Source organism: Chenopodium quinoa, unplaced genomic scaffold, assembly GCF_001683475.1.
Source record: "Chenopodium quinoa cultivar QQ74 unplaced genomic scaffold, ASM168347v1, whole genome shotgun sequence".
Taxonomy (NCBI): domain Eukaryota; kingdom Viridiplantae; phylum Streptophyta; class Magnoliopsida; order Caryophyllales; family Amaranthaceae; genus Chenopodium; species Chenopodium quinoa.
Window position 1 is genome coordinate 538,878 of NW_018745533.1, and position 71,029 is coordinate 609,906.

The following is a 71,029-nucleotide window of genomic DNA, read 5'->3' on the forward strand; positions in this document are numbered from 1 at the left end:
GCTTTTTGTGGCATGAACCTTACATCAAACTGGGCTAGATTGACTATCCATCTTGATATGCGACCATTGAGTGTAGATTTCTCAAATAGATACTTGAGTGGATCTAATCGGGAGACTACGAAGACGGTATGCACTAACATGTAATGTCTTAACTTGGTTGTGGCCCACACCAAGGCGAGGCACAACTTCTCGAGTGGCGTATAACGTGCTTCGTATTCGAGCATCCTCTTGCTTAGGTAATAGATTGCATTCTCTTTGCCTTCTACTTCTTGTGCTAGCATAGCTCCCATTGTCTCTTTGGTAACCGTTAAATATAACCTAAGAGGTATTCCGGGAAGTGCTGGTGCTAATAAGGGAGGATTTGCGAGATAGGCTTTGATATTTTCAAAGGCTTGTTGAACAAATTACATCACCCTCAAGCAATTAGTAAATTTTTTTTGAAATACTTGAAAACTTCCAATAAAAATTTAGGTTAGATGCAGGCACAAGATAGCAAGTGCATGCGATCAGGAAAGATGATGCATATGCCAGCTTCAATTCCCAAATGGTTCTATTGTAGTACAACAAATGATTCCTGGCAACACATCTTAAAATTTCATATTACTGGTACATTCTTCTTGAGCTTTTTGAAGATTGGTTCACACATTGTCGTCAATTTTGATATGAACCTACTTATGTATATATTGCAACCGGCCAATATATCCTCGAATCTGTTTCTCAGTCTTGTGCGGTGGCATTGACATGATTGCTTTGATCTTGGTTGGGTCTACCTCTATTCCTCTAGAGCTTATGACATATCCCAAAAGCTTGTCTGAGGTGACTCCAAAAGCACACTTAGCCGGATTCAACAGCCGAATTCAACCTCATATTATATTTTCTTAGCCTTTTGAAAAATTTCCTTAAGGCTACTTGATGGCTTGGACGGTCTTTTGATTTTACAATCATATCGTCGACATATACCTCGACTTCTTTATGCATCATGTCATGGAGTAAGGCAGTTGCCGCACGTTGGTAAGTAGCACCCGCGTTTTTCAACCCAAATGGCATTACTGTGTAGCAATAAGTGCCCCATGGTATTATAAAAGTTATTTTCTCCATGTCTTCTTCTGCCATGAGAATCTGGTTGTAACCTGCGTACCCATCCATGAACGAGAGGAGCGTGTGATTTGCCGTGTTATCTACCAGAATATCGATGTGTGGCAAAGGGAAGTCGTCCTTTGGACTTGCCTTATTTAGATCTCGATAGTCGACACACATTCTTACCCTTCCATCTTTCTTCGGAACTGGGACGACGTTGGCGACCCATTCGGGGTATTTGGATACCTTGATGAAACCTGCAGTTATTTGTTTTTGAACTTCTTCTTTTATTTTAAGAGCTACGTCGGGTTTCATTCGACGTAACTTTTGTTTTACGGGTTTCATTCTTGTAATTAGCGGTATAGTGTGTTGAGCTATTTCTCTATTAATGCCTGGCATATCTTCGTATGACCAAGCGAATACATCGATAAATTCTTTAAGTAAGTTAATTAAATCAGTTCTTTCTTATTTATTCAGTGTTAATCCGATTTTAAGTTCTCTTTTATGGGTTGAATCATTTGAGATATCAACCGTTTTAGTTTCTTCGATTATCGGTGTATTCTTTTCGAGTGTTTCCATTGCTTTAATAATTTCTTTGTCTTTTTCATTGTTAGTTAAACAATGCTCGTCATCTTAGGTTAGAGAAGAACACGAGAAATAAGGAGAAGAAGAAATATTATTATACTCTGAGATCATTACATCAAAGAGTGATATGTCCTCAGGGACTTGATCACTAACTATTCTAGGAAAAGAAACAGGAGGGGAAGGTGTTACTACTAAAGACTTAGAGGATTCTAGGGGGAGAGATTCCGACTCAGACTCTGACTCAAACGATTCTTCAAACATCGGTCCTTGCCCTGTTGTGATGAATATCTTCCTTCCATTTGGAGTAGTCACTTTGATAGTCTTACGCCACCCTTGTAGTGATCCTTCAGCTGGAGTGATTAGCTTCGAGGGATCGAAGCTTTCGCTTTGCAGGACTGTTTGAATGAGCAAGGAGTTATCCTCTTTATAAGTTGGCTCATTCTTTTCTCGCCCAAACAGTAATCCCATGACATTAAAGTTAAAGCATGGGGGTGCTTTCTCCTTGTGGACAGGAGATGGGATTTCATCAGTGAAGTAGCAATCCAATAAGATCTCAAAACCCGGTTTCCTTATGCCGTTTATGACAAATGGCTCGGGAAATTCATGGCATGGATAGTCCTCTCCTTCTTTTATGAATTGACCATTAAGTGTAAGAGGGTACTGATCCATTGGGATTGCTTTCTTTTGAATGCGAGCGTCCCTACGTGCCTTTGACTTTTCCTGGGCTCGCTTGAGATCTTTCCGAGTCGGTTCGAAACCAAGTCCGAAAGTGTCTAGCTTAGGGAGGCCAGGTGACTCCAGCGGTTTTGCTATTCCTTTCTTCTTTCCTAGAGTCATCCCAGGATAATGTCCTTGTTTTTTCAGCATAGCATTTACAATCATGTTGGAATGGGGGTCATGGCAAAGAGGGGTCCTTTCATCCTCCTGGATTAAGGAGACTTATTCGTTAAAGCCCCATAAATCTTCATCATCCTCGTCGTGCTCCACATTAATGATTGGATTCTCTATAGACTTGATCCTCATAGGCGAAGCATCAATGGTGATAGGAATTCCCCCAACTATAGCTTTTACTTGTTGGTGGAGAGATGAGGGTACGACCTTTAGGTCATGAAGCCAAGGGCGTCCCAACAGCAAATTGAACGAAGCTTTAATGTCTTACTACTTGGAAAGTAGTAGCATGTTCTATTGCTCCTGCCGTCACATTCAGGGTAATTTTACCAAGCGCTTGACGACGAGGGTTGTCATAGGCCCTTATTCCTTCTGGGGGTAAATCTCTATCAGAAAAGGTGATCAAATTAATTGGACTAGGAAGATCGCTTGTGAGGAAGTTTGCTAGTCCCTCAGGAGTAGTGTCAGAATCTATCCCAATTTTGTCCAAGGCATTCATTACAGCCAACCTATGTTCTCGAGATGTTTCCAAAAGTTTCCATACATTCATCTCAACTTTTGTCTTCTTAAACTGCTTAACAATATCATTGTCTTCAATGATAGGTATAGGAACTTGTTGTGTGGTCGACATAGGTTGTGCTGAAACGGGAGGTTGCATTCTCCCGGATCTTGTGAGGACGTCTATAGATGAGTCTTCTTCAGCCCAAAAGTCATCTGTGGTGTATGACACAGAAGGTGGTGGTCCTACTGTGTCTTTTAGATAGACATCTTCTTCATCACTGTCCCAAACTCCATTAATGGTTGCATCATCTTCTTGTGGAACTTGGACTAATTTCTTTTCATCAATCATTTTCTGAACTAAATCCTTGAATTTAAAACAATTTTCTATAGTGTGACCCCCCTGATTAATGATACTGACAGTAATATCTATCCATCCTTTTCAATGATTCGAATGGTCTCGGTTCGAGAGGTTTGATCTCGCCACTCTCGGAGAGCATTTCGAAAATTTGTGCATATGGAATCCCAATTGGAGTGTAGATTCTTTTACTCTACTTGGGTTTTTCAGTGACTTGTAAAGAGAAACGCTTCGCCTCATAAGTCGTTCTCTTGGGTGTGAATTCTTTCTTGGGTTCATCTTTCAGAAGTGGAACCTCGTCATACTTCTTTTGTGGTTCCTTTATAGCTTTGAGAGCTTCACGTAGTAAATGCGATACCTCCATCATAGACAATGTGAGCAATTGTATATCTTCTTTACTTGCCGGTTCTCGAAGGTTATCCTTGACATCAAAGAAGGTTTCCTCCTCCTTTTCTGTGGCATATATTTCTTTGACAGGTCTAATGAGAGACGAGGGGTCAACCTCATTTTCCTCGTCAGAGATAGCCAGGGCATGAGCGAGAGGTGCATTATCAATGCTTGGCTTCTTACTGGAAGGGGGCAACGACAGCTTGTTGTTGTTGATTAAGTCTTGGATAACTTCCTTAAGCTTCCAACAGTTTTCGGTGAGATGGCCCCTACCTTGGTGATACTTACAGTGTGCATTGGGGTTCCAATTAGCCGACCTCTTTTCTACTGGTGGGTCCCCAAATGGTCCAATAGGAGTTATAAGACCTTTTGCATTTAATCGATCAAATGCGGTGTCAGAACTCATGCCAATAGGAGTAAAGTTCCTCCTGAATGGTTTCTTTTGTCCTTGATTATTCATAGCAAGGACTTCACCTAAATTAAAAGTGCTAACATGGTTTGAGTGGGTGGTTTTGGTAGAAGAAGGATTGTCGTTCTTCTTTCCTTTCTAGCCACTGTTGGAGTTATTGTTGGCAGCTTTTAACTTGGCCAGGTCGTCTTCAATATTGATTCCAATGTCATAGACGGCCTTGAAGGTATGGAGATTATTTTGATACTTGAGATGCTTGGAATATTTTTCTTGAAGATTTTTTATGAACAACCTCACAGACTCTTTTTCACTTGGCACCTCAATCATCTTAGCTGAGGTTTCCCTCCATTTGTTAAAGAAAGAGGTGAAGCCTTCGTTCTCTTTCTGTTTGAGGATTTCAAGTTCCCTATGGTCAGTTTCAACCTGAATATTGCACTTGTACCTATCAATGAAAGCGTTTGCTATGGACTTCTAGGTAGAGGTCTTTTCTTTCTCGAGAGAAAAGAACCATTGTTGGCAAACGGTCTCAAGAGATAGTGAGAACAGAGAGGGGAAAACCTTCTTATCGATACCCTTAATACTCATTATTGTTTCGAATTCTCTTAAATGAAAATAAGGATTATCAGTTGCTCTGAATTTTGGGATGTCGTTGGTATTGAACTTCCGCGGAAGAAGATCTTTGTCCACCGAGACCCCTTGTGATGTAAGCCCTTGAAACTTGTAGTCGCTAGATAACTTGCTTAGACTATCTTGCATGAGGTCCATTTGTTGTTGCTTTACGGGATCATCGATCTTGAGTGTGAGGAGCTTCAGTGCCTCAGTCATGGTAACCAGTTGGTTCCTAAGCTCGTTGACTTCTTCTTGTGTTGCCATTATAGTCTTAGCTTTCCTCTTACGAGCTATGGGTTTGTCGAAAAGTTGGACTTGTACGAAAAGGTTGTCTTTGATTAACCGTCCTTCCTTCCTTGACCACGCGCTGTAAATTAAACCATTTTGCGTTTTAATTACTTGACTCGAATCAACTTGACTTTACGGTTTATTTTAAGGAGGAAAAAAAATGAAAAAAAAAATGGGTGCATATTTTTGGCAAAAATAATGTACATGTTTTAGGGAACTAAGTATAGTAAAATAGGAGGATTAATATCCGACTTACCCCCCTAAAAAAATGACGGAAAAAACGCGCATGCAAGACTCTCTTAGACATGGTCAAAGTATATGTATTGGTGTGTGCGTTGAGTGTAAGTGACATGCTTGGACTCTTGTGTAAGACCATGGGACTTAGTGCCTAAACTCGATTAACGACTCAAACAAGTACTATTGACAGCAAAAAATTAACCGAATTAATTAGCAAATTGGTTAATTAGACACTAGGTGATGACTCGACCAATAATCCGAACTGTCGGCCAAACTTCAGAACTGGCGTCACACTGTACAGCTTGGCGCCAGACGACAAAGCTGTCGCCAGGCGCCACACTCCACAGTGTGGCGCTACAACTCATACTTTGGCGCCAATATTGGAGCTTCAATCTGGGACTGTTTTCGGTGTTATTAATATTAGACTTTATTAGACTCTATCTTCTTCAATCAACTGGGGTATGCCTAAAGTCGTACTAGGTCAATTCCGATTAAAATATTAGACTTTATTTACTCAAATTAATTAATTAATTAATTAATTAATTAGGCAAAGTTCTGTAAGTCATTAATTTATTTAATCTCAACACAAGTCAAACAAACGGTTAAGAGAGATATAGAATATATGCACAACAAATAATGCACAATTAGTCAAGTAGGCACAATATGATGCAATGAGTTTGCAACCTAACCATGGCTCTAGTTCTCTAAAGTTCGGGATATGGTTTAGTCAATAGAGGGTCCATGGTTAATTGTCCGGATGCACCGCGCGGAAGCCTAACCGTGAAGGGTTGGCGCGAGTGGATGGGACACCGCGAGTTTTAGAAAAAACTCGCTTCCATGGTTTGGTGAATTCAACATCTCGGATGTACCCTTTGTTGCACAGAGCGTTCAATCGGGTAGATGGAGCATGAATTCCCAGAGGGTTATGTCCATATGTAGAACACATATGGGTTTCAGAAAAGTGAGAAAAAATTCAATCAGAAGTAGGATCGAGCAAACAATACGAAAAACTGATCGAAATTAGAACACATATTTCTGGCTCGGTATTGGGGGAGGTTGGCGCTAGCAATCAGAGACTGGCACCAGTTTTTAAATGTAGCGCCTGGCGCCAATGCTGGCGTCTGGCGCTACGACTAAAAGTCTGGCGCCAAGCTTTAGCCCCTGACGCTACTTCCCACATGCCTCAGCAGCTTTCTGTGCTCGATAAAATTTTCCAATTTTGCGCGGTGTTATTTCGGTCCTAGTTGTGAAAGATATTTCTCAAATTTCCTACGTGTAAAATCCTATGTTTTTAACTCATTACGGATGGTCTTTTCAATGAGATCTTTTTTTATGCATATGACAATAATGTTAATCAAAATTACGCACATGAAATACTTAGAACGTTTCGAGTCTCATCCACTCATTCTAAATCATTGCCGAAACAAATTCAGGAATTAAAATAGAAATCCTCCCCAGTGGAGTCGCCAAAAACTGTGGGGAATAAATTCAAGCGTTAACCCCTAGCTTGAACCCCACTGTGATCATACACTAAAGTTGGTGGCGTCCAAAAGGGAAGAAGATAGAGCAAAAGAGTCGCCAACAAGTTTTAGGAACTTGTAAACCTTTCACAGGGTGAAGGCTACACCCCTTAACGATCCAAGAGATCGTCAACTCCGTAAGGTCTAGAACCAAATAAGGGTTCGGGGATAAAGGCACAAATCCAACCTAAAAGAGATTAAATCTGCCCTAATAATAGGCCTTTACTTTATTCTGATCATATTCATGTGCGCTTTCTGACTAACATACAATCAATAGGATTAACCCTAAACCTGTTTATCTATGTTGGTTGAATATTAATGCACAAATAAAACTATTATTAGCGATCACTTGAAATTATAATCAAATTAACCCTAACAAGATTATTAATTATCTTATTAAGCGTGATTACAAATACCAAATTCCCTTTAAACATGTAATAAAAGGCGTGACCAAACAATAGAAATAAAAATTAAGCAACATAATAAATAATCATAAAATTATAATCATAATAAAAATAAATTATAATTAAAACAATAATAATGATCATCACAATAACAATTATAATAAATATTATAATCATAAAATCATAATCATAACAATCATAATAACTAATAATCATAATAATCATAATAATAATAATTATAACAATAATAAAATTATAATCATAATCAAAACAATTATAAAAATAATCATAAATCATGTTAAAGCATAATAAAAATAGCAAGATCCTAGGCATGATACTAACAAGATTAATAACAAACCCTAGCATGTCACTAAGCAATAAAAATCAAATCTTTAACCCTAACATGATACTAACAATCATAAATATTAGGAAGAAAATAGGAAGCATCGTAACAATCATATTTGATATTAAAGTTATCCTAGACATGATACTAGGAATATCATAATAACAATTTAAACATGATTTCTACATCATAACATCAATAAATCAGTTAAAGTACTAACTTTGATGCCTCGTACCTCTTTCTAATAACAAAATACACACGTTAGTAACTTCAAGGAAAATAATAAAATCAAACAATCAAATTAAATAATGGAAATAGAGATTTGGGACCAAACCCTCAGAAATTAAACCTTTCACGTCTAGGGCGAAGGCAACTTCGAATATGGATCTAGTGAATGCGGAATTTTGTATGTGAAAGCAAGTTTAGAAAAGAGAGAGAGAGAGAGAGAGAGAGAGAGAGAGAGAGAGGTGAATGAAGGATTAAGGAAATCTTGATGAGAATTAGTGAATGATTAAAGAGAATGAGAGAGAATTGAAAACTAGTTGTAGGTGAATGAAAACGGAGTTTTTACGTCGTTATTTATAGAGAAAATAAGCCAAAAATATAAAATTAACAAAACAGAGTATTGGCGCAACAAAAACAGAGCTGGCGCCAATGCTTAGCGCCAGGCGCCAATGCCTGGCGTTTGGCGCTAACACTGTTTTTGACGCGCTTTCTCAAATCAGATAAGTTTTGCCGTACAAGAGGATAAAATCGTATCTTTTCCTCAAAAATGTTCTTTGATTTTAATTAAAACTCTGAAAAGTCAACAAAAAGTCAATTTATCAATGCTAATTGAATTAGGAATGAAAAGAACCTTCTAGAAGAATCTAGAAGACTAAAACCATTCCTAATTACATTAGGAATGATAAATTATATTAGGCCCTCCTCTAGATCATTGGGCCGCATATAAGGCTCAAACCGGGCCCAGTTTAGTAAATTGATCATAACTTCCTCAATATTTATCGGAATTGGGCTTATAATATATCTTTGGAAAGCTCTTGTCAAGCCCCATCCAACTAAACTACTATTGGACCCATATCATGGACCAACCAAACTGGATTGGCTATTTTCTTAAAATAAGTTTTCAAAAACAGAGAGAAGAGAAAAGAAATTAAAACTATCCGCAACACTAAACTTTCCACAATTTCACTTCATTCGATTATGATTCGACGCGAAAGGTACTCATCACTGGGTTTGGTTTTGGGAAGACACAAATGGGTGTCTACACCGGCCGATTTTGGAAAGGTTTGGCAAGATTTTTTCCGACCCGGAATCAGATTGGGCTCAGCCCGGCCTGAAATTTTATTTTTCTGGGCAAGTTTGGGAATGCAGTTTTATGCATTTTTAGTTAATGTTTTGGCTCGGCCGGGTTTGGGTACAAAAATTTCAACCCGAATATGTATAATTATGTGTTTCTTTATGTAAGGCAAACAATCGAAAGCTGAGAAACTTTTGGTGAGATTTTTTGACATTTTTATATCTTTGACCCCCCCAAAAAAAATATTTATTCCAAAGAAAAGTTAAACGGTGACGATTTGGGTTTATTGGCAAGTTGTTACAAGTTTAGTTACATAACCTGATATGTAAGTGTTTGATGTAGTATATAATATGGCATTTGCATAGGCTAAATCTCAAAAAATACGCTATATTGAGGTAAATGAATTTATGACAAATATCTAAATTTAGAATAGGAATAAGAAGTTGTAGTAGGGTTTTCTTTAGCCTTTTCTTGTTTGAGTAATACACTATATGCTGGCTATGACGAGCTCAATTGGGAAATTTGGTGTTTTTTTTTATGTAACAGCTTTGTCGATGCTAAATTATGGTTTAAAATGTGATTTCTGGGATGCTTTTATTTTTTATTTTTTGGGAATTAGGATTTTGAACTTTTTTTTCAAAATGAGAAATGGGGAATTCTGAGTATTATGGTTTGATAAAGCCTGTGTTACATATCCTATGGAGAAAATCCATGATCATATTGAGAATTTGGCTAGAGTAATTGCATAAGGTTTGATTTCTCTTAACTTTATACCAACATACAAAGTACATGGTCTTATGGGTTTTTTTTTTTTAAAAAAAAAAAATCTTACTACAAGTGTTCGATGATGTGGTTGGTGATATTATAATTACCACCAAAAGAGCAAGAATAGTAGATTTACACAGCCTTTTGTTTAGTCAGGTCTTGTTGTTTGGCCCCTGTAAACACCAAGGACTTCAATGCCTGGGCTTTCTTGTGGCCACTAACTCCAAGGTTGTGGTGTGTTACTGTAGACACCCATTTGTGTCTCCCCAAAACCAAACTTAGTGATGAGTACCTTTCACGTCGAATCATAATCGAATGAAGTGAAAGTGTGGAAAGTTTAGTGTTGCGGATAGTTTTAATTTCTTTTCTCTTCTCTCTGTTTTTGAAAACTTATTTTAAGAAAACAGTCAATCCAGTTTGGTTGGTCCATGATATGGGTCCAATAGTGTTGTAGTTGGATGGGGCTTGACAAGAGCTTTCCAACGATATATTATAAGCCCAATTCCGATGAATATTGAGGAAATTATGGCCAATTTACTAAACGAGGCCCGTTTTGAGCCTTATATGCAGCCCAATGTTCTAGGGGAGGGCCTAATATGATTTATCATTCCTAATACAATTTGGAATGGTTTTAGTCTTCTAGATTCTTCTAGAAGGTTCTTTTCATTCCTAATTCAATTAGCATTGATAAATTGACTTTTGACTTTTCAGAGTTTTAATTAAAATCAAAGAACATTTTTGAGGAAAAGATACGATTTAATCCTCTTGTACGGAAAAATTTATCTGATTTTAGAAAACGCGTCAAAAACAGGGTTAGCGCCTAACGCCAGGCATTGGCGCCTGGCGCCAATAAGCCAGCGTTGGCGCCAACTCTGTTTCTGGTGCGCCAATGCTCTGTTTTGTTATTTTATCTTTTTGGCTGATTTTCTCTATAAATAACGTATTAAAAACTCCGTTTTCATTCATCAACAACCAGTTTTCATCAATATTCACCTACAACCAGTTTTCATTCGCATTCATCAATTCTCGCATTCTCTTCCATCTCTTTCTCTCTTTCTCTCTCTCCCTTTTTCTAAACTTGCTTTTTACATACAAAATTCCGCATTCATTAGATCTAGAAACACCTAGCCATATTCGAAGTTTCCTTCGCCCTAGACGTGAAAGGTTTAATTTATGAGGGTTTGGTCCCAAATCTCTCTTTCAATTATTTAATTTAATTGGTTTATTTATTATTTTTCTTGAAGTTACTAACGTGTGTATTTTATTATTAGAAAGAGGTACGAGGCATCAAAGTAAGTATTTTAATATTTTAATTGATGTTATGATGTAAAAATCATGTTTAAATTGTTATTATGATATTCCTAGTATCATGTCTAGGGTAATTTTAATATTAAATATGATTGTTACGATGCCTTTTATTCTCTTCCTAATATTTATGATTGTTAGTATCATGTTAGGGTTAGAGATTTGATTTTTATTGCTTAGTGACATGCTAGGGTTTGTTATTAATCTTGTTAGTATCATGCCTAGGATCTTGCTATTTTTATTATGCTTTAACATGATTTATGATTATTTTTATAATTGTTTTGATTATGATTATAATTTTATTATTGCTATAATTATTATTATTATGATTAACATGATTATTATTATGATTAACATGATTATTGTTATGATGATTATTATACTTGTTATTATTATTTATTGTGATTATTATTATGTTGCTTGATTTTATTGTTATTGCTTGATCACGCCTTTTATGCATGTTTAAAGGGAATTGGTACTTGTAATCACGCTTAATAAGATAATTAATAATCGTGTTAGGGTTAATATGATTATAATTTCAAGTGATCGCCAATAATAGTTTTATTTGTGCATTAATATTCAACCAACATAGATAAACAGGTTTAGGGTTAATCCTATTGATTGCATGTTAGTCAGAAAGCGCACATGAATACGATCAGAATAAAGTAGAGGCCTATTATTAGGGCAGGTTCAATCTCTTTTAGGTTGGATTTGTACCTTCATCCCCGAACCCTTATTTGGTTCAAGACCTTATGGAGTTGACGATCTCTTGGATCGTTAAGGGGTGTAACCTTCACCCTGTGAACGGTTTACAAGTTCCTAAAACTTGTTGGCGACTCTTTTGCTCTATTTTCTTCCCTTTTGGACGCCACCGTACTTTAGTGTATGATCAAAGTGGGGTTCAAGCTAGGGGTTAACGCTTGAAATTTATTCCCTACAGTTACTGGTTTAATACCATCGTGTTAGGAGTTGTCATCTGAATTCTGGAGCATAAGTTCGTTCAACGATGAGTTTCGTGGCTCTAACATATGCTTATATTCTACCTTGTGTATGCTCTAACTGTGTTGGTTCATATTGTAATATTCATATGGATTTTTGTAGTTCTAATTGTCAAGTCAAGTTATATTGCAAGTCTAAGCTTCCGTATACATGAAGGTTTTGATCACTTGAATATAACTAATTTGTTTAATTTTGATTTTAATATCTCAAATTTAATTGATTTAGGGGTTCTAATAAGTTTTGCATTTGGTAAGCATCTTATCAAGAGCTCATGTTGTACTTGTAATTATGTATTTACTTTGTAACCCGTTTAAAATTAAGCTCATGTTGTACCTGTAATTAAATGGTCAATATTAAATCTATGATATTGTTAATTAGTCTTTAATATCACTTAAATGGGAAGCCATGAGCCTGCCACGTGTCATCGTGACTAGGCAGATGATGTGATTAACATGAGTTCGATTATTGCACTAATTTTAAACTCATATAATATTACAACTTATATTACTATAATAAATTGTTGAGTAATATTACTAACTAACAATAGTAAAATTAACAGGAAGTGATATTAGTACATAATATCATGAGTTTAATATAACTTACAACTTAGTATATCAAACAATTTAATTAGTACATAACAGTTTAATATAAGTACATAACAGCATGGGTTTAATATATTAAATTACAGTTTAATATATAGTACATATACTAAGCAAGAAATCAGTACATAACAGTTTAATATAACAATTTAACTAGTACATAACAACATGAGTTTTATATAACTTACAACTTATATTAAACTCATGCTGACTAATAAAATTATTATACTAACAATGATAATTATAGTAATTAAGTTAAGAAGTATAGCATTAATTATAGTATCGTGCTTTAAATCATATATGACGCCACAAGAAAGGAAATAGTATCCTTGTATATTAAATATACAAGGACAATATGAGAGAAACATTAGAGTAAAAAACCCGAATTATATAGTCATTTTGTTAATTACATTGTTAGTTAATTAAGATGCAACATATTATACAAACTTCTTAATTAATTGTATTAAATAATTAATATAGCAAATTTCAAATTACAATTTATAAACCCATTAGAAGTTCTCTTGCATTTCTATTTCAGAAGTTTCAGAAATGCCGAGTTCTTAATTAGCAAACTAAAGCATGCATATTGCATAACATTGATAATGTTATATTGATTTTTAGTTTAGAAAAAGCATGATGTTGCACCAAATCTTATATCTAAAGAAAATCAATCTTGTAAACAAACAATGACAGCAAACTAAAAACGAACATCAAGAATCACAAAAGTGTAAAAGACACAACAATTGCTTACCCCTTCAATTCTAGTTACTAGTATTATACAAACCACAGAAACAGAACCCAAAGTTGTTGGTCACATACTACATCAAGCAATGTAAATTGCATTAAAATAAACGTACTACCATAGTTTTTAGTAGAGCGTCAATTGAGACAATACATTCGATACTGAATTTGGCACAACACACATGTTACCTCCTCCTTGTTATATTCCTGGAAGAAGGTCCAGTGTTTCCTTCTACTCTCGGGCTACGGTGACAGATGTTATCACATGAAGATTGGTTAACTTTGTTCAACCCCTGCAAATAGGGGAGGACCTTGGTCTCAATTATAATCGATCTGAGATGAAAAGTGTAAGAGGATAACAAATTATGTTCGGCCATTTTCGCAAGCATGAATAAACCTTCTATTTTGCCTTCAAGGTATGACAATATCCCGTACAAATACTTATAGTACTCCGATGGATAATCCGATTATCTTGGCAAGGTCAGTCCTTGCATCCTCAAATTCACGTTTAATGAAAAACTTCTTCATCGAACGTTCCTCTTCCTTTTGAAGAAGTTCTAATCCAGTTGGCGGCCTTAGCTCCTCCTCCAACTGCTTCGATGATGACGACTCTGATGACGAAGAGGATGACTCAATCCTTGCTCGTTTCGAAGATGAAGCCATGGATGAAAATTTTGCAGGTTATGAAGAGGAGACGGTTTCACTCTTTTTTTTCGGGAGGATGATGAGGATGACGAATTGAAGAGTCTGAATATATAAAGAGTCTGAGTGCCTTCGAAAATACAAGGGCAGTCAAAGCTTCTTCTAATATATAAATACAGAGACACTTTTCACGAGAATCCTCCAATCCCCAATACTACACGAGTACACGTATATTTAAACTTTGATAGGAAACTTTCAATAAATAAATCACATAAAGTACATATCGGTTACAAATTAAGTGGGTCAAATCAATTTAAATACATTGTAATTATTCATCGTTCTAATTGAGCTCAAAATAAATACAATCGGTTACAAAACTTATTTTGAGTGATGAAAATCTATTCTAATATATTAAAAGGCGTTTCCAACAATGCCCGCGTGATTTGAACTCACAACCTCTAACTTTAGAAATAATTGTCTTACCACCAATCTATGTAAATTTTTACGTGATCTTTTGAATACAAAATATTAATGTAACAAATGACAATATGAACAACAAATTTAATTACAAGAAAATTGAATCATAAATTACAACTTATATTACTGATCAGTTCCATGTAATAATCCGGGGCATTGTTCGGGCCCAAAAAACTAGTTAACTAAATTATTTTACAATTTATTCTAAATACAATTAATTAATTTATCATACAATTTATTGACACATATTTAACATGCATATGTAATCGATTATATTATGTGGCAGTTTAATTGATGAAGTGCTATTTTACAATTTATTCTAAATACAACTAATTAATTTATCATACAGTTTATTGACACATATTTAACATGTACATGTAATCGATTATATTATGTTGCAGCTTAATTGATGATGTGTTATTTTACAATTTATTTTAAATACAATCAATTAATTTATCATACAATTTATTGACACATATTTAACATGTACATGTAATCGATTATATTATGTGGCAGTTTAATCGATGACGTGTCTAAATAAGAAGAAGAAAGTGACACGTGACGATATGACACTTCTTTCCTTTGAATTTTAATACTCCGTAATAATATTGATTATTGTAATTATCAGATAGAAAATTAAGTTAATAAGTATAGTATTGAGTTTTATTACAGGGACATATATATTCTTGTGGTGCCATATATGTCCCTGTAATTAATTTAGCTCATGTTGTCCTTGTAATTACTAGACTATAAGTTTATCCTTTCCAAGGATTATATCATGCTCTTCACATTTTTGAGTTACTGCTTTAAGATCATTCTTATGTTGTTCTAAATCTTTTGAGAATATTAGGATATCGTCTATATAGACCAAACAACAATGATTAAGTTCTCTAAAAATATCATCCATTCTTATCTTTTTTAATCTAAAAGGCATTACTAACCATTCATAATGCCTTTGAGGGACACTAAATGCAGTTAATGGAATACTCTCTTCTTCCAATTTAATTTGCCAATAACCACTATTACAATCCATCTTAGAAAACCATGTGACTCCTTGTATTCTATTAAATAACACAGTTTTATTAGGAATGTAATAGCCATCAAAAACAGTATTATCATTTAGATGTTTATAATTAATGACCATTCTAGTCTTACCTCTCTTTTCTTCTACATGATTTCTTACCATGAATTTTGGACTATTATGAGGACTCTAGCTATTCCTAATTAGCTTTTTATTCAACAGTTCTTTTATTTGTTCATCAAATTCCTGTATATCTTGGTAGGTATAGACCATTTGTCTTACTCTAATAATCTTATTATGATTTGTTAGAATTATCTTAGCAAATGCCTTATCCTTTTCTCAATGTTCTAATAGATTTGTTGAATATAGTTTTTCACATAATTTTTCTTGCTTCTTATTTATCTGATCTATTAATGATGAATTACACTCAGAAATTCTAAGTACAACCTCTCGTTGTGTAGGTGTAACTCTATCACTATGCTGGCTGCGCGTAAATTCCATAGTTTGATGAGCATATGCCTTTGTTAATTTTTGTATAAGAACCGAATGACCATTAATATTAAAGATTATTTGATCTATGGTTTGAGTGCATGGAGAGTATAATCTTTGAAAATTATTTCCTATTATCATATCATAACTAGGCTGATTAGTTGCCCATAAAATAGGAATCACACATTGAACTCCTCCAATTTCTATTGGTAATTCTTTGATTATCTCTATATGCATCATGACACTTGCATAGGATTTTTAGCCTTGTTTTACAAGAATTCTGGAAATAATGACCTCTTTCCAAAACATGTAGAACAATCACTATCAATATATGCACATAATTTATACTTCCTCCGTTTCTATTTAGTTGACGCGTTTTATCTAGACACACATATTAAGGAGAGGAGAGAGTGAGAGAGAATGAAAAAGAAAGTGGGGTAGCTTGTAAATGCAAGGTAAAAAATTTACCCCAAATGTCAACTAAAAAAATAAACTTCTTAAAAAGGAATACATGTCAACTAAAAAGAAACGGATGTAGTATTTATTATAATCCTCAATGCATATATCAATTTAGAATATAAATGCCATTAAGATTAGTACTAGATATTTCATTACAAGCTTCCATTTTCATATTAACTTCATCTTCATATACTGGTTCACTCATAGTTTTGGTTTTATATCCAATTACCTTTCTTTTATCAATAGGATTTTGGATCTTCATTTAACTCTAAATTAGAATATGACCCCATATCAATGTTGTGCCTTGCCGGTTGTTTTAAGGCCTTTTTACTTTCATATTTTTCATTTAGTTTCTTTAGTAGAACTAATATTTCTTCTTCATCCTCTTCTGGCTTTTCCTCACCTTGTTTTTTCATTCTTATTATTGTTGAATTTTGTATGCTTGGACTTGGTGTGCTAAGACTCATATTACTTTGTATTTTAGGTTTTGTAGTAATTCCAATATGAAATAATCCTGATACATCAATTAACATTTTACTCGATCTATTGCTAACTGCAGGGTTTATAAAGAATTCCTCCCAAATTTTTTCAATTTCATTAGGATTTACTTTTATCGGTGTAATTTTCTTCTTAGGACCTCCTCCTTGCTCATATTTCTGAGCATCGACTATTTGTTTCTTAAAATATGAGTCTATAGTGTTTACTAACGTATAAACCACCTTCCATCTTAATTGTATGGGTCGTGTTCCTTATGCATTTTCACTCCTTCTGTTAATAGCTTGATAGCTAAAAACTTTGATGCAAATAAATGAATCCTCTAAGCTCACATAATATCTTGGTTCACATATATAGCTTACTGTTCCTTGACTTAAGTTACATGTGATACCACTAGTTATTTGATCATAAAATTCTTTATGTCTAATATCACAAATAAAACTCAAGCATTTAACATCCTTGCCAAACTCTTGCAAAGGAGTTGTGTATACTTGTACTGCACCAATACAAACATAGCTATAATTTTCTTTTTCTTTATGTTTTTTTAATACTTTTCCAATTTATGACATTAATTTCAGTTTCCTTTTGTTCACAATCTTTGATTACTATGCTTCCTTCCATTTCTTCGCATGCATAGTTTTAAAGAAAGAAGTTTTTAATATTTTATCCTTAGTAATCTGGGGAAAATTCCAGCTTTCTTTGTTTATTTACTTGATCTAGGTCATTATCTTCAAATGAATACTTAGCTCTTTTTAGTTGACCTATAGTCATTTTGCTTTTATCTTCCTCATTGTCATCTGATTCTGAATTTTCTAACTCTTCTCCTTCCATCATATTATTTATTTCTTCATAATTTTCATCTTCAAACTCATCACTAATTTTAGGTTCTTCATTATACTCTTTTTCCTCTTCTATGATTTCTACAATTCCTTTATTATTGCTCAAAGCCAATTCTAATGCCTCGTCTTCTGGTATTTCTATGTAATCTAACTTCCTAAAGCTTCCATTAGTTTATGATTAGATTTCTTACATTCATTAGCATAATGTCCTAATTCTTCACAAGACCAACACTTGCATGTTTTTTTTCCTCAGGGCAATATGTTGCCTTCTGAAAAACCTACTTGGTTTTATATATTTATGTTTATAGTATTTTTTCTTATAGGTTTCTCCTCTTGATATGTCAAATTTATTTTTCTTATAATTCCTTCTCTTATTATAGTTTTTTCTTTCACATCCATAGTTATTTGGGAAATCCCAAAAAGTGAGAAATTGTCTTTTTATTTGTTGAGTTCCAGCAACTTCTCTATATTTCTTTTCGCCAATCCATTTTCTTAGAAAAGCAATTCTATTACCTAGGGTATCCCTAGCTAAGAATTTCTCTCTCAATTCTTGATATTTTTCACTAATTTCTTCATTAATGGGACTTGGTAATTTATCGTAGAACATTCCAAGATTTGTTTCATTTTCACCAATTTTATTATAATATGTTTCAAATTCCATAATGTAAATATCAACATATTTCATATTACATATGGACAAATTACTTAACTTCCTTTGATATTCCATTAATTTTTCATTAGGATCGGCTCTAGGACCAATGAATTCTAACTCAATGTATTGACATAACTGCCTGAACATTCTAGTAGGTGATTCACTCTTAATGCAGTTTTGACTTCTTCATCTATTCCATCGTACCAGTCTTCTACACAACCATAGAGACTATGTTTGATATAATTTAAGAAATTTTCTAAAGTCCATTTAGTGTTTTAATTAAGTACACTACTCATACTCTTTTTCCACTGATCTAAAACATCTTGTCTATCTCTTATACCATCTAATTTAAGCTTATAACTAGTTTGACTTATAAGTTCAAGAGTCACTTCTTCTTGTTTAGGTATATGATTAGGCATAACCTTGACGCTAAATCGGGTAGTCTTCCATGGTATGTATCTTGGCCGTGTGCAACTTCCTTCTCCTTGATACCTAGGTCTTTGGATAACATTATTTACGTTAATGTTTTCATTAATAATTTCTTCTCCAACATCATTATTATCCATTACTATTATCATTTAACTTCATTAATCCCATTTGTTGATATAAATCTTACTTTAAAGTAACATAATTATTTCCCTCTATTTCATTATCAAAATCAATCCTTTATTAAGAAATTAAGTTCATGATTTTGTTAAACTTATTAGGGTCTTCTTCCCTATCGAATAGGGCTTGTAATTCCTTAAGCCTTTTCTCCTGAAGATGAGGGCTCATCTTTAGTTTCTTTATTCTTTTCTTGGTTACTAGTAAGTCTTTTAGGGAGTGGTACGGTAAACTTTTTATTTTATCTAAATTTTGAAAATGATACTTATATTTATACGGGACAATTTTCTCTTTATTAGATGATACTTCTTTTCCGAATTGATACCTAATTTTGTTTGTTAAAGCAAGTTGAACTTGTTTAACCTGTTCTTTTAGATCGCTTACTTTTTTTTATTAATATCGGTTGTGGTTATTGATATCTTATTTTCGATATTAATACAACGAGCATGTATGTTATCAACTTCCGATCTTAATTCACCAATTTGATCTACTATATAATTAAGGACTGGGCCAAAATTACTTACTAGTATTATCAGGAATATGATAATAATGCTCAAAATTAGGTTTCTTACACTCAGAGAAGGTCTTATTCTCCAGTTTTACCTAATTATTAATTAGATTAATAACTTAATTTAACTTTTAACTGTATGGCTCTGATACCAAATCTCGTAGCTTCACAGTTTTTAATTTATAATAACAATATTGTCTTCCTTAATAACAAATTTCCCTTATGCGATAAAAGTAGACAAATATAACACTTTACTTCTAATACAAACACTTAGCCTTTTAATATATAAGCAATACTGAAAAGAGCAAAATGACACCTCAAAAACAATATTGAAGAAACATATAACAGTATTAAATTTATTATAACAAAACCAAACTTAAAATAACATAATTAAAATATCAAATGACGTTTTTCTAACACTTAGCGATTTTTTTTTTTCAACGTAGGTATGAACCTTCGTTGTCCCTATCTTTTTTTTTTTTTTTTTGTCCCTATCTGATTGTGGACAATACTTTCTCCTAATGGAGTACGGAGTAATTGGTAATTTGACCAAATTTTAATGCAACCAATACTCGTATCTTGTATTTTTCGTGCAATAAATGTAAACAAACAAATAAAATCCCCCACTCACACAGTCACACTCAGCCTCACCAACTCACTCCCTCACTCAAACTCAATAACCCCAAACCCGAAATGCTAAGCGCAACAACTCGCCCACTCTTCACCACTCCCACCACCCACTTCGCCACCACTCGCCACCCTCTCCTCCGCCGCATCTCCCTCCCCACCACCACCCGCACCACCTTCACAACCCGCGCCACAATGTCCACCACCACCACAACCATCGAACACATCGTCCTCTTCAACGTCAAACCCACCGCAGACACCACCCAACTCTCCGCCATGCTAAACGGTCTCAACTCCCTCTCAACCCTCCCACAAGTCCTCCATCTCTCCGCCGGTAAACTCCACCGCTACCGCTCCTCCTCCCTCTCCTTCACCCACATCCTCCACTCTCGTTACCGCTCTAAACAAGATCTCGCCGACTACTCCGCTCACCCTGATCATCTCTCCGTTGTTCGAACCAGCGTTTTGCCCATTTGCGACGATCTCATGGCCGTAGATTGGGTCGCCGAGAATCTCGAGGGTCCGGTTGGGGTTAAGCCTGGTTCCGCCATTAGAGTTCAGTTGATTAAGCTTAAAGAAGGGGTTGAGGAGGAGAAGAAGGGGGAAGTTGTTGAAATGATTGGGAGATTGAAGGGGAAGATTAAGGGGATTGAGCAGTCTTCTATTGGGGAGAATTTTTCGCCGGCGAGAGCTAAAGGGTTTGAGATTTGCTCAATTGGGGTTTTTGGTGGGGTTGCTGATTTGGATTCTCATGATGCTGATTCTGATCCTTTTAATGAGAAGCATAAGGTTAGGGATTCTGTTGATTCTCTTGTTATTGTTGATTATGTTGTTCCTTCGAAACAATCCGCTAGTCTTTGATTCATGATCATCTTGTAGTTTCATTGTTTGTTGTATGGGATTAATAATCATCAATTTGATCATGTATTGGTAGCATACTTGTTGGTTAATGTGATTTTGTTAAGTGAATAAGACATTGGATAATCCAAATTTGATGGCTAATTAATGATGGGAATTATCATATTGATTTGTTCGTGCAATTATCCTAAAGGATGGAGGAGAAAGATTTTTGTGGATGAATACACGTAATAATCAAATTTGGTCCATGTAGCCGACCCCATTTATGGGATTAAGGCTTTGATTGATTGATTTGTTCTTGCAATTGACTTGTTTATAGCTGTTTTAGAATTTAATCCTACAAACTACAATGAGTTATTGGGTTTGCATTTGAGCCTTTGAGGAGAGGGGTTAAATTGTTAGTGATTCAATGTTGGAGTTTGAGAAGGGGATTGAAGAGGTTTAATTTTAGTTTCTGATTGTTAATTTGTTATTGTTGTTGTTCTATGTTAAAATTAATAACTGCTTAAATTGTTCTGCTTACCTCCCTTTCGACCATCGGAGTGATCAGACCATGGCTAATGATAATGCTAAATAACAATTTGAGTCGGATTTGGCTGAAGGAAATTAGGCGTTGGATTAACTTGAATAAACACCAATCTGTGTTTTGCTTATAATCGTATTTTTCTGATACTATCACCAAGCCTATCTTTAACGAATATAAGACTGAATGAGGAGTAATTCTTGAATGTTCCTAGTGAGCTAAAAATGATGTCTCATTTGGAGCTAAATATTGATTGTAAATTATACACATTGACCATGATTTATGATTTCATGATCATATTATGTTGATGATGTATATTATTAGCACCCTAACCTTATATAGTTTATTTGGGTAATTAATGGCTTGTTGATTAATGTGAATCTATTAAGTGAATGAAACCTAACATTGGGTTATGAATATATTCATGGACCCTCAATCTAAATTTGATGGTTAGTTTGTTGAGTATTCAGCAAAGTTGTGCTTAATTATGGGAATTATGATTTAGAATTGTTTTTGCTACCTACTACGTAACACACATCATGAGTTTGCATTGAGAGGTGAGACTACATTGTTAGATTATGTAATACTCCTTAATTGTTATTGCTGTTTTATGGCTGCAATAGCTTAAGGTTTATAATCATGCTGCTAACCGTGTCTTCAACTGTGGCTAATGGCAAGGTTAATGGCTATCTGGGTAGGATAAGGCCGTTGCTTGAATAAATTATGTGTTGTATTCACTTGAATAAATAAGTGTTTTGCATGAGTTATTCTGATACATTCACCCTATCTTTTACCAATTTTAATCTAACTGAGAAGTAATTCTTGAATGTCCCAACTCACAAGTGAGCTAAAACAATGTCTTATTTGGAGTCAAATGTGGATGATAAGCTTTAAAGTTGAAATCTGAGGATCATGGGGTTAATTCAAAAAGTGATGTTTTGCTAATGCTTAGATATTTGAAATCAAGAGGGTTATATTGCAGGCCTTTCAGACTTAAATCGTATGGCAAGAACCTTAACTAAAGCATTGAGGTTGTCTGTGGCTTCAATAATATTTTATGTAGGACATTAGCTGAAAGAGAAAATGAACGATCAAAATGAAAATCATCACCCTTTCAAATCACTCAAACGATCAAAATGAAAATCATCACCCTTTCTAATCACTTAACAATTTTGGAGAGGATGCTATTAGCTTCATTGCTGGCTCCGTGTTCTGTTTATATTGTGAGTAGCGTTTGGCTACCATCTAGGGCCCCATGAAACATTAAATTGGTCCAATGACTAACACCATTCAAGATCTTTTTCGTCTCATATGGTTGTTCACTTGTTCTGTACTGGTCCTTACCTTTACTAGGTATTACTTTTTTGCAATGTGCGCATCACCATCAGAGAGTACGCAACAGAAAGTGGGAAGAGTTGCCAAGAACGAGTGTCAATAGTCAATACTCTTGCTATCTACATTGGTTTCTTGTGAACTCTTTTCTACTTAGTGTTTTCGTAGGTGGTTGTCTGTAACTCTGTTTGTTTGAGTAGAAGGTCGTGTTTGCATGCGCTGCACTTTGTGTGATTGCTTGTCAATGAAAGCTTTCACATCACTGGCTCCATCGTTGTTTTGTGTTTCCTCTAGTACTGATGTGTTAATGTCTGGTGACTGGTACTTTGCTGCACTTCACATAATTACATCAGGGATGGCAATCACCTCTGCTTGCTTTGTAAGTGCCATTAGCGTTATGGTATTGCACTAGGATGATTAGGTTTAACTAGAACGAGTAAATTCTCGAACTTCATTTTAGCCTGTTTGACACTTGCAAGCTGCTAATAGCCTAATATGCACTCGCCTATGCTAATAAACATTATTAAGCCCCGACTAGATTGGTGATGCCAACTTAGCAAATCGCAGTAAGTCAAAGTTACTAGTTTCAAGAACTAATAAATTTCGCTGATGGCACAAAAATTCTTCTACTGTAAAAAGATTTTGCTTGGTGTAACTTTGCACTCAAAACAATTACGAGTACTTCGTATGACAACAAAGTTCTTGTATAAACAATTCCCGGCACTTTTTTTCGTCAACGCTCTTGTGAAAAGTGTTGAACACTCCCTAATTATCTTAGGCCTACTTTTGTTTGAATATTTCGTAGTATTAAGTATGTGTTGGGATCACATTGGTTTAAATTAGATGACATAATTCACATAAATATAAACTTTCTAAATTAGGAATTGGTTAGGACGTATGTCCTTTTCTCAAGCAGTTAACCCTCTCTTTGATTTACTTTGAGATTTATACAAGTGAGAAAAGTTATTTACCAAGATTCATGGTAATGCTTGATTATCCTCTAGTATCTCACTTTCTTCGCAAATTTCATTATCCCCGATTATCACATGTGGGGGGACTAGTATCGGGTGGTGAAAGGCTACACATACAATTGTTGTATGTGGTCCGTACATATAACCTTATTTTTCCATGTTTTTATTAGCTACAATAATAGGTTCATGTTTCATTAGAATTTAATTTATATTTGACTCCTAATTTTCTCCCTTTTTTTAATAATGTATCAAATTTCTAGTGGTGTTGTATGAGTGGGAATGAAAATTTATGATACGAGTTTCAAAGTTCGGAGATGAAATGACATTACCTTGAATTAATTATGATCGTTAATTTCCTTGCTATCATTCCTTTCAAAAAAAAAAATTATGATCGTTAATTTCCTTGCTAATTACATCCAAATTAATTTCACTATAGGGTTGTGCCAAAATCAATTAAGGATGTGTCAAAATCAATTTCCCTATGAGAGGTGAAATCTATGATAATTCTCATCAATAGGTGATCGAGTCAAGTACTTGGTACAATGGTACTTGACTTAACTACTTGTTTGATTGATGACAAAATTTGAGAAAAGTAGATATTCATATCAAGTTGAAGAGTGCAATATGACATTATTTTGTTGGCAAATTTATGAAAAGTTGCACTACTTGAGGACGATCAAATTTTTGTAAAAAAACGTAGTAGACGAAGTTGGTTACCGAAGTCCATATGAAATATGAATAACAGAATAAGTGAATTTTCAATCAAACAGAAATGAGTATACTTGAGAAAACTTAATACTTTTACTAAATTTTAGTTCTTTATGTTCAACAAAACGAGCAAAGAGAACTATAAAAAATAAAATAAAAAATAAGAGCAAATTTATGTAGAGTACAATTATATACTTTATTACGAAGTATGTATTTATGTAGATTGTTACTAGTAATCTTGATATTTATTTTCATAATATCAACTTTTTAAATTTTTAGAAGTACTTGAATATACTCTTTATTATTATTATTATTATTATTATTATTGTTGTTGTTGTTGTTGTTGTTGTTATTATTATTATTACAATGGTAAGAAAAAAAAAACAACTAGGAAACCCTCCTCTTACGGGGAATTCCTAATGTGTTGGAAGAAAGGAAGGGAAATAAAGAACAATTATTACTGACCCAGACCCAATTGATATCTGATATCAACAAACTTTTGTTAATATCACCAGTTTTCTCTCTCCTCTCCTCACATGACCAATTTTTCTTTCTCTCTCCTCCATTCCCATGCCCAAGGTCGACCACATACGCGGATCTACAGCGGCCCGTCGGCCGGCCAAAAAAACGATACCCTAATAGCAATTTATGAAAATTGGGGCCATACAAACCCTTTAGGGAAAGGGATTTGCTCGTACTAGTGGTGTTGCGGCGGTCGAATGTTGGTGTAGCAGCCTGTGGTAGTTGGCTTGGGTCGATTCGTAAAGGCTAGTGAAGCTAAAGGTGGTGATGTGGGTGGTAGCTAGTGGTGGTGCGACGACCGTGTGGTGGTCGGCTGGGGTCGATTGGTGGTTGGCAGGAGTCGATTCGTGAAGGTAAAGGTGGTGTTGTGGGTGGTAGTAGAGGTTGCACGGTGGTGACAGAGGGGAGAGAAAAGGGGTGTGGTTGCTAAAATTACAATATTACCCTTGGTGTGGTAGCTAAATTTACAAAATTAGGCTTGATATTAACAAGTTTTGTTGATATCTGATATCAACTTGTATTTACTCATTATTACAAAAAACAATATTCATACTATCACTAACTAAATGACCAACATTTGCTATCCAGTCCGCTGCTTGAATTGCCTCCCGAAGATATGACAATGCTCCAGTTATCGAATTTGCCAAGAAGAGAACAAATGTCTTTAACAATATGATCAATTTGCTATGGTGCTAACCAAATGCTTTTAACGAAATTAATAGCTAAAAGATTATCACCTTCAATTATAATATATTTATAAGGCTGCCCAACGCGGCAACGCCCCAAGCCCAGAAACGGCCACCAAACATGTCATATGTTCTACGAGACCCCTGTTCAGTCACTCAGTCGATTCACCAAAGTACCAAACATCTCTGTACTTTCAATTGTTTTCATTCACGTAACTCATACCTGAGTAAAATTTCATACAGATTATTTTGGTAATTTTTCATAATAGGCTGATGAAGAAATGATACAAATTTGGTAGAGCTTACTCCAATAATTTACACTACATCCGTCTATATCTCTCCCATTAATTACGAAAACTTAATAACCCTTCTTTTTCTTTCACCCCTCATTTCTACTTTTATAGGGTGCCCAAATCAATAGGTCGTGCTAAATCGATAAAATGAAAGATACTTTTGTCACATGGTGATTTTTAAAACTTATTACAAGCTCTACTGTGAAAAAACATATTTATTTGAAATCTCGTTAGAATTCTATCCATGTATATCTTTAAATTTTTTTCCCTTACTTATTAATAATTAAAGATATTTAACGGTTAAATTTATAAATAGATAAACGTGATATAAACAACGTGTCAAGATGTCAACTAATTTAAAACGGAGGAAGTACATAAATTAATTTGACGGCTAATATAAAAACCCAATATTATAAATAGTCTCGTCTCTTGCACATGTAATGCAAGAAGTTCCATTTGTCGTACAAATTAATGCTATGTCATATATTAAGTAACTAGGCAACTACAGTTTCTAATTAATGCTAATTTCATTTTCAAATACTCACAAATCGTGTTAATTTTTTATTAGGTATAGTCTTTGTGGTCCATGCATAATGCATCTTATTAAGGTAGTGTGATAATTTCTTTGGGCTTTGAAATTTTGCACAAAAGTGCTACATACGTACGCAAATTAACTCAATATAAACTACACTTCTTCAAGACAAAGTAAGGGATGCAAAAATGTCATACCATATCATATACCTTTTTCTTGTTTGCTTTCTAGCTCATATTAGTTTCTAGAGAGAATATTATTGAATGAAAGAGACTATTCCGACGTTATTCTCCCTCGATCTAGTTCTTTTTCTTCGCGAAAAAGATTTAATACACGGGTGCACATACATACACGACGTGTGAGGGAATCAGAGATGGGGAGGAGTCCGTGTTGTGCAAAAGAAGGGATGAATAAGGGATCTTGGACCGCGATGGAGGACAATATTTTGAGTGAGTTTATTAAGACACACGGCGAAGGAAGGTGGAGAAATCTTCCCAAAAGGGCAGGTAAGAAGATCGAATTAATTAAAATCATATATATGAATCATAATTTGTATTTCTTGTAAGTGTATAATTGTTCGATGCATTAGGAATTCCCTTCATGAGAAGGGATTCCAAATTCTGTCCCTTTTCTTCTTACCTTCATATATATATGAAAAAATAATGATACTAAATTTTATTTATATATGATGTAATTTGATAGGTTTGAAGCGATGTGGGAAGAGTTGTCGATTGCGTTGGTTGAACTATCTAAGGCCGGGTATTAAGAGAGGCAACATCTCCCCTGATGAGGAAGAACTCATCATAAGACTCCATAAACTTTTAGGAAATAGGTACATACAATTTTACACATTATTTTCTCTTCAATTTGCTTCCAATTATTTAAAAAAACTACTTGCTTATTACATAATATAATATAAATATCACCTACAATAATCTAGTCGATCCTTAATTCTAATCTCAATTAAGAAATGTTGATATAGAGATCAATTTGTGTTTTTTGTATATGCAAACTAAGGAAGAATAATCTAAAGTTTTATTTAAAAAAAAAAAAAATCTTTTGTCGAGACTAAACCCTAATAACTTATCTCATAATTCATAAATTTGTTATTTAAGAAAGCTTGCGTGATCCAAGTTATTAGGTTAGGATTTTTACTGTACTACCTCTGTTACATATTATATACAACTTTTAGGTATTATATATTTGTGAGATCTAAAAAATTTAAAAGTTGCACATAATATATAACGAAGGATGAAGTAGAATTTGTGAAAAACAGTATATTTTAATTGTTCAATTTTATACCAAAAACAAGTGTTCAATCTAATTACCCCTCTAATATGTATGTTGTAGGTGGTCATTGATTGCCGGAAGATTACCAGGTCGAACAGACAATGAAATCAAGAATTATTGGAATACCAGTTTGAGCAAGCGATTGAATCAACACAATACTAATCAAACCGCAAACCACAATCTAAAAAAACCTCGAAATGATGTGAAGAACAAGAAGAAGCTATTACCAACCATAGACGACGTACCTAAAATATCTACACAAACCATTGAGTCCAATGTAGTCCGAACCAAGGCAGTCCGGTGCACCAAAGTCTTCATCAACCCTCAACCACAACAGAAGATCATACGTGCTAACAAAACTACTAATGTCGCGGTTGATCAACAAACAAGCTCAATGGATTACAATGTGGAAAATTTTTGGGTTGATCATAATATTTCTTCACCAAGACTATTAGATGAAGAGTACAAAATGCCATCGGATTTAATGATGGATGTGCCTAACATGGGAGTATTTAACCTAATTTCGGAGCTTCTAAAATCCGATTTTTCGGATATTTGTGAGCTAAGTAATGAGTCTAGCAAAGGTGCTAGTGATTTATCACCTAGTTCCCCTGAAGAGCCTTTTGTGTTGTCTCAAGAATTGCTTGAAGATTGGCTTGGAAATCAATAACAAGTTATGTAACTAGATAAGTTAACTACTGTGAGTACATGTTTTTGGACTCTTTCCTAAAATAGTAGTTTTATTCTTACTTTTCAACATTTTCATTCTCTTTAAAGATATTCTGACTGTTTCTTGCACTTGAGTACAAAGGTAAATCATGAACGTTGAGAGAATATATATGTGTGCTATATATAACTTGATTCATAGAATTTTATAAAGTTTTGTTACAATATGCTTGAATAATATCTTGGTCTTTCTATTAATGTCTTCGATAGTTTATTAATTTATTGTTACAAAATTAAAGTTGCTTGCAAAATGCCGAGTGAAAGAATATAATTTGGAGTGGTCATGATCACTACTTGAGTATCATCTCAATATTTAATACGGATATTGGTAACACTTTTAAATAATATAAGCTACTTATGTGACATAAAGATATGACCTTGGTATTGGCCTAGGCTTTATGTCCCTACCGCGCGACCAACCATTGGTTTAGACTAAATTAGAGAGACTCTATCCATCCTTTAAAAGGTATATTTCATCACTAGAAGTCATGGTTTGGTATATGCAATGTACGGTTATTTTGATATTTTTATACACTAGGGTAATTCAAGTCAAGTGTGCACTAGTTGTTATGCTCTAGTGTACATGATGCATTTTAGTTAATTGAATTAGCCAACATTATGTATAGGTTTGTAATAATTCATAAATTGCATACATAAAGTTTTATAAGTTAGTACTTTAGTACTAGATCAAACAATGTTTGAATGTTTGTAAAATATATATCATGATGGCATTGATGATATTGTTATTTATAAAAAATTATAATGAAGCATCTGCTTTTCACAATTATTCATCTACAAAATTAATTTACATCAATTTATTTCGTCTACGACATGAAACTTAAAAGAGCAACTACAAGTTTTAATTTGATCCATCATTATTCAAACTTTTACGGGTTATATATTGATATATAATCTCATTTTTTAATCAATTTAAGAATACAGTAGGATTTTTCCATTCAAGAGGGTTTTCTTGTGGTTCTTTAATTTTTCCTTACCCTTTTTAAAAAGAACATAAATATGCTTAATAAGTAGTTTAAAGTATCAAGATAATCCCCTAAAAATAAAAGGGTACCAAGATAATGTGGAAAAATCCAAATTGATTGAAATCTGAAGTACTCCATAGTATGTAAAAATAAGATTTTGCGAAAAAAAAATACATGTAAAGTCATTAGCTATTATAAGCTAAATTCATGCATTAGCCAGTAAAAACTTGTAAGGCATAATATTCCACACAACTATGTGAAATTTTTACCGTAGACGCTTGTAACCTAAAAGTAGGTTACTTTATTGGTTGAGAAAAAAATAAATCAAACTTCAAGTTGTACTCCGTAGTAAAAATAATTCATGCAGTTGCACATGAGCTAGGAACCAAAAATGGCATATTGATTAGTTGAATAGGTTTGAAATCTTGAATATAATCTACTTGTATTTGATTATGATCTTCGAATCTTGCACATTTTAAACAACTGTTATCTTCAAGGCCATTAAGACATTATTGCTATTTAAAACAACAATTATCTTGAAGGCCATTAAGACATTATTGGCTTATTGCTATAAAAAGGACTTGGTGTTGGCCTTACTTTATGGCTTAGCTTGTACCTTGTGGTGAAACTAATGCTCTTTAAAAATTAAAACCGAATTAGAAATGTGGTGCAGTTTTTTTCTAATATGGTTCGATGCGGTTTGAGAAATCCCAAAACCGAATTAATATGGTTTGGTTTCGGTTTTAAGATTTCCAAAACCAAAAACTGAAATCCAAACCGAATTATGGCCCGTATTTATATTATAACCTAACCCAAAACTAATTTCTACCCTACATATATAAAGTCAAAAAATAATAATACTTGCGTTTTTATTTATGTCCTAGAATGTCAACCAATGTGGCCGGTGTTGGAGTGAATGACCAGTTAGATGGAACAAAAAGAAAGAGGATGAAATATTTCGGTGTGATTTGGTTTTCTTTTGAAAAATCGAATTTACAACGATTTGGTTTGGTCCGGTTTCAATGGTAATATAGTGCGGTGTGGTTTGAAAAATCCCAAAACCGAATTAATGTGGTTTGGTTTTGGTTAGAGCTATAAAACACACGACGAACCAAACTTTCACCCCTACTTGTATTGCTTACCCTTACGCTGCACTAAAATATAAAACTAGTATAATTTCAAAGTAGTTTTAGCAAATATTGACTTGTTATAGGTAGCAGTTAGTGTTTTGATTTGGTCAAAACAGAAAACACTACTTAATACTCCCTCCGTTTTTAAATACTTGCTCTATTTCTCCATGTGTAGTGTTTTAGGAAAAAATGGAGAAAGTAATAAAATATAGAGATAATAGGATAGATAGAAGAATAAAAATTGGTAAAAAGCAAAAGTACTGGAGAGAATTGGAGGAGAGAGAATATGAAATTAATAAAATATGATTTAGGGTCTGTTCACATTTACTGAGTTGAACTGAACTGAACTAATTGGAGTTGAACTGAACTGATTGGAGTTGAACCGAACTGTATTGAGCTAAAATGAATATTTTGTGAGAGAGGGAAATTAGGAGCTAAACGGAACTGAACTGAACTGAAATTAAGTAAATGTGAACAAACCCTTATTGTGGGTTCACTAGGTGAGAAAAATTAATTAAATATTATATAAGCTTTACAAATAAGAAAATGGAACAAATATTCAAAAACAACTAAAAATTAAAAATGGACCAAGTATTAAAAACAGATGGGTAGTTGAAAAGCATATGACAACATAGTGGTACATAAGTGGTATAATTAGTGTATGGGTAGCGTTTCTCAAACGTAAGTGAGTAGTGTTTGACAAAGTATAATCGTTAAAATTATGTTGTAATATCTCGAATACTAATACTATAAACCGACGACAACCGCTAATACCCACTAGAATAGGCTCAAAGTATCTAAACCGTAGTGAAATTGAAGATCGACATTCGAAATAGTTGCAAAATTCCTTCTTTGTTGCCTTGTTGGTGGCATGCACAGAATAAGCCCTGTTTGATTCACCTTAATTTTGCTGAAATGAAATTATTTATACTAAACTGACCTTATTTTTACTGAACTGAACTTAATTTTACTTAATTTAAATTATTTTAACTGAACTGATTTTTTTTTTTTACTGATTTTCTATTATAATTCTTCTTTAAGAAAACTGAATTTTACTGAACTGAACTTATTTTTACTGAACTGAAATTATTTTTACTAAACTGAAATTAATTTTACTGAACTGAACTTATTTTTACTGAACTGAAATTATTTTTTACTTAATATTATTTTTTTAAGGTGAATCAAATAGGGCCTAAGACTCAAAAAGTAACTTTCTGGTCAATTTATAGCAATAATAACACATTTATGCTCCTTTATCTATATCTATTTGCACAATTGCAAGCTCAACTGGATCAGATGCCAAAATATGTTTATTTCAAATTTTCAATTATTTGGATTTGGAACTTCCTTTTTTGTCTCACCGCTTTACATCAAATATGTTAGATATTGTAAATCTCCTCTAACTGGAAAGTATTCGGCATTCCATTGATCAAAATATCAAATGTATGTAACCATGTGTATTAGTGTATCAGTGTATGTAGCCATGTAGGTAGGTGGTAGGTCGTTAAATAACGTTCATTCATTAATAGTAGCAAAATAACGTTAGTCGTTAAATAACATTCATTGTCCTTTAAAATTGCAATTATCATACCAAAGGAAAAAAATTAACAGTTAATAATAACATTACTTAATAAATAATCGTTATATATTGATATGTATCTTCCAGACATTAAAACATAGACAACTCAAGTAAAAAGAAAGCACGGTAGAACCACAAAGCTTAGGTTTCAAGATACAATCCTCGGGACAAGACCACATTAATCCTAGGAAAGAGAATTGGTATTCTTGAATAAAGATTCGAAGAGCCCCATTATTCCCTCAGGTCGGAAAATTGGTCGGGGACAATGGGTATCGAAATATAACTATTTTTATTTTAGGGGTGGTAATGTAAAATAATTGAAAAAACAGGTGGTTAATTCTAAATATGATGTTTTGACTTTTGAGAAGTGATTTAGCAAATTTCCATAATAATATTCAATAAGAAAAAAAAAACAATTTCCTTTCACCATAAATAAATTCATTTTAGCGAAAATAAATTCTCATAAAAAACATGCTTAAGGGTCTGTTCACATTTACTGAACTGAACTGAGCTGAGTTGAAATGAATATTTTATGAAACAGGAAAATTAGGAGCTAAACTGAATTAAACTGAAATGATTGGAGTTGAATTGCACTGAGATGAACTGAACTGAACTGATTAGAGCTGAACTGAATTGAAATTAAGTAAATGAGAACAGACCTTTAAGTGAACAAAAACTTTAATGAAGGTCCCATTGATATTGTTATAAAACCATACTCCCTCCGTCCCTCAATTAAATGTCTACTTTTTTTTTTTTTGAACGGATTAGATGTCTACTTAATGACATCTAATCTTAAGTAGATATCTAATTAAGGGATGGAGAGGAATTAGGCAAATTTGGACTAAACCACTACTTTATGAGTAAACTTTACTTCGATTTTAATCATGGGTAAACTTTACTACCACTGAATTATCGCGAAGATCAACTTGTTTTTACCCACAAAAACTTGCTCATTCACTCATTGTATTCTCACGTCTCAATCTCTCCTCCGTTTAAGCGTATTCCAAATTCACCAATCTCCATTGAAGGCGCTTCTGAACTATTTCTCCTCCATTAAAACAGCTTTGAGGTGAGATGTTTTTTTTTTCTTCTTCTTTGTTTTAATTAATCGTTGAATATCACTTTCACAATCTAGGGTTTTTCGTTGATTTAACTGTCAATAATGTCAATTTAGGGTTTTTCTAAGGTAGATTATTAAACTTTTGGCAATAATTACTGAAGTTATGAAAGATCATAAGCAACTTTGTTGAAATTCTTGAGCGAGAAGAATTTCATGTGATTTTTGGAGCCTAATTTGATAATTGAGTCTAATTTAGTTGATTATGTGTTTCAAGATTTAATTTATTACCCTTCAATGGTAGGATGGAAGTATGACATTGAATATTTTCTTCTAAGGACGATTTTTGTCATAAACTATTTAATTTTTTTTATCTTGATTAGATGTCAATTTAAAGTGATTGATTGAATACTAATGAAATTACCCCATATTTTCTGTGTGTTCTTTGATGTTGTACTTTCACTTGACACTTTTCCAGTATCTCATTATTTTTTGATGATTTTTTTGTGGTGTTATCGTCTCCGTGTTCGTACTTGTGCATCCTAGCCGTGAACCCTCTATTTCCAAATGTACTGAGCGCATTTTTTGTTTGTTTGAAATTTAAGGGGTTTCTTATGCCGAATTCAAAGAGGTTTCAAGTTTGAATTTTGTGGCATGGAACTATGGATTAATGTTGCTATAGGATTCGATTGCACCCCTTATCTTTTTGTTCAATTTATGGATGGTATGCATTGATGTTTCAGAGTTCAGACTTCAGTATTGGGTAGGCAAGAGCAAGAAGCTTGCTTAGTGAAACTGTGGTGCTCGAAGGAAAAGCACTCGTGATTGCATTTACTTCCATCTATTTGCATTTTACCATGGGTGTGAAATGGTATGTGTTCATATACATTTCAATTCATTCCTTCTCTCTTTAAGTTGGGTTGGTCTGAAATCTGCGATTTTAGGGTGCTTCATTGGCACCCCAATGCAGGGAATACAGTGAACACTCAAATAATGAATGAAATCTCCCAGTGTGTTGAGAACTTGAATGGTGTCAAAGAAGGGAGGTGGAAATCTGTGCTAACCTTCTACAAGCCCATCACTCGAGGTCTATTTGTTATCCCTTTTTATTTCAATCAGTATTTATTGACGAAGCCCTAGTTAATCTCTGGGATGGCATTTTGGTAAATAAATCGACAACTTTATCCGGTCATCATCACTGTAGGACCCGCTTTTACTGAAAAAGTTGTTGATTTTATTTACAAAATTGCCATGTGATAAACAAATTATGTGCATCTTAGAGATTAACTTGTATTTACCCGTATTTTTTCATAAAGTAGATTATCATTTTTTTTAATCTAATACATGTTGATTTCCCATCAGATCAGGCGATGGCAGCCGAATATCCCCGTGATTATCTTGGTTTCTCAATTCCAGATCAACCCGACAAATATTACTTTATAATTCGTGGCCAGCGGATTGTTCTTGAAGCAGATTTAAGTATACAAACAATTATGGATAAGTTGCAATCATACAAGTCAAGGGTGTCCTTGAATTTTGAGGTTTGCTTCATAATTCTGTTCTTATTGGTGCTGGTAAAGTGGTAATTTGTTTGAAAGAAATATGAAAATTGTGATTGATGGACTAATGTGTAATTGACCTTATTGTTTTCTACCAAGACTATTCTTGTCATTGGCTAGGTGGAAATGTGGAAATGTAAATTCTAAGGAGAGTACTAGTATTAACTATTAATGCTATGGAGATACTATGTGATTTCCTATGCGGTGGAAATTGCTATGTATTGCCTTTTTTTTTCTTTTTTTTTTATATATATATATAATTTCTCCCTAGATATTTGTTACAAATTTATAAGATTGATGTACGTAGTATTAAAATTTGCAGGGTTTGTACTTACCTACAGGATTTATATGACCTTATTACCTGAAATATGGTAACTTAAGAAATTATCTATTTTAATAAATATCGCTTCACTGATAATTGTGCTGTCTGTTTCGTTTGAAATGTATATGTTGTCTAGGCTAATGCCAATTTACTCATGTTGTCGACTGGAGTTTGTTACATATAGAATGCATCTATTTGCTTGATGTGTTACATAACTGTCTGGCTTTTTTCTTCTATCTAATGGTCTTGACTGCTTCTGAACTTGCTCTTTTACTGTGTGTGCAGGGAATCCAGTACCAGCTTGGGGACTTCCAAGTGAGAGTAGGAAAGGTTGCTCCTAGTCATTCTGAAACTATGCGAGGAATAGTCATGGAGGTATTTATTGCCATGAAAAATCAATCAATATATCTGATTTGTTCAGGATAAATCATTATCAGTATGCTAAGACTATGAAATGTAATTATGATGACTTGCTTCCTGTTCATTTGTAGATAAGCTGTTATTGTCTAAGAGGTAGTGCGTGAGATATTGTTTATTAGCCAAGTAAACTGAATTCTCTTCCGTTTTTTCACACAAGTTTCCTTGTGGAGTTTTAGGAGAATTGTATAGGATGCTTGAAATATTATGGCAGTGGGGCTTGTTGGAGAATTAAATTTTACTACGTTGAGAAGGTAATAGTGTGTTTAATAACTTATTCAAAAGTAAAGAATGTGAGAATACTGAAAATGATGTTGGAGTATGTACCTTGAAGAGTGGAAATAATTTAAAATGTAGTTGTGGGGACCAAAGAAGAGTTGCTTACAAAGATGGGTGTCTTCCCATTTGTATTTGACTGGTTTCTAGATGCAAAATGACCTTAATCAAGTTTATAAAATGAGCTAATTGGAACAACCTTATAGTTTTACTAGGAAAGTGGCATAAGTTCATCATTTTGATTGTGCCTGGCAACTGGCATCATACTTTTGGTTCAAAGACTCAAAGTGCAATAAGCCAATGGCCCGGTTTGGTAGTAAGCTTATTGGGGAGTATATTAGCTTATTTGACTAACTTTAGCTAATTGACTAGTCAAACAAGCTAATACAAGTGTTTGGTAGTAAGCTTATTGAAAGAGCTTATTCCACTAAATAAGCTCTTTTTGAAAAAGCTCATTTTAAGAGCTTTTTCAATTAGCTTATTCATTAATTATTGTGAAATGACACTTATAACCTCATTTAATTTAAAATCCTATCTAAACTACCTACCCCACAATTAGCTTATTGGTCATTTCACATACTCAATCACCTTTAAGTTATCAGCTATTTACCAAACACTTTTATATAATCAGTTAATACAATAAGTTGGTCAAATCAGTTAATAAAATCAGCTAGTCAAAATCAGCTAACTCAATCAGGTTCAGCTTTCAGCTTTCTCCCAAACAGGGCCAATATGTAAAGGTGGATAATTGGTAAGGACATAACCACAGATTGAACGATGTTTCTTCACTGTTAAATGAAACTATGTGACTTTTGTCTACCAAAGGAGGTCCGAAAGAGGGAAAACAAGATGAATATTACGTATGTTTCCTAAATGTGTAAGTGGGATAAGTAACAATTTTTTGCTTTACTGTACTATACTCCCTTTGCTTGATCACTGCTGAGATGATACTTAATGCTTCAGATACACAACACCAACATAACCACTTTGTCATGTGCAGTAAACTAATTTTTTTCAGAAACTGATACTCCCTCCGTCCCTTTACTCCCTTATCAACATGCCTACTTTCCTTTTGGGGGTTTCAAGACTACATGCCTATTTTTATTTAAAGAATGTACTTTTTGACAATATTCCCACTTTTTGATGAGTTGTCATCAATTTTCCTTTTTTTTTTTTTTTTTTTTTTTTTTTTTTTGCTATTGACATCATTTTCCAACACTTTCTATCTCTTCAATAATTACCAATTACCTTTTCTTTTTCTCTATTTCTCTGTAACCCCACATGCACATTTGTACTTCCCAATCATGGGTTTTAAGGAATCTCTAATTTCCTTAATTCCCGTGAAAAATAGGAAATAGGCATGTAGATAAGGAACGGAGGGAGTATTTCTTAACTTGTGATGAAGTGTCATGCTATTTGTTTTACTTCGTATTTTTTACTAGATACAGAATTTCTTCAATCGAACAACACACAGAATATGAATATTGCTTCTCTACAGTGAAAAGATCTTGTTTGAAATTTCTTCTCTTGAATCTGAAAAAGAAAAATAGGGTAAGCAGAAACAGTTGAGTATTTTCTACAGGCACTTTGTTATTCAGAATCCTGTCATGTATGCCATTTCTCTGAACAATTTGAGCTTAATCCTAACACATCATCCTGGAAATGTCAGAAGTAATCAACTTATTTAATACTTAAAATTTTTCTTCATTTCTCAAAAGTAAGCTACTGGTTATTGAATGTTTAGCTGTCCTTCATTATATTTACATGTTCCCCCGCCCTCCAGGGTTGTGCATTCTTTTATGGCTATGTTTCTTTTTTTGAGTTGTCCCTTTTTATTAGCTAAATTACCTGTATAGTTTTCTTATAAGTTTTGCGGTTTTGCTCCACTTCCAAGTCCCACCCACTCATTTTTTTTCTTGTACTTTCTGAATAAATAGATACATAAATAAAATCCGAAATGATACTTGCAGTGTGGTTTCAGCCTTTCAGGGTACCCTACACTTTATATGTCTTGAAATCTTGAAATAAACCAGTTTATCAATGATTTGTTTGTTTACTGATTGCTGAAGAATATGTAGTGATACTTGGGGTTTTTAGGTATGTTGATCTTTTGTTCTCTGCCATATTGTTTGACTATCTTCATTTGCCTCTGTTTTTACAGGTTGAGTATCTTCCAATTTCTTCTATTGAAAAATCCAGGCAAATCCTTCAGGACTTTGTGGATATTTGGAAAGATACATTGTCAAAGAGGTTGTTACCAGGTCATTTTATTCATATCGAACCCAACTTTGGAGAGTATGGCTTAACAGACCAGTATACCGCTGAACATACAGCAGTTCAGTATGCCACTGTCATGGCGCAACTGATTGCAACTGTGCAAACAACACAAGCAATCAGAAATTAAAACCTTTATTATTCTGTACATGTTATATTGTAACTATTGTTGTAGCAGATGTGGTTCCCCACCTTTAGATCCAGTTTTCTGTACTCCGTAGCTCGTTGCAATTCCTCACTTTTTATTTTCTTACCTCAAACTTCTTGGTTTGCATTCTGATGAAACTATGAAGATATGCAGGCCCCCGGAGTTCAGGAGGTAAACAGACAAAAATGTGAGAATATGCTATATGATGATTGAAAAGGGGGTTTCTTTCTTGTGCCGATCTCCAGATTGTTGTCATATAAGTTTTTGCATGTATGCTAGTAAGATAAAGTATTTTTGTGAATGCTATGAATTTCTGATGAAATGATAATAGAGCGGAGCCTTGAAATTTTGAGCAAAAACATTACATTTACTTTGTGTAGGAGACTCTTTGTTGTATCATTTGCAATTTTGGGCTTTCACCTTCCCGACTTCCTCCTTAAGATCAGGTTTCCAACCGTCAACCAATTTTATAGTTGATTTACTCCAGAAATTCTCCATAAATAAGATCATTACTTCTATATTAAGTACTCAAATTTCAAATAGTTTGCTAAAACCTCACCAATACTACTTATTAGAATTTGTTATATACACTCGGGTGTACTGAACACCCAATAACCCAAAATTAGTTTTTGCTCTTCATTTGATGATTAAATAATAAATAATCATCAAAATGAGAACAAGATACTTATCAGTGTACGGTATACCCGGGTATATATAATAAGCTCTCCACATATATGTTGGTTAAATGCATCATCCTCTATAAGTTTATAAATAGCCTGTACTCCTCTATAAGTTTATAAATAGCCTGTACTCCTTATTTCCTTTGGAGATGTTGCTCTAATTCTTTGCCTACTCGAAGTGTCCTTGAGTATAGGCACCTGATTGATGATGCTCAGTGCCCCTGCTGTATGTCCGAGGGTGAGACTATCATCCATGCCTGTACTCCTCTATAAGTTTATATAATCGATACAAGATTTGGTGTGTGAAAATGATATTTGAGAAAATAAACTGGTAAATGAGAAATTAATACTGTATACTACCTCTGTTATATATTATTTACAATAATTTGACTTAAAATACAGAGAAAAATGTCTAATCGTTGCAAATAATATGTACTAACGGAGGTTGTAAATCACTATAACGCCGGACTGGCCCGATTAAGGATCTGTAATTGGCCAATCGTATAAATTCCTAGCCCATTTATATATTGACGAATCTAACCCATTTATAATTGGGGCAAGGTTAGGGGTTTTAACGGGGCTCCAACCCATTAAATTGCGCTCTTTCTCTCTCTGAGTTCTCCATTGAAGCACACTCAACATCGCACTTGACGTTCTCCACTACAAACTATTCGTTCTCAGCAGCTTCTCAGGTAAGTTGTTAATGTATTGCATAACCCTTTAATGTTAGGATTGAACTATGAAATTACTTTCACTATATGTTTGTTGGTGAGATAATTGGATTCTCTAAATGATGAATGATTAGTTATTTGGAATTTTCAAGTATTTGCAAAGCATTGATAACTTCTCAATTTGATAGCATTGTTATTTCTTTCAGCATAGTATATTTGATCGGTTATGTTGCGCGAATAGTGGGAGGTATATTTTTTTCAGTCTTAGGGAGTGGAGTGGCTACTGGGGTATGGTTTTTCTTCATCAATTTTCGGTTGCGTGTTTCCGACTTTGAGTCTCAGTATCCCGCGTAGTTTGGAGAGTTAGGAAGAGGATATTGGGATACAGATAGAATGAATTGATTGATGAAGGGTGAATCTTTACAATATATTATGTTAAATTTCACTGTACATTAGTAGTTATGGATAACAATGTCAATGGTGGACATCATACATCATACATTATGAATGAGCTTCTGATTTTGATGCAAAATCTTGGTTTTGAATTTGTTAAGTTTCATTGTACATGTAGTCTATAAGTATCTGTTATACAGGGAATTCGTCGCTAACCCAATTGTGGCTAACTCATGGATTTATCTTTGTAGTAGTTTACAATCGAATTGTGATGAATCCAGGATCGTTTGACCAAAAACCAGCACCACGAAAGGTTTACATCTCATTCTTTCATCACAAACACATTTATTGTTCCTAGGCTTTTCTATAATATGTGTCTTTCTCATTGTAGGTGAGATTTCAGCCAAAAGCTCCAGTACGCAAAGCAACAAAAGCTGCTGTTGCAAAAACGTATGGTGTTATTGCTTTAGTAGTGTGGTTTTCGGGGGATGAACTCTGCAGTGTACATATAGCCAATTAATGTCTTTTGTTTGCAGTGAAGTGATTGATGATGCTGAAACTGCTGAGGCAAAGGAGTTAGTGCGACGTTTTCAGGTTTTGCTTATATCCATTGAACATCTATTTTCCCATCTTCTGTCATTGTTATATGTAAGCAAAATTTTCCTGTTCTAATCTATTGCTTTTCCTTCATAGGATGCCTTAACAGCGAAGCCTAAGATTAATAAAAAATGTGAGTTCTTTTTTCTGAGTCTTTACTCCTTGCTGCATCTAAGATATGAGCATCAAGCACATGAGCATTATGATCAAGAATGCACAAGAGTACGAAAATTACCCATTTTATTGGTGAATCCTGAAAGCTGACAAATGTTGTTTAGTCAAGTTAGCATTAATATGTTGTTTACATTGATTTGACTCAAATTTTTTTTCTTTTAAAAATATCCTCATGAGCTTTCTCTCCCCTCTTTTGGTAGGTAAGGACTAGGACTGGACCCCTAATCTTCCAAGGCTTCATTAATGATTGGGTAAAATTTCTAAGGGACCATATTCTTTGATAGTGACTTGAGTTAAGCCCAACCCTACCAACCTGATACGCCTCATCACCAAGTAATAGGAGAGAAATACCACTAGGGATTGAATCATAATGGTTAACGGTGACCATAGACAAGTTAGCCTAATGTAATCAAGCTATCTGCTTGTTGGCTGCCAGCTTATGCATGTTGTCGTCAAAACCTATCTTCATGCTTGATGTTAATCTACATTACTTCCCCTTATTGATGATCCCTGCATGGCTGCATGCATATTTGTTTCCTATTTGCCTATTTGGAGAAAAAATTCTTGCCTTTTTGAGATGATGGGGATAAATGTGAAGTGACATGGTTCTTAATCAATATTTTCAAATCTGTACGGAATCTTCTTTTTTTCTTTTTGATAACACCTGAAGTTTCCTCTTGGTTTTATGGTATGCAGCAGAACCTGTTCAACGAGTTGCATTTGGGTACGGATCATCAATCCCCAGTAATCAATTCAGTGCCTCCAATGGAAATAATTCTTGGAATCAAGGTATAGTGTTTTGGTGAGCAATAACTTTGATGATTTCACTGCTTAAACTCCTATGAACTTAAGAAATTTTTTGTAACCCAGATAAAGCTCAGTTTTCCAACCTGAGAGAGAACAAAGAATACAAAGAACCATGGGTAGGTTTTTTCATTAATGGGTCAAATTGGTCATTACCCGACTCATTTAATTTATTTGGTTTGTTCTGCCTTTTTCCTCTGAGTTGAACTTATTGAACCGTAATTGATTCTGTACATGCTTTCACAGAATTATTACAGCTATTATCCTGTAACTCTTCCTCTTCGAAGGCCTTATTCTGGAAATCCAGGTATGTCAAGGCATGTTACGTATTTTTGTTAGTGATTTTGAGTACCATCAATTTGTGGCTCAATGTAATTTGTTTTAAGTCATATATGCAAGCATAACAGATGAAATTAGCCTTTTAATTTTATTTTTAAAAAATTTCAATTTTTCCTTGCTTTCAGATATCCTTAATGAAGAAGAATTTGGGCAATTGTCTACTTTTGATGAAAATATGTCCAACCCAGCGATGGAGCTTGGCCTTATGGTGAGTATTATAAATAGCTCCACGTGATGTGAATTTATGACAATAGAGTTCCAGATTGCATAATGTATCTGAACTTGTTCATGGCAGGAGGAAGATTCTGAGCCTAGGATGATGTTTTTTCAGCTACCAACGACTATCCCGATGACAAAACAAACTTCAGCTGCAGGCCAAGATTCAACCAGCAGCTCCAAACCACCAAGTGGCTCAAACCCCGTAGAGAAGGCTGCTGGATTAAAAGATTTACAAGCAGGTATCATGGGAAAAATGCTGATTTACAAAAGTGGTGCTGTGAAGCTTAAGCTTGGAGATACCCTTTATGATGTAAGTGCAAATTTTAAAAGGCTGTAATATGAGTCTAACCTATACTGGCTAGAAAGATAAAAAATGAGATGGTATATTTTGAGTGGTTGAATTGGTTGCGTGATGCCTTTGACTTCAATTGGATTGTACAACTTTAACATCCCTTTTGTTGCCTTTACTCTTTACATCATGTATAACAACATATGATTGCTATGACAACCACTCAATGCACAAGGCTTCTATGGCTTCTACCATAGTTGATTTACCTGATGTTATACAGCCATAGATATACCCTCCACTGAAAACTCAACAGTTGACCTACAAGGACAAAAGAGCAAGTTATTTCCTTTAGCCTTCTTAAAACAATTCATTATATTGCCCACTAGCAACTCTCACAACTCTGTCTATTTGGATTGGACTGTTCTATATGTAAGTTAAAATATCTTGGAATGTAAAGATTGCCTATTTGCCTACATTTGCTGAATTGTGATTGTTCTATTTCTTTGCTGTAGGGAATTTCCCTATCCCCCTCTAATTTCCCAATAGTTTTCACTGCATTGACAATTTGACATCCCATTTTTATGGTTAAACTTTTTGCTGCAGGCAAGCCTTGGTTCAGATTGTACATTTGCCCAGGATGTTGTGGCTATTAATTCTGCGGAGAAGCATTGCTGTGTTGTTGGGGAGCTCAATAAGCGTGCTATTCTAACTCCTGATGTGGACTCTATTTTGGATAAATTTGCTGACTTGGGTTGCTAATGGTTAAGCTTTAAGATACGGAGTACTTAGATTTGATAGTCTACAGAAAAGAGAATATACAGTCTAAACGCGAGGCTCTATAGAAGTCTGCTTTCCATACCTTATAATTCCTTCAATGATAGTTACCAAAAAAAACAAGCCATTTTTAGAACCTGTCAATGAAAGGGAGAGGTTCCTTTTACTCATTTTTTTTTTCCTCTGGAAAGTGTACCTAACATCATTTAAAGCCATCTGTGCTTGAAATGATGTAAAATTTTGACATCATTCGTAAAAAAAGATAATGATTGAATGAATATTTTCACTTTTTTTTTTTTTTTTTATGTGAAGTTTCTTGCTATAAATTTTGATTTCCAAATTAAGACTCTTATGCTAGGCTTGTAAAATGGTTCTGTTCCTTGACTATATAGCAATGTGTAGATGCAGTTAACTCGTTGTTACGTTGTACTACATTACTGTGATATCGTTGATGTGATTATAGCAAAATTAATGAGAACAAAGAATGAGTCTTATCACTCATTGAGTCTTCACCAAAATAACCATGAGTGTACACATTTGTGGCTTGTTTCATTCATAATGCTGCATTTCTTTCACTTCTTCTGTTGCACTGGTCTATGTAAATCCTTGAATGTAATAGTTTTTTTTTTTTTTTTTTCATTTTAATATATAAGAAAGAAATTTTTTAATAAATATGTATCCCCCTAATTTCTCACTTAACTACAACTACTATAATCTAATAACTCATACTATATAATTTTTTTTTTCTTTGATACTATCACAATCAAACTTCCTACATTTGAAAAAAAAAAGACTTGTATTATTCCGTATATAGCACGGGTACACTCTAGTTCTTTAGATATAAAAGTAAGATTATGACAACACCAAAGCACTAGTATACACATGGTAGGAGATTTATAACAAAGTTGCAGCTTGTTTAATGTTTAAAGTTTTTGAACTAATGAGCATGGTAAGGATGCATTATTATATGAGCTCCATGCTGCGGTTGAAGCATCATAACAGTGTGGGGAGCATGACTGTAGGATGGGGAGAGCTGAAAGGAGAAGTTCTGTAGAATCATAGATAAAGCCACCTTAGCTTCAACAAGAGCAAAAGTTTGACCAACACAAGTCCTTGGACCAAATCCAAAGGGGAAGAACGCGAGTTGCTCTTTGGATGCTTTTGAAACTCCCTCAGAAAATCTCTCTGGGTTGAACTCATCTACATCGTCTCCCCAGATATCAGGGTCGTGATGGATAAGTAGTGTCGGAAGTGTAATATCAACTCCTGCAGGGATGACGAAGTCTCCAAGTTTGGTTTCTTTGTAAGTATGCTGGTATTGAGCAATGACAGGTGAGTATAGTCTTAGAACCTCCTGAAGTATCATATTAACCTAAAAACCAGAGATGAAAATATTCTTAAACCACTTTTATGTCTTACAGATCATAAAGTTTAGAGCATTATTTCTTTAAGTGGTGGCATTTGTTATATTTTGTAATTCACATAACTCTTAGAACTGAAATACAATTTGATAAGACAAACTTACTGTCCTGAGGTAAGTAGTTGCTTCAAAATCAATCGAGTTTTTCCCACAAACTCCTATGACTTCTTTTCTCGCTTTCTCTTGCCAATCTGGATGCACAGCTAACACTATCATAGCCCAATTAAGTAAGCTGGCGGTTGTTTCTTGGCCAGCTAAGTAGAATTGCTTGCACTCTTCAATCACTTCCTCTGTTGTTAACCCGCCATGTTTCAGAATTGTAGCATTTTCTGCTTCATTGCTGTGTTGATTAGACAGCAGAAGCAAGCCTAGCAAGTCATCCGCCTTTGATTCTCCTGCTTTGACAGCACTCTCCTTTTTCCTGATCACATCTGTGAGCATTGATGTGATCATCTTGCTCAATTCTTTTCTCCTCCGATTCTTTTTAGTAGGAATACATCTGCAGGAAATTTAATCCTGTTTTATCATGAACTGTTCTCCCCTTACACTAACTTACAGAAGCACTAATATGATATACCTGAGACCAGGAATGTACAACGTCTGCATTGCTTCGATCACAAGATTCAAAAGCTCCTTCTGAAGCTCAAAAATGTGTCTCCCTTCTGCATAGTTGCTCCCAAAAGCTGTCCTCGAAATTACATCTGCTGTCAGATTCTGAAACTCAGGCCAGATGTCGACTTCACAACTTCCCTCAGCACCAGCCAAGTTCTTCCATTTCTCGATGAACTCACCACAAGCAGCAGCCATATCAGGCACCATGTTCTAAATTAAACCAATGTATGACAGAATCAGACTTCTGAAGCAAAAAATTGGAATAACAGAATTACGGAACATACCTTTAGCCTCTCTATATGGAAAGCAGGGTTGATGATCCTTCTGTGTTTTGTCCACTTTTCACCTTCCAAAGTCGTAAGACCCTTAGTTAGGACTAAGAGTTGTGGGTCTATGTATGGCTTTTCAAAATGACCTTCCTTGTTACTTAACACTTGTTTCATCATCTCCGCGTCCTTGATAATCAGCCTCGGTGTTGAGCCTGCCCAGCACATGGCTACCTTCCCTGTTTTCATAAAACATGTTCAATCCCAATCTTATACTGAACTGATTGTTTTACAGCAAATTTCAACTGTTCGCCACAAATTTTATCTAATCAGTTCCATTTAACTTACAACCAATATAGGCCAATAGGCGGGAGGCGGGTGGCGGGTGTATATATACATATGTATCTGCAGGTGGTAGTTTACTAGTTTGGCTATACTAAAATTAGAAAGAGTCAAAGAAGTTGATTCTCACAAAATTATGGATGAAATGCTAGATTATACCTGGTCTCTGAAAGGTTGACTCTTTACTTTGCAAGTAATGATATTAAAACAAAGAATAATATAAGTAATGACACAAACATAGACTTAAACAAGGATTCGAACCCATCAAATTTCTTTGGATCGTAGAATTGTAAGATCCAAAATTTTGTACGATAGTTATAACAACTCACATATTATATTGTCATTCTTAGAAAGATTAACAAGTTGGATAGACACAACTCACACAAAGTCACATACATGATACATACCATACTTCTGGGATATACTACGAGTGAAAGGATCGACACGAGCTGCGATCTGATGGTTAAGGTTGGCTGGTTTGGACCAAGCATCCTCTACTTGCTTCACCCATTCTTTCATGTCTCCAGTCAAGAAAGTGTAAGGGGTGCCTTTTATGCCTTGTTGCTTTAGTTTCTTTTCCAACCATTTTGGCTTCCACCAAAGTGAATATAATACTTTAGTAAGAGAATATAGAACCAAAAATATTATAGGGGTGATGAGGATAAGTATTAAAGGATCCATTTTCTGATGGAAATAAACAGTTTGTTGTAGATATAATTCTATTTAGAATTTGGGTTGAATTTATAATCTTCAAGATCATGTAATAATATTACAAGTATATTTTACTATAGATTATTTTAACATTATAATAGTTAACATAATCTTGGAGGAGAAGTTAGCTACTGTTTCGGTTGAAAACAATGGGACCTTGCCGAAGGTCCACTGAAATGGAGAAGACTGGATTCGATCCAAGCTGTGTTGGGCCGAAGGTTTCCTGCACAGTGAACACACGTAAACTAGCCTCGGGGGTGTTTCCGAGGAAGGCCCCTCCGATGCTAAAGTCAGTACAATGTGTAAAAAGGAAGACACTATGCAAGAGAGTTTGTAGCTTGAGGCTTTTGTGGAGTATTTCTCAATGCAAGAATGAGCATATGAATTGGAATAATCAGTGTATGAGATAATGTATGTGATGTCCTCTTGAATGTGTTAATATGATGGCTTTTATACCTTGTCATACTTGGAGAGGTTGGGCTTTAGCCCAATTGGCTTACTTTGTGGGCTGACTTTTGACTTTTGAGCAATTGGAGAGTTGAACCTTGACCTTGGGCTTTTAATTGGATCATTTAGTGCTCAGGCCCAATTTTGACTAAATTGGACCCAAACAACTTGCCCCCCAGACCCGATTTGGAAGAATGACGGGTCGGGTTTGATTTAACTCAGAAAAGGAGGGAAGTAAATGATTTAATTGATCCAAAAATTTGAATTTAAACCGTAATTAATGAGATAACAACGGTTAATGATTTGCGGAAGTTGGACGGATAATGGGCGGTTTAATCACAAGACATGTGTTTAATGGTTACTTAGTGGGTACTTAAGAGAAATTAAAGCACAGACTCTTCGTATCCCGTACCTGGAGATATAAACAGAGGCGCGTCATTCTCCTCACTTATTCACCAACACAAACCCAGAATTCTTCGAGAGAGAAACCAAGAACCCGCATCAAAACTTCGCAAATTCCCCCGAGCATTGAGCTTAGAAACTGAGACTTGCCACTACGAACTCGTAAATCGGCAACTTTCGCTTCAGATTAAGGTAAATTCCTTTGATTTCAGTTTATTTTTCTTCGAATTCGAACTCCTTCCCCTTTTCTTTCGACTTTTCTCTTCGAAATAATCCATGGCAAGAGGAGTTAGAGGTAGAGCCCGTGCTCCAAGAAGAGCAAGGCCGATTCCCGATCCTAGGAATAGGATTGGGACCTGGAATGGTCGAAGGCCGGAGTCTGACCCTGCTGAAGGGATTAGGGCGACTCCCCTTTCCTCGGCTCCTCCTCAAAGAACGGATGAGCCGAGTGCTTCTGGACTGGACGATGAAATTCCCGCTGTCCTTTGGGATATCCTCCCTGGGTTTTCAGAGTGGGAGAATGCCGAAGTCGCTTCGGCCATGATAAAGAACCGCCCCTACTCATGGTGGGTAGAGAACGCCGATCAATATCGATTTGCTGAGCAAATTGAGTTGCACTACGGCATTTTTGAAGCTGATGGATATTGGTGCCGAATGCCCTCAGCATCCGATAGAATCCATCGTCCACCCCCGGGGTATGTGGGGGTGTACACGAGACAGCTTCAGTATGGGCTGAGGTTCCCTTTGGACGTTTTCGTCCGAGACTTGCTGATCCATTACAACATTTCCCTATGTCAGCTAACCCCCACCAGCATCCGAAGGGTGATGACATACTTATGGGTCTGCAAGTTCTTCAAATACGTGCCGAACCTGCACTGCTTCAGAAAGCTCCATCGGCTAGTGCCAAATATTCAAAGTGGGCACGGAAGCCATGGTTCTGGGTGGTATCGGATTGAGTCCCGGCCCCAATACTTGACCATGTGGCCAAATGACTCTTCAGACAAGGACTGGAGAGGTCAATGGATTTGGGTTAGGGCACCCACAGATCCGGGCCACCCTTGCGTCTTCAGCGCTCCCCGGTACTTAGCTGAGCCTGATCCCGAAATGGGAAGTCTAGGTCCCCCCGCAGATAACGGGGCGGATCCGAACCTGGATCAGCAACATATCTTCGGCAAGCTGCCGAACCCGGGGGGAAGTGGTCGAATGCAGCATATCCCGGAGACTTGGCTCCCCGATACGCATTACGTTTTCCAAGAGAACATGCTAGCAGCTGTTGGCCTCAGCCGAAAGTTTAAGGATGGTAAGCTTCTTCGGCTGGGGCCGAGGCTTTTAACTACCTCTTTTTCTTCTCTCGCTTTGCTTTTTTATGCTGTGCCAACATATCTGAGCTAAACTTTTTCCCTTTCCTTTTTTCAGAGCGGGACGAGACCAACGTTGGTATTAACTACACTCGTCTTGGTGTTAACCGAGAGCGAGTTGTAACTGAACGGGCCCCGTCTATCACTGAGCCGAGGCATAGGGAAGTTCATCTGGACTCTTCCCACTTCCAAATTGAGGCTGTTGCTCTGTATCAGAGGCAGAAGCCTTGGTGGAAGAAGAGAGACCCTTGGTTTCAGCTGCTGAACGAAGAAGCTGAAGCTGCCCGCACAGCCGAAGAGGTTGCACGGGTACTTGAGGCTTGCGAAGGAGGAGAAGGGTCCTCCAGAGCTGCTGAAGCCGAAGCTGCAGCTAGAGCAGCTGAAGAAGACGAGGCTTTGCTGAAAACCTCGGTGAGCTTTCAGACAACTTTTTTCTTTTCTTCTTCTTTTTTTTTTTTTTTTTTTTTTTTTTTTTTTTTACTCACATTCTTCTTCCCCCCTGTCTGTTACAGTCTGAAGAGAGTAACAGACACAGAGAAGGCAAAGCTCCTGTTCGTCCCGAAGACCAAATACAAGAGTCTTCAGACTCAGATATGGACGAGCAGCCCCTTCTGAAAAGGCGCCGAAGGATGGCCATCATCGGCCCTCATGATTTTCAGCAGAGGCCGATGACCATCGGCGTCGCAATAAGGGAACCTGAGGAAGGCAATGGATCGCCGAGGGTTCCCCAGCCAACACCCCAATCTCCTCAAAAGACCCCTCCGCCACCTCCTGAGATGGAGGTGGATCAGAGAACTCCCGAACCTAAGGGAGGGGTCCAAGAAGAAATCAAGAAGAGTGCTGCTGAGCACGAAAATAAAGATGCCGTGATGTCAAGTGCTGAAGGCTTCACGGCAGATATCGCAAGAGAGGTTGAGGCTTTCGTCCTCACCCCTGAAGAAGAGGAGGTCATAGTACTTGACTCCTCTGAGAAGGACGATGCTGAGACAACCAAGGCTAATCAAGCTCCATCGTCGTCCTTCCCTTCTTTCCAGACTCTGCATTCTGGAGAAATGGGTTTCTCGGCCCCCCGAATTCCAATCCCAGATCACATCTGGGACCTCATATGGGGTCAAAACCGAGAAGGAGCTGCAGCCTACTTCGGCAATTTTGCTGGCATGTCCGAAGTAGACAGGGCAAGGATCTGGTCGCTGAAGGCCACTGCTGGGATGGGCGAATCCAGTAGATCAGTTCCTGACCCAGCCAGGTCTAACCAACTGCTGATGATGCAGGTAATTTTCCTTCATTTCCTCCGAAATTCAGCTCTATTTTTTTCTTATTACTTATTTTTTTTTTTTGTCTTCCTGTTTTCAGTTCGTGCACAATCAGACTCTCACTGTAGAGCTGATTGATACCCTACAAGATAGGGTAGACGCTGCTGTGCACGAAAGGAAGGTGGCTGAAGAGGAAGTTAAGCTTGCTAAGCTGAAGCAAGCAGCAGCTGAAGAGAAGCAGCAGGAGGTTGAGGAGTACGGTAAAAAAGCTGCCGAAGCTCTGAAAACCTTCTGCGATGCTATGGAGATGGAGGTTTTTCCCCCACTGATGGAAGGGGAAAAATTCCTCCAGGAGCATATGGGAGTGGACGTCTCCAAATTCAAGGCTGCTATTGAGAGCCGAATTCAAGAAGGAACTGCTGCACAAGCTGAAGTACAGCAGCGTCTAGAGGCTCTTGAAGCCAGCCGAATGGCTGCTGAAGAGTTGCTCCTGGCCAAAGACGTCCAACTCTCAGAGGCTGCTGCTGCTGCTGAAGCCCAAAGAGCTAAATTCCAAGAGGCTGAGGATCAACTGCTGATCCAGAAAGTTGAAGTGGCCCAAGCTCAGACAAAGGCTTTCCAAATTCAGCAAGAGCTGAATGAGCTGAAGGGTTCCTCCTCCAAAGTCGCTGATGAGCTGAAGAAATCCAAGGAAGACTTGGAGGAGACCCAGAAGAAGCTGGCTGATGCTGAGGCTTTACTCAAGGTCCGTGTTTATACCCAAGAGGAATATGAGATGGGTTTCAGAAACGGATTCCGAGTATGCCGAAGAGTCTGCCTTCATGCTGAGCCGAAGCTGGACTGGTCTAAATGTGCTGAGTGGGTCCAGAATCCCGAAGACCCTCACATGAAGTTTGCAACTCCAGCTGAAGCTGAAATTCTTAAGGCTGAGGAAGCCGAAGAGGAAGCTGAAAGACTGGAGTTGGAAGCTGAGCAGAGGGAAAGGGAGGCTCGGCAAAGTGCAAAGCCCGCCTCTTCTGCTGCTGGGGCTGAGGCCACCATGGGACTCAACGCTGATCAGTCTGATCCGCCGGCTGAAGCATAGGAACTCGGGCAGTCGTCTTCAGAATCTTGCGGTTCATCATGTGCTTAACTTTAGACTTGCCGCTTTCTGAGTTTTTTGCCTTGTTTTTTGCTTCAGCTTGCCTTGTCGTACAGCAGTTTTATTTTTTTTGCTTATGTACGTATTTCGGCAGCTGTTATTTTCCGCTTGTGGGCGGCTGCCGATACTGAATTATTGAACTTGTAGCTCAATTTTTTTTTTTCAGTTGCTTTATTTTTGAATGCTTTACTGTTTCTTTTCTTCAACTCTGCCGAACATAGCTGCACTGCGTGCTTCTTGCCCCCACAGAAATTGAAGTATGACTTTAGTTGAATAAGCAATTTCTGAACTTCTTCAAAATGGATATCCGAAACACAGGGCCAACTGAAGGCAATGCTTCTGGGATACAAGTCTTACTGAAGATTGACTGTCTGAAAGTTGGATATCCGAAACACAGGGCCAACTGAAGGCAATGCTTGGGATATTAGCTTTCTGGGACTAACCTCTTTAGAACAAGTCTTACTGAAATTTGACTTCAGCTGAAAGACCAGCGTTCTTAAAGAAGACGCATATCCGAAACACAGGGCCAACTTAAGGCAATGTTTCGGATAATGGCTCTCTGGGATACAAGGCTCAGTTAAGGCAATATCCCAGAATTGTCCATGGACTCATGTCTTTGGAGAACAGGTCTTACTGATGTTTGATTTCAGCTGAAAGACCAGTGTTCTTTAAAAAGACTGAGTTTTGTAAGCCATCTGAAACCCAGTTACCCGAAGGCGAAGGTTTCAGACGAGGCTGATTTAAAAAGGCTGTTATCCTTGATTTTCTGTCTATCTTTGAAAAATGGATACCCGAAACACAGGGCCAACTTAAGGCAATGTTTCGGATAATGGCTCTCTGGGATACAAGGCTCAGTTAAGGCAATATCCCAGAATTGTCCATGGACTCATGTCTTTGGAGAACAAGTCTTACTGAAGTTTGACTTCAGCTGAAAGACCAGTGTTCTTTAAAAAGACTGAGTTTTGTAAGCCATCTGAAACCCAGTTACCCGAAGGCGAAGGCTTCAGACGAGGCTGAATAAAAAACCCTCAAAGAGTAGATAGAACAAAGAAAATTTTGAAAGGATAAAAAGTTGTAAATTTTATATAAATGGCGGCTCCAAGGCCTGTCATTAGTTCAAAATGTACTTACAAAGATTGTTCTGCCCCGAAGGGTTTACACATGGTATTTTTTCAGTACATCAGCATTCCAGTGATTCTTCAACTCAGTTCCATCCAACTGCCGAAGTCGGTATGTCCCTGGCTGAAGCTCATCATAAATTTCATAAGGTCCCTCCCATGTAGCTGAGAGCTTCCCATGGATTCGGCCTTTCTGAACTGCAGCAGCATTCCGAAGGACAAGATCTCCAATTTTGAGAGGCCTTGCATGGACCCTTCGGTTATAAAATTTGCTGACTCTCTGCTTATAGGCCGCCATTTTATCTCGAGCTGAGTCTCTTACTTCGTCGAGGAAGTCGAGAGATTCCCTCATCAGTCGCTCATTCTCAGCCGAGAAATGGTGCACTCGAAGGCTCTCAGAGCCAATTTCCACTGGAAGGACGGCTTCGGCACCATACACCAGTTCAAAAGGTGAGTGGCCCGTTGCCTCTTTTTCAGTTGTCCGAAGGGACCAAAGGGTTCCAGGGAGCTCCTCTAGCCATTTGGACTTTTGATCTTCCACCCTCTTCTTGAGGGCACTTAAGATCTGTTTATTTGCTGCTTCGGCTTGTCCGTTACTCTGCGGGTGGCATACCGCTGAAAATGCCAGTTTTATGCCGAACTGATCTGTATATCGCTTCAGCGGTAAGTTGTCAAATTGCCTCCCATGATCGAAAACAAATACTCTCGGGATGCCAAAGCGAGTGATGATATTCTGCCAGATAAATTTTCTGACAGTTTGCTCTGTAATGTTCGAGGCTGCTTCGGCCTCGATCCATTTACTGAAGTAGTCGACACCAACTATCAGCCATTTTTTCTGGTACACAGCCTCTGGAAATGGTCCCAGTATATCCAGTCCCCATTGGGCAAACGGGAGTGGATTAAGGATCGGCTGAAGATCCCTTGCTGGCTGATGGATAACTGGAGCATATTTTTGACATTTTTCGCATTTCCGAACCAGCTCCTTAGCATCTGCGATCATGGTGGGCCAGTAATATCCAGCCCTCAATGCCTTGTGGGCTAAGGTTCTTCCCCCAATGTGGTTCCCACAGATGCCGAGGTGAATCTCCCGCAGGATATAATCTGCATCTGTTGGTCCCACGCATTTCAGCAATGGGGCTGAGAAGGACTTTTTCAGAAGTTCCCCCCTGAAGACAATGAACCTAGAGCTGGTTCTCTTCATTTTGGAGGCCAAAGCTTTGTCCTCAGGAGTTTCTCCCCGAAGCTTAAAAGCTAAAATGGGTTCCATCCAACTAGGCTCTGGGTCGGCGCAGCACACTTCAGGTGCTTCGTCGACACTTCTTACTCGACGCACTTCTACATATACAGACCTGTTCAGCTCGGTAAAAGATGAACTAGCAAGTTTGGAGAGTGCATCGGCCTGAGTATTCTGACCCCTTGGGATCAGCTGAACCTCAAAAGTTTTCAGCTCTGCAATGACTGATTTGATCTTGGCAAGATAAGCTATCATGGAGGGCTCTTTGGCCTCATAGCTGCCACTGATCTGATATGCAACTAGCTGAGAGTCTGTTTTTAAGCAGACATGATCGGCTTCCAAGGAGATGCATAATTGTAGGCCGGCGATTGCTGCCTCATATTCGGCTTCATTGTTCGAGGCCTTAAAAGAAAATTTTAGTGCATACTCAAAGGATTTGCCTTCGGGAGAAGTTATCACTACTCCTGCCCCCGAACCGTTTTCGGTGGAAGACCCATCCGTAAACACGGTCCAGACTTTCTTTTCACTGTCCAGCACTTCTTGGTATGAGCATTCGGCCAAGAAATCCGCCAGGGCTTGAGCCTTAATGGCAGCCCTCGGACGGTAGCTGATGCTGAATTCGGTGAGCTCAAAAGCCCACTTGGCTAGCCTACCGGATTTTTCAACCTTGCCAAGAACTTTTTCCAATGGCTGATCAGTTAAGACCACTATCTGATGGCAATCAAAATAGGGCCTCAGCTTCCGAGCAGCTACTACTACCGCGAAAGCAACTTTCTCGAGTAGAGGATAGCGGGTCTCGGCATCCGTCAGTGTATGACTGACGAAATAAATCGGTTGCTGACTCTTACTCTCTTCCCTCAGCAATACTGCGCTGATGGTGGCCGGGCTAACGGCCACATATAGGTATAGAGTTTCTCCTTCAACTGGGCTAGCCAGCGTTGGGAGTTGAGCCAGATGCTCCCGAAGCTGTTGAAAGGCGTCTTTTTGCTCTTCCTCCCAAACAAGCTCTTTTGTTTTCGGGAGTTTCAGGGCTTTGAAGAAGGGTAACCCCTTATCCGAAGCTCTGGAAATGAACCTCGAGAGGGCTGCCATTCTTCCGGTGAGCCGCTGAACATCCCGCTTCGTTTTCGGCTCAGGAAGGTCGAGCGCCGCTTTGACTTTAGAGGGATTGGCATCAATCCCCCTTTTGCTGACCATGAAACCCAGGAATTTCCCTGACTTCACGCCGAAGACACACTTCTTCGGATTCAGCTTCATTTGATGCTTTCTCAAGGTGGCGAAAGTTTCAGCCAGGTCCTTTACATGGTCCTCTAGTTTTCTGCTTTTGACGATCGAATCGTCAACATAGACTTCCATGTTTCGGCCCTTTTGATCGGCGAAAACTTGATCCACCAGCCTTTGATAGGTTGCCCCCGCATTTTTCAATCCGAAGGGCATCATTTTGTAATTATACACCCCAGCGTTTGTGACGAATGCTGTCTTGGCCCGATCGTCGGGGTGCATAAAGATCTGATGATACCCCGAGAATGCGTCCATGAAACTAAGCAAGGCATGGCCACTTGTCGAATCGACTAGCTGATCGATTCTTGGCAAGGGATAGAAATCCTTTGGACAAGCCTTATTTAGGTCCGTGAAGTCAACGCACATCCTCCAGGTACCATTGGGCTTCTGAACCATCACCACATTTGCCAGCCATTCCGGATATTGGCAAGGTTCAATGAATCCTGCCTCCAATAATTTTTTGACTTCGGCTGCGATGTCTCGGTTCTTATTGGCGGAGTAATTCCGCTTCTTTTGCTTAACTGGTCGACACGCTGGGTCAACATTAAGCTTATGGGAGATGAGGTCTGAACTTATCCCGGGCATATCAGCTGCCGAGAAAGCAAACACATCTCTGTTATCCCGAAGGAGCTGAATAAGTTCACAACGGGTGTCAGGATCAAGGTCCATCCCGATTGTTACACATTTCTCAGCATCTCCTTCGGCCAACTCAACTGTTTCAGTCTGTTGGTCCATGTCCATTGCCGATGGACTGGACTCTTCAGAATCTGGTCTGCTGCTAATGTCAGCAGGTGTCCCAGTCTTTGTGTTCTTCGGCTGGCTCTCTGAGTCTTTCGGCTCAGATGAAGAGTCAACCTTTTCCCTTTCGGGACCTTTTTCTCTGGGCACTGATCCTTGGGCCGAAGCACTTAGGCCTTTCGGCTTTTTTGTGCTTGGCTCTCTTTCTTTTTCTTTCTCCTCCTCATCCTTGTCGTTATCTGGGCGACTACTGGATGGCTTGAGGTAGTTGCACCTTCGGGCGTCCTTCTGGTTGCCCTGTATCCTTTCGGGGAAGCCGGCGTCTGAGACATAAATCATCAGCTGATGATAAGTTGAGACGACCCCTTGGATCTCGTGAACTATGGGTCTCCCCAAAATCACGTTGTACACTGAAGGAGCGTCGATGACCAAAAACTCAATCATGACGTTCCGGGCTGCCTCATCGCAACCGATGGTGACAGGAAGTGTCACCTTCCCATCTGGATAAGTTGAAGCCCCATTGAACCCGGATACCGGATAGGGTACCGGCGTAAGGTGCTTGGGCTTCAGCTTAATTTGGTTGTAGGCCTTTCGGAACAGAATGTTTGCTCCGCTGCCACCGTCAACAAGGACCTTACTGACGTCGTGGTTGGCCACCGTGGCGATGATCACCAACGGATCCTCGTGAGGAAACGTAATCCCCCGGCAGTCGGCGGCTGTGAACGTCATGTTCGGCACCGGCGACTGGGGAGATTGAATGTCAGCGTTGTTCACCTGGTGAGTCAAAGCTCTAAGGTGACGCTTGTGCTCCCTCCGAGAGTATATTCCTCCCGAGATAACATTGATCGGAGGGAATTTCCCCTCCGGTTTTTTACTGTTTTTCCGGGGGAAATCAAGGTCCTGCCGAGGGTCCTTTGCTAGCCTCTCGGATTCTTTTTTCTCGCGGTGATCCGCGATGTATTTTTTCAAGTATCCCTTCCGGACCATGTCCTCTATCTGGTCCTTCAGCTGGATACACTCTTCAGTGTTGTGGCCCGAAGACTCGTGGAACTCACACCACTGATTTTTATTTTTTCGCTGATACCACTCTGGGAGTGGTCTCGGCTTTCGGTAACTCTGCTCCTCCTTCGTCACACTGTAAATTTTGGCGCGTGGAAGAGAGAGCGGAGTGTAGGACTCGTATCTGCCTGTGTATGAGGCAAACCTGTCCTTCTTTAGGTCGCTGGCCGAAGATGGCTCCGAGGCCTTTGATTTTCCCTTTGCCTTATGGCCTTGGCCTTCAGACAAGGGTATTTGCCTCTGTTTCCCTCCCCCGGATTGAGGTTGGGTTTTTGCTTTATTCCATTCTTCGGCTCGGATGAACTTATCCGAAGCACTAAGAGCTTTCTCCAAGGTCTGCGGGGTATGCATGACCATAAAGTCTAGGAATTTTCCTGGCTGAAGGCCATTCTGCATTGCAAAAACAGCTAGCCCCTGGTCCAGCTGGGAGACGCTTGATGACTCGTTACTGAAACGGGTCAGGTAGTCTCGGAGGCTTTCAGTTTCCCCCTGTTGCAGACCCATGAGCTCTGCGGTAGTCTTCTCTCGGCGGTTTGCCGTGGAAAACTTGCTCCTGAACTTGGAGGACAGATCATCCCAACCTGTTATGGAGCCTTGCCTTACTCCCTTGGAGATCCACGCTTGCGCGACCCCCTTGAGAGTGGTTGGGAAATATTTGCACCAAGTCGCCTCGGATCTGGGGCAAAGATGCATATGAGTCTCATACGAGGCCACGTGGTCCTTCGGATCCGTGGTCCCGTCATATGTGATATGCGACGGTATTTTAACCGTGGGTACGCGCTCTTCCAGTATCCATTGCTCGAATGGTGAACTAGCGGGAAGCATAATGGCCTTGCCCTTGTTCCTGGCCGAAGGGACCGCGCTCCGCCCTCTTAGAGAGGTAGGAGTGGTTTTCGTCCCTGGCTGGGAAGTCTGGGCCTCGGCTGCAGGGAACGAGAGGCGACTACGCACGCTCGGTTCCTGGCCGCCGAGTCGGTCAAGGACGCTTCTGCGAGCAGTCTCGGGTTCCCGGCGAGTAGATTCTGGCCGAGAAGCTGAGCTGCCGCTCTTATGCGCTGCTGGTCTTGAGGATGAGGATCCTTTAAATAATTGAGAGTTCTTCTTCCTCTGTTTTTCATTTTTCCAAGAATCCTCCTCCCACTCTTCCAGTTCCCGGAAGGAAGGAAGCTTCCCACCGTCATGGTCTAACTTCCTCCGCTGATGCCGGGTATGCGGAGGAGTTCGATCACGAGGCGGTGGCATATTCTGTGCCCTCATTGCCTCCATGAGTACTGCCAGCGCTCTTGCCACCTCTTCCGAACTGGGCCCCGTCAAAGGGGTCCCCGGCCGAGTGTGGGCATGAGGCCGTGCAGCCGATGGTTGGCTTCGGGACACTGAATATGTCCTATGATCAGACTGACCCCTGCTAGACCGAGAGTGGTCCGGCCTATATTGAGAGTCATGCATTATAGGAGATAGGGAATCCTCCTTGTGTGATCCTCCCCCCGAGCCGGCACCCTTGGGAGAGTTCCGGTCCGGCGTGGGCGATGGTGTAGGGGTTTTAGGCTTTTCGCCCGCTCCTTGACGGAGGCTTTTGCTCTTGCGGTTCTTAGCCATGGCTGCTAAGATAATTGCAAGATGATCTTGGTTAGGAATTTGGCTTAAAGATTTTTGAAAGTCTTCCCCACAGACGGCGCCAAATTGTTTCGGTTGAAAACAATGGGACCTTGCCGAAGGTCCACTGAAATGGAGAAGACTGGATTCGATCCAAGCTGTGTTGGGCCGAAGGTTTCCTGCACAGTGAACACACGTAAACTAGCCTCGGGGGTGTTTCCGAGGAAGGCCCCTCCGATGCTAAAGTCAGTACAATGTGTAAAAAGGAAGACACTATGCAAGAGAGTTTGTAGCTTGAGGCTTTTGTGGAGTATTTCTCAATGCAAGAATGAGCATATGAATTGGAATAATCAGTGTATGAGATAATGTATGTGATGTCCTCTTGAATGTGTTAATATGATGGCTTTTATACCTTGTCATACTTGGAGAGGTTGGGCTTTAGCCCAATTGGCTTACTTTGTGGGCTGACTTTTGACTTTTGAGCAATTGGAGAGTTGAACCTTGACCTTGGGCTTTTAATTGGATCATTTAGTGCTCAGGCCCAATTTTGACTAAATTGGACCCAAACAGCTACTTTGACAAGTTATTGCAAGTCTAGATATGTTTGTAGCTTTTGGTTGAAAAGCGTTTAAAAAAATTCTATTTTTAAAATTGATTCAATTAATTTACAAAAATTATTCATTCATAATTATTAATCAATTATGTCTTTAATTGATTCAATCAATTAATTATAATAATTAATCAATTGACCTGATAAGATTATGTCATTATTGTCATGATTTATGCCATCATCTTATCACAATAAATTAATTTCTTAAGTATTTAAATAATTTCATCAATTCCACAATCAATGAGTTTAACAATTCAATCAACCTATAAAATCAATTCACGGTTTTCCTATAATAGTAGATTTATACTCTCCAGTAATCAATCTACTTACTCATCTACAGTACAATAATTACCTCATCGATTTCTAAAAATTTCCTATATATATATAAATATGAATTCACGCATTTGATGAATATAAAATATGCTAATTTTCACTTCTTTTATTTACTCTTTCAAACTTCCTTTTCTCATGATCAGTGAACACCATGCCAAAAAAACCCATCACCACGTCGCATACAACACAATACTCATCATCACCTTTTGTGTCGACCTTGCTCTCGTAATCTGATTCATTTTCTGTCCTACTTGTAGAATTTTACTTTTGTACCCAATTTATAGCTATTTTTTTTTTAAAAAAAAAAAAAACATATTTGTTGTGTTTTTATAGTTTAGGGTAGAGGTGTCAATTCGGATAATCGAATGGAGTTTGGGTTGGGTCTATTTGGGTTGGGTCTGTTCGGGTCGGATATGTTCGGATCAAAATTATCCTTTTAACTCGGATCAGTTCGGATCGGGTCATGGTCTATCGAGTCCAGGTCGGATACGGGTCGGGTCAACTTCAGATCGATTCACTTTCGGTTCGGATATATTTGGATCGGGTTTAAAACGGGTTTAGCCGGGTAACTTCGGGTCGGATGAATTTGGGTCGGGTTGATTTCGGTTCGGTCAAGTTCGGTTCGGTCAATTTCGGTTCAATTCCTTTTTGTGTTTGGCTGGATTTTGGTCGAGTTGACCAAATTCATATCCAAATAAGGTTATTTTGAAACTAGAGATATTGTTTAGTTTTTACCTTATTATTGGGTCAATATGATTATTAATTACGAAGCACGAAGTTTTAGTTTTCTCATTTGATCAAGTTATGTGTAATTTTTATCTTTGAGGAAAATTGAGATTGAATAATTATCGATGACTTATCCCCTATATAAGTGAGAAGTGAGACCGAGCTAGTGATATATTGACGAACAATATATCCTTTAAAACTTTATTTATTTTGCTTTCATAATTGTTTCTTATAGGTTGCATCAGACTAGTAGTAATGTGATGATATAATTGGTTGTAGGTCTTAGAGAAAAGAATTATTAGTTCATAAAATATAACAGAATTGTAGGAATTCATTAAAAATGACAATGGGATTTAGGCAGCATTTAACTAGAGCTTTACAAGCAAATCAATTAACTCCCGCTTAATGTTTAGGTTTATTAGCTCTTGTGGCATTTATTAAGGGATTTGTTAAACATCGCCCGCAAATCTCCACATAAAGCCCACAAATTAGACATGGTTTGACAATTTTGCCCATTTTTAAAATCGTACCCAAAGTGAACAAATCTCGATCTAACAAATGTGGAGTCGTACTGGGTTGCCCAGGGAGGCCGGAGAGGCGAGGGTCGCCGGAGATACGTCGTCTTCGACGGAAAACGAGGTGGCGCCTAGTTTGGACGCCGGAACCATGGCAAGGACGTCCAGGCAAGGCGCCACAACCAGTGCACTGGCGTCCAGGTCAGACGCCACAACCAGTGCACTGGCGTCTAGCCCAGGCGCCTCAACCAGTGCACTGGCGTCCAGGCCAGGCGCCACCACCAGTGCACTGGCGTCTGGTTTGGACGCCGCCCTTACTTTTTAATTTTTTTTTTTGCCTTTTTTTTTTTTAAATTATGTTTTGATTTTGGAATCAAAAATTTATGTTTTTTATTTCATTTTATAAAAAATATATATACTAGACTTATAAAAAATAACACATAAAATTAATAAATATTAAAAAAAAAATCAAACACATTAAAAAAAAAAAAAGACGGAAAATTTTCTGATTTTCCAAAAAAAAAAAAAATTAAAAAAAAAAATTAAGGCAGCTGGTTGGTGGTGGCGCCAGGTCCGGCAGCCACGTCCACCGGCCTGGCGTCTGGGCAGGACGCCCACCCACAGTGATTGGCGCCTGTCCCAAACGCCACTCACCGTGGCTGGGCGTCCTGCCCAGACGCCAGGCCGGTGGACGTGGCTGCCGGACCTGGCGCCACCACCACCTTGCCGCCACGAGTCACCACTACCTTGCCGCCACGAGCCAACCACCTTGCTGCCACGAGCCTCGACATCCCCGTACTTTGATTTTTATTGAGGTTGTGTTTTTTTTTAAGATCAAGGGCAATATTGTAACTTCAATATAAGTTTGTGGGCTTTATGCGGAGATTTGCGGGCGATGTTTAGCAATCCACTTTATTAAAGCTTAGAAAGTAAATTAATATAATTGATATGTACATGAAGTAAACTTAAGACTCCGGATTATTTCTTTGTAGTAAAAAAGTTAACTTATTAATAATTAGTAAACATATAGTATAAGAACTTGAATAAAAAAGTAAATAATTAATTATGATCAGGTTAAATTCGGATCGGGTAAAAATCAAATCGGATCGGGTTAATATCAGTTCGGGTCAACACAGATCGGATTAGATCAGTTATTTTTCGGGTCAATTTCGGATCGGGTTGAGCTCGGGTCGGGTCAAATCGGTTCGGTTTGAGTTCAAGTCGGGTCAAATAGGATTCGGGTTGAGTTCAGGTCGGATCAAATTGGTGCCGGGTTAAGTTCAGATCGGGTCAAGTTCGGATTCGGGTTGAGTTCAATTCGGGTTTGGGTCATGAATTTCTCGGATCAAATCGGATCGGTTACAATTCGAAACGAACAATTTTTTTCGGGTCGGTTCGGTTTTGACACCTCTAGTTTAGGGTTGCAAGGTAGTGCAGTGATGCTGAGCGTGAGCGTATGGTATGGTGGTGAGGGCGTTAATTAGTTGACCATGATTATTCATTAAGGGCATGCCTGGAATTCCATAAATTAATAGGGGGTAATATCTAATGGGGTAGATTCTGCTTGAGTTTTGATTTAGTGAGTAATATTTCATTTTCTAAGGTTTGGCAAGTATCCTGGGGTAAAGACAGCCACTTCATGGCAATCGACGGACGACGGCAACCATCATGTCGTTGATAAATTTAAGACCACCACAAGCATCGCCTCACTTGAAAGATCAAAAGCCCTAACCTTTTGTTCGACTATCTCTTCAACCAATGGCTCAATTCATGACACTTGTTCGTAATTCGCCAGAATTGATGAGCTATGGTGGCGGCTAGCAGCTTCCATCGGGCGACAATAATGGCGGCTAACAGCTTCAATTGGGCGGAGTGATATGGAGGTGTAGGAGATAGCATGAGCAGGGGAGAAGGAAGGTACAATATAACGGTGGAGAGTATTTTTTTTACAGGGGAGATTGTTACCCTAGGGGGGAGGTGGGTACTTATTAACCTCCTTTTTAAGGAAATAGATTACCCCACTAATTAATTACCCTTGATCCATACTAAAAACAATTCCAAAAATTTTACTCGTGTAGTTTTTCCCCTCCCATTACACCCATTCCAGGCAGCCCCTAAAGGTTAATCATTGTTGAATTTAAAATACTGCTAGATTAAAGAATTATTATAACTTTAATGCTATTTAATTAAGATATTTTTAATTTTTTTTTTGTTACCATTGATTATGTTCAATTCTATAAGGGAGAATTTTTCTTTCTTTTTTTTTAAAAAAAAAATAAAAAAAAAATAAAAATGCGTATGTAATTCTCTACTCTCAAGTCTCAACCAAGATCCAAATGTTTTAATAATGTCATTAGTTTTCTCTAAAAGCATAACATATGCTAAAGTATATGAAAAATGCTTAGAGCTAATTATATTAGACTTGAGAGTGAGGGATATCTCAAGTGGTTAGAGCTTTCCTTCTGATTCTAGGAGGTTCTGGGATCGATTCTTACCCCGCTATTGTGGCTCTCTAAACACCAATAAAATTAAAATTTTAGTTATAAATATGGTCCATCCTAAATGCTTATATCTTGATGATCTAAAATAGTGGTTGGAAACAAGTTTTTTTTGGCTTGAACTTAAGCCCGATCCAAATCTTTGGCCTGATAACAAGCCATCTTTTTTTCACCTAAGTCCAATATGGTCATGTTGTGTTTAGAGCTAGCAAACGTGCTGTGTCATTCTCGTATTAGTGCTCGAAGTTAAATAAATTGTGAAGCATCTATACTAACCCAATCCGTTTATTTACCATAAAAATAATGTTTAATCAAATCGTAAAATCACAAAAAAAAACCCTACCCTCCTCTCTCTTCTCTCTCCTAAACTTTAGCCTCCATTGTCAATTTTGAAGGGGCTTCCATCGGATTTCACCGGTGGAAAGCCCCAATCTTTATTTTCTTTTAAGTTTTTGTTTCTTAGGTTACAATAATGTCTCCCTCGAAAGAAAGGGTTTATCTCATTCGAAAGACAAGGTTTTTCGCACTCCTTCGAAAGACAAGGTTTTATTTGCGCTTAATTTGGTCTCTGGTTGTGCGGGGCTACTATTGATTATGGCTCGAATCGGGTTACGGAATCAACAAAAGAATTTACTTTCTCACAAAATTGCGAAGCGGCAGCGGATCCACTCAAAAAGTTGTATGAGACAACGAACCGAGAATGTGCCGAATTGTTATATTTATGTATTTGGATTCTTAGCCCTTCCCCGATTAATTCTTGTTTGATTTTGTTAAATTCGTTTTCATTATCGTTAATTGTCAATTGTAGATGTCGTATGGTTGTTATTAATGAAATTTAACGTCCTTTAGGACTTTTTTTCAAATAAATAAAAAATAAAATAAAATCGTAAAATCAAATCATACACGCTATACAGTTGTAGTGGCAAACGCAGTGAATCTAAATAAAATTACTACCTCTCTTGGCGGTGAAGACTACAACCTTCAATTGCACATACAAAATCAAATCACCAGTTCACCACTATTAAGCACAGTTCTCCTGCTCTTTCTTCTCTGCTGATTCTGGAAAATTTCCAGAAAAATTTGATGAACTAGGGTTTTGAAAGGGGAAAATCAATCAGCCAATTCATCAATGGCGTGCGTATACATTCCAGTTCAGAATTCTGAGGAAGAAGTTAGAGTTTCTCTCGATCAATTGCCTCGTGATGCCACTGACATTCTTGATATTCTTAAGGCCGAACAAGCTCCCCTCGACCTCTGGCTCGTCATCGCGGTTCGCTTTCTCTCTTCGCTTCTGTTCGATTTTCAATAAATTTGGGCGTTTATTGAATTTGAATTACTGGAATTGTTGATTTAGGTTAAATTCATGGTTTCTGCTTGTTAGGGTTGTTAAATTGTAAAAAGATTATGTAATTCAACTTAAAAACGAGAACTTTTTTGAGATTTTCCGGTTTCTACTTGAAAAAATCAATGGAAAGGTTTATTATTGTTGTTGTTATTGTTATGTTTAGTTGTGTAGGATTTAGCTGTGGCCTAGTTCATGCACTTCGGCATTGTTGCTGAAAATCGGCTCGAATTGATTCCGGGGTCCCTTGTTAATTCCGCTTAAAATGGGAGTGATTATGTAATTTAAGTACAAATTCTGCTTTCTGTTAAGTTTATGATTTATTGTGGTTGGGAATGTGGTGGTGGTGTTTTGTAGAGGGAGTACTTTAAGCAAGGGAAGATTGAACAATTTTGTCAAATTTTAGAAGAAGGTTCAAGTCCAGGTAATTTCAGAAGAAGTTGTGCTTTGTTATTAGTTGGCTTTCTCTACTATAGAGTTTGAGGCTTAATCTGTTTTATGTAATTTTCAGAAATCAATGAATACTATGCTGATGTGAGATATGAAAGGATTGCCATTCTTAATGCGCTGGGCGCTTATTATAGCTATATTGGAAAAATCGAGACGGGTCTTAAGGAGAAGGATAACCATTTCGCTAAAGCAACGCAATACTACAATAGAGCGTCAAGAATTGACATGCATGAATCGTCTACTTGGGTTGGCAAAGGTGAGCGCTAAGCATAAGTACTTTTCAATTGAGTGACTTGTCAAGAAGGATTTATAGTTGTGTGCAACAGTTTTCCTGTGAGCAATGTGGTTGGTTGGTATCTCATGCTCTCATCTGCAATCATATTTATAGTCATTAAGAGATGAGAATAGTTATTTACTTGTATTCAGCAGGCATAGCTTATGAATTGAATGACATGCCAAAAGAGATTTATTGTTTCATGGAACTTCATTGAGGATTATTCTCTGGCGATTTTATACTATCAATACTCCGGATAAGGACTTAATGGTAAACTTTTTATCATCTTTGCTGCCGCAGGCCAGCTTTTACTAGCTAAGGGTGATGTAGAGCAAGCATTTAATACATTCAAGATTGTACTTGATGGTGATCCCGATAATGTTCCCGCTCTTCTTGGACAGGTATCTATGCTCTCTATCTTGGTTAATGAAGAAGGGACATTTATTACTTGAGATAAGGAAGCTCGATAATAGCTTTCTGGTGGCTCATTCTGTAATTCTCCCTTTGTTATGTGCAAGTTCTTTTATGTTTCTTACAGTTCATTCCTGCAGTTTATTTGTATCATGGTGTTAAGTTGCTGCTGTTGTAAACTTGTAACCATTGTGGTAAATTATTTAGTGGCACATACTTTATTATGGTGTTGTGTTACGTGTTGTGGTTGATGTGCCGTAATTGTTGTATGGGTCATTCATCTGTATCGTCCTTTGTCTGCTTTTTTTGTTTTTTATTTTTTTTGGTTTATTTGCCATTCAATTGATATGTAAGGGTCCCTAAGTCAAGATATATTAGTTAGCCTGCTGGAAAACTAATTAGACTTGACCAATACATCTCGTATTTGATTATTGGCCTTTTAACCATACTCCTCGTGTCCTATATTTAGCTTTCCATTTTGAGTGGCTTACGCTTAGAGATTAAATAATATTGTCCAAAGTCAAAGGGAAATTTGATGATGGATAAAGATGGAAAAGTAGGAAGAGGCACTGAAGCATTGATGTTGAGAGAGAAAACAAAAGGATTTATGTGAATCATGAGAGAGAGTTTTCAACTTTAAAAAGGAAATGAGGAACTTTATTGGTTACATTCCAAAAAGAAAAGTGGGAAGTCAATTTGGGGACAGAGGAAATGTTGGTAAGATAAGAAAATGAGAATTTTGGAGAATTAATTTAATTTCTTAATTTGAAGAATTAAAGACAGGGAATTCGCCTTGTTACTATGTCATATGCAGCAGCTTAGAAAAGTTAGTCTCTCAACAATATTATGCATGCTATCCTGAACTCATTGGTAACTGAACTTGGGATTCAGCTTTGAAAAACTGACCTTGTTATATTTGAATTCAGGCTGTCTCTTTCAAGTTTGTTTAGCATGATTATGTCCAATAGCCTTGTGAGCTGTGACTGTTTTTTTTTTTTTTTTTTTTTCCAATCTATTGCAATTCTACGCCCTCTACTCCGCCCTTATTTTCTTCTTGTTAATCACAAACCTGAAGTGGGGTGAACGCAGTCCTGTTAGCTTAGCATATGTTTTGTTTTTTGACCGGTTCATTATTTCAATTTGATTGTTTCAAGCATGCTCTGTATGTGTATCTTTCTCTTCATGTATTAATGATCTATGTAATTGCAGGCATCTGTCCAGTTTAATCGTGGACGTTATTCTGAATCCTTGGAATTGTACAAGGTCAGTTTAGCCTGGCTTATGCTATCTGTGGGATTCCTTGAAGGAGTTACTAATTTAATTTATCAATCTTTGTTAGAGAGCCTTGAGAGTGTATCCTGATTGTCCTGGAGCTGTCAGATTAGGCATAGGTTTATGTCGTTACAAGTTAGGTCACTTTGAAAGGGCCCGTCAAGCTTTTGAGCGTGTATTGCAGGTAAGAAAACTTCTTTTATTTGCTGTTTCTTTTGACATTTGGGAATAAGACCAGGATTCACGTACGTTTAGGCACACTTGAGCGCACAGTTGGCCACAGACATAAACACACAAATTTGGTATAGATGAATATCATGGGATTCTATATACACGATACACATACGTTATGTTTTAACCTTACCTGCCCTTGCTGGGTATTTGATGCTTCAATGTTGTTATGGATACTTAGAACTTTGTTTCAATCCTAAAAGATTAGAATTTTCATAACATAGTTAATTTTTGGACTTTAACTCATGTCTGGCACTAGTAGCCAAGTTAAAGCAATTTAACTGTGATTATGGCCTAACACTAAAGAACATATGTTTTTCCATTGATCTCAAGGGATTCTACGTGTATCTATAGCTTGTTTATGTTTTTAGTAAAGTTAAAAGACTTATTCATCCTTTCCCATATTTTCTTTATATGTTTTTTTTTGAAGGGGTTGGGGGGTGGGGGAGTTGCTTGATTTCCTGGCTTATTATTACCATTGATCATGATTACTTTATGATATGAGATTCTTGATATAATTAAGTTGGTTTTTGATTTGCAGTTAGATCCAGAAAATGTTGAAGCTCTTGTGGCTCTTGGGGTTATGGATTTGCATGCAAATGATGGTTAGTGACCTGTGAATTTTCTGGATGGTGGTTGTGCTCTGAGCTTAATATCTATTTAACTGAAGTTTCCTCTTTGGTGAAAAATTGACAGCTGCTGGGATTAGAAAAGGGATGGAAAAAATGCTGCTTGCATTTGAGATATATCCCTACAATGCATTGTCTTTGAATTATCTGGCGAATCACTTCTTTTTCACTGGTCAACATTTTTTAGTTGAGCAGCTGACAGAAACTGCGTTGGCTGTTACAAATCACGGACCAACTAAAGCTCATTCATACTACAACTTGGCTCGATCTTATCACAGCAAGGTCTGAGAATGTTCTTTATTATTTTAATGTAAATAAATGTGAAACTTCCTATTGTGTAAAGTATACAATTGACTAAGGAGAAAAAGATCTAGAGTGAACCCTTTTTCCCTTATATTAATTCTATCCAGCTGTTCAGTTTTGTTTTCGTGCCACTCATCCGGTTTTTTCCTGCTTTCATTATTTCTAAACCCTAGTTCTGCTGATTCTACTTCCCTTTTATCTGCTGTACCAGCCTACCAGGTCATTCTGAATTGTAATGTAAAATTGTAACTGATCATGTTTCTCCTGCTACAAGTTTTTTGTATTTTGATAGCCTAATTATCTTGTTGGCTTGATATAATGTTTTAGATAGTATCAGTGTGTTAGATTTCTGATTTTTTCCTCTTCCTCTTACCTTGTAACTGGTTATGGGTGGTTTTGAACTATGAAGATTGATCTCCTCTATCTGTGTTAATATGTTGGTGTATCATTCCTGCAGGGAGATTATGAAAAAGCAGGTCGTTACTACATGGCCTCTGTTAAGGAAAGCAGCAAGCCTCAGGAATTCGTGTTACCATATTATGGTATGTCCAATGAAGTTGTTTCAATTGACTTTGTGTTAAGAGAAAGGGTTTGGTTTAGTTCTTAGCAAATCCATCTTTTGGTGTTTCCTATGATTAAAGCTAGCCATATACTTCCTCCGGTTCTTTTTACTTGCAACTCACCATTTGGGCACGCAATTTAAGGAGGGTTAACAAACAAATTGTTTTTAGAAAATTGCACCAATACGAGAAAAGGGCTAGGGCATTGCAGTTCTATTTATTTTGACTAATTTGTCCGTTTACTGTAGCTAATATCTTCCTCAAATTGCGTGCCTGCAAGGTGAGTTGTAAGTAAAAAGAAACGAAGGAAGTATTAAACATGAATATATGATATTAGGGCTGAAACTTCAGGGTTTTATTTCCATGCAAACAACCTTAGAAAATGAAAAATCTGATACTTTTTGCTCTCATAGATCACTAAAACCAGTTGGCGCCAAAATTAAGGTTATAGTGACTCATCCTACTGTCTCTAGTTCCCACACTAGTATATACAGACTACTAACTTTCAAAAATCAACGCATTTTTGACAATTGGGTTTTCAGTCAGATAATAGGAGCTTCATATGAGATCTTTAGGTTTTCTTATTGTTCCTTAAAAATGAAAAAGAGTTGTCTGCTGCTGCTTGGTTCTTTAATTCGTTTTAGTATGCTGTTTCTAATATTTTGATTCATTCTAATGGAGAAAACCCAGTTTGACCACTGTTAATGGACTGTATAGGTTGTAAGATTGTAATGTATTATGGATTTTAAAAGAATTGACCTTATGAAGTTTTGCAAATAATTATGTAGCCTTGTCTATCAGTATGTCTAGCTCAGGTTCTTGTTGCTTGAGATTTTATGTTTCTTGTTGAATGTCGGTTGTTTATGTATATATTTTGTTGTTCTTTGTAATTTGGGTTTTGCTTTGGGTTGTCTGACTTTTCTCTTTCTGTGTTTCTTTATACCCGTGAGTCTGAATTTGATATATTATCTTCCAGATACTGCCCTCTAACCTATTAAGTTTCTAAACATTGGGTGCTGATCTGTCTCTTCTCCCTATAAATGCTCCTTTGGTACTCCCTCTGTTCTTAGAAGTTCTTCCCATTTGGAATCTAGACACAATTTACAGCTTTAGAGAACCTTCTAAATCCTTTCCAAGAAAATAACAGTCAATGGGGTCTTGGTTAATTCATCTTATTAAGTACTTTTATGTAATAGATTAATCTTAGAAGGGGCAATTTGGGAAGTCTGTTTTTTAATACTTTAGGGTTAGTAGTCCTTGGCCTTAGTATATGCTATAGGGGATAGTATATGCTGTAGGATGTCATGTGAATTGTGAGGAAAAATGTTGAGAGTAGTAACCTCAAGTTACTAGGAGTGATGACCTAAAGTTATCAAGAGAGTAATAGCCTTAAGCTATTAACCTATCACTTTTTGTATCAAATTCTGCCATTATTAATCATAATTCCAAGCTTTCATCTTATAATCCATATAATATACAAATCTGAAAATCAGTCCATTACATTTTAGAATATCAAACTTCTACTAATGAGTAAATACAGATATCTATCTATACCATATATTAAAAGGCGTTTCTTTTTAAAGGAACGGTGCCATGTGGCACTCTTCAATGTATATGACAACATGTCACAATGCCACGTCAGCGACACGTAAGCTTACGACTTTATTTAACAAAATTAATAAAATATGGTTTTATCTAGTTTCGAACCCTCAACCTCAAACAAATAAATGCTAGACACTTACCATCTCAACCAAATTTTATTAGTGTTTTAAATTTTACATATTTAACATTATATATTCCTTTTAAATTAGAGGTTATTTAATTTATTTATTTTTCAGAAGATTAGAAAATGAATATATATGAAGTAAAAAAACCGTAACATCCGAGACAACGCCCAAATCGCACACTAGCTATACAACAGTTGAACATAATTATCAAATTAAAGAAGTACAAACTAGCAATCCGGGGCATTGCCCGGGATACACGCTAGTTAACTATTGAAAATGTGCATTGTCAAACGTATCTGAAGGAAATGGGAAGAAGACAAGGAACGAAGGGATTACTAATTTTTTGGTGACACTCACCGATATTAATTACATTTACGATAAGATTGGTTTAGGACCTGTCATTCTGTGTGAAACAGTCTTAATTCCTAGAAATGCGTCTGTTTGTTGCCTTGTAATTGTCACCCGTATATCTTGACAGCTTCTTTCTGTTCCAAAGTAGCAGAACTTTCTCTCAACCCTGGGAAACTTAAAAGATATTTGTGTAGGATACATGTCTATTTGTGCTTAATTTAGATTCTAGGGTAAGGCATTGGACTAATTTGACTGTGTCTGCAATGTTAAAGCTTGATTATACTGCTACATCACTACAGGTACAGATATAAGTGTAAGACACTTTTTGGGGGGTTTTGTAAAATATACACTACAGTACTACACCCTGACTCTTTTTTGCCTTTTAAACTGGCTACATCACATGATTTGTTTGCTACCTATCTTTTTACCTCATACTTAAGACCTGGGCTAAAGTCAAGGCCTTCTGCAGGTCTGGGCCAAGTACAGCTCAAATTAGGAGACTACAGAAGTTCCCTTGCCAACTTTGAAAAGGTTTTGGAGGTCTATCCTGAGAACTGCGAAACTCTGAAGGT

At 37.0% G+C, this 71,029-nt stretch overlaps 6 protein-coding genes across 7 annotated transcripts in view; 5 read left to right on the forward strand and 1 right to left on the reverse strand.

Annotated features, from left to right (window-relative positions):
* The first annotated feature begins 20,081 nt into the window (after positions 1-20,081).
* On the forward strand, positions 20,082-21,151 carry LOC110715788 (stress-response A/B barrel domain-containing protein UP3-like). Its single transcript, XM_021894401.1, has one exon. The coding sequence runs from the start codon at positions 20,191-20,193 to the stop codon at positions 20,983-20,985; it is 795 nt and encodes a 264-aa protein (XP_021750093.1). The 5' UTR covers positions 20,082-20,190; the 3' UTR covers positions 20,986-21,151.
* A 5,535-nt stretch (positions 21,152-26,686) lies between these two features.
* LOC110715753 (transcription factor MYB23-like) lies at positions 26,687-28,673 on the forward strand. Its single transcript, XM_021894361.1, has 3 exons — positions 26,687-27,055; positions 27,252-27,381; positions 27,900-28,673. Exons 1-3 carry the CDS (start codon positions 26,923-26,925, stop codon positions 28,507-28,509), a joined length of 873 nt encoding a protein of 290 aa, XP_021750053.1. The 5' UTR covers positions 26,687-26,922; the 3' UTR covers positions 28,510-28,673.
* A 4,459-nt stretch (positions 28,674-33,132) lies between these two features.
* Positions 33,133-38,669, forward strand: LOC110715804 (mediator of RNA polymerase II transcription subunit 20a-like). The gene is made up of 6 exons (XM_021894419.1): positions 33,133-33,326; positions 34,058-34,185; positions 34,259-34,401; positions 34,677-34,855; positions 35,481-35,570; positions 38,050-38,669. The coding sequence occupies exons 2-6, from the start codon at positions 34,172-34,174 to the stop codon at positions 38,290-38,292; spliced, it is 669 nt and encodes a 222-aa protein (XP_021750111.1). The 5' UTR covers positions 33,133-33,326; positions 34,058-34,171; the 3' UTR covers positions 38,293-38,669.
* An 878-nt stretch (positions 38,670-39,547) lies between these two features.
* Positions 39,548-43,370, forward strand: LOC110715858. Of its 2 annotated transcripts, none has more exons than XM_021894478.1 (11): positions 39,548-39,682; positions 40,306-40,367; positions 40,446-40,504; positions 40,591-40,648; positions 40,748-40,784; positions 41,522-41,614; positions 41,696-41,748; positions 41,876-41,936; positions 42,094-42,176; positions 42,264-42,497; positions 43,080-43,370. In XM_021894478.1, exons 2-11 carry the CDS (start codon positions 40,326-40,328, stop codon positions 43,233-43,235), a joined length of 876 nt encoding a protein of 291 aa, XP_021750170.1. In that variant the 5' UTR covers positions 39,548-39,682; positions 40,306-40,325; the 3' UTR covers positions 43,236-43,370. The 2 variants fall into 2 exon arrangements, with proteins under 2 accessions (XP_021750170.1, XP_021750171.1); XM_021894479.1 differs by having other exon boundaries at positions 40,309-40,367.
* Positions 43,371-44,032: 662 nt separating this feature from the next.
* LOC110715857 (cytochrome P450 CYP72A219-like) lies at positions 44,033-46,674 on the reverse strand. Its single transcript, XM_021894477.1, has 5 exons — positions 46,298-46,674; positions 45,567-45,787; positions 45,248-45,492; positions 44,776-45,169; positions 44,033-44,622 (listed from the first exon to the last, which is right to left on the reverse strand). The coding sequence occupies exons 1-5, from the start codon at positions 46,569-46,571 to the stop codon at positions 44,188-44,190; spliced, it is 1,569 nt and encodes a 522-aa protein (XP_021750169.1). The 5' UTR covers positions 46,572-46,674; the 3' UTR covers positions 44,033-44,187.
* Positions 46,675-63,793: 17,119 nt separating this feature from the next.
* Positions 63,794-71,029, forward strand: part of LOC110715936 (protein CTR9 homolog) — a 17,567-nt gene continuing 10,331 nt past the window's right edge. The window contains exons 1-10 of the mRNA XM_021894553.1: positions 63,794-64,177; positions 64,607-64,673; positions 64,761-64,955; positions 65,274-65,374; positions 66,594-66,647; positions 66,724-66,840; positions 67,429-67,492; positions 67,584-67,798; positions 68,277-68,361; positions 70,927-71,027. Coding sequence (XP_021750245.1) covers positions 64,037-64,177; positions 64,607-64,673; positions 64,761-64,955; positions 65,274-65,374; positions 66,594-66,647; positions 66,724-66,840; positions 67,429-67,492; positions 67,584-67,798; positions 68,277-68,361; positions 70,927-71,027 — 1,140 coding nt within the window. The 5' untranslated portion in view covers positions 63,794-64,036. The remainder of the gene's footprint in view (positions 64,178-64,606; positions 64,674-64,760; positions 64,956-65,273; positions 65,375-66,593; positions 66,648-66,723; positions 66,841-67,428; positions 67,493-67,583; positions 67,799-68,276; positions 68,362-70,926; positions 71,028-71,029) is intronic.

Excerpts from the sequence above, each read along its gene's own strand:
- LOC110715858 (XM_021894478.1), top strand. The coding sequence starts at position 40,326 with ATGAATCCAGGATCGTTTGACCAAAAACCAGCACCACGAAAG. Across the intron at positions 40,649-40,747 it reads AGTTAGTGCGACGTTTTCAG|GATGCCTTAACAGCGAAGCC; the intron begins GTTTTGCTTATA and ends TTTCCTTCATAG. Across the intron at positions 40,785-41,521 it reads GCCTAAGATTAATAAAAAAT|CAGAACCTGTTCAACGAGTT; the intron begins GTGAGTTCTTTT and ends TATGGTATGCAG.
- LOC110715804 (XM_021894419.1), top strand. Across the intron at positions 34,856-35,480 it reads GGGTGTCCTTGAATTTTGAG|GGAATCCAGTACCAGCTTGG; the intron begins GTTTGCTTCATA and ends CTGTGTGTGCAG. Across the intron at positions 35,571-38,049 it reads TGCGAGGAATAGTCATGGAG|GTTGAGTATCTTCCAATTTC; the intron begins GTATTTATTGCC and ends CTGTTTTTACAG.
- LOC110715788 (XM_021894401.1), top strand. The coding sequence starts at position 20,191 with ATGCTAAGCGCAACAACTCGCCCACTCTTCACCACTCCCACCACCCAC.
- LOC110715753 (XM_021894361.1), top strand. The coding sequence starts at position 26,923 with ATGGGGAGGAGTCCGTGTTGTGCAAAAGAAGGGATGAATAAGGGATCT. Across the intron at positions 27,056-27,251 it reads AAATCTTCCCAAAAGGGCAG|GTTTGAAGCGATGTGGGAAG; the intron begins GTAAGAAGATCG and ends GTAATTTGATAG. Across the intron at positions 27,382-27,899 it reads CATAAACTTTTAGGAAATAG|GTGGTCATTGATTGCCGGAA; the intron begins GTACATACAATT and ends TGTATGTTGTAG.
- LOC110715857 (XM_021894477.1), bottom strand. The coding sequence starts at position 46,571 with ATGGATCCTTTAATACTTATCCTCATCACCCCTATAATATTTTTGGTT. Across the intron at positions 45,788-46,297 it reads TAGTATATCCCAGAAGTATG|GGAAGGTAGCCATGTGCTGG; the intron begins GTATGTATCATG and ends TTATGAAAACAG. Across the intron at positions 45,493-45,566 it reads TCCATATAGAGAGGCTAAAG|AACATGGTGCCTGATATGGC; the intron begins GTATGTTCCGTA and ends GGTTTAATTTAG.